General features: G+C 43.9%; 3 protein-coding genes across 5 annotated transcripts in view; 1 reads left to right on the top strand and 2 right to left on the bottom strand.

The window, feature by feature from the left end:
• Window positions 1-16,675, bottom strand: part of ATRX (ATRX chromatin remodeler) — a 171,534-nt gene extending 154,859 nt beyond the window's left edge. For 2 of the 3 annotated variants that reach the window (XM_083159236.1, XM_083159238.1), the window contains exon 1: window positions 16,245-16,497. In XM_083159236.1, the coding sequence (XP_083015362.1) occupies window positions 16,245-16,264 (20 nt within the window). In that variant the 5' untranslated portion in view covers window positions 16,265-16,497. Of the gene's footprint in view, window positions 1-16,244; window positions 16,498-16,587 lie in introns of those variants that run through there. The other variant, XM_083159237.1, reaches the window with a different exon arrangement.
• A 20,158-nt stretch (window positions 16,676-36,833) lies between these two features.
• On the bottom strand, window positions 36,834-66,277 carry MAGT1 (magnesium transporter 1). Its single transcript, XM_083159235.1, has 10 exons — window positions 65,988-66,277; window positions 65,029-65,198; window positions 61,684-61,801; window positions 58,065-58,205; window positions 57,791-57,931; window positions 52,265-52,354; window positions 50,862-50,925; window positions 43,344-43,418; window positions 41,858-41,948; window positions 36,834-39,040 (listed from the first exon to the last, which is right to left on the bottom strand). Exons 1-10 carry the CDS (start codon window positions 66,069-66,071, stop codon window positions 39,025-39,027), a joined length of 990 nt encoding a protein of 329 aa, XP_083015361.1. The 5' UTR covers window positions 66,072-66,277; the 3' UTR covers window positions 36,834-39,024.
• An 830-nt stretch (window positions 66,278-67,107) lies between these two features.
• On the top strand, window positions 67,108-71,270 carry COX7B (cytochrome c oxidase subunit 7B). The gene is made up of 3 exons (XM_083159234.1): window positions 67,108-67,266; window positions 68,747-68,871; window positions 71,057-71,270. Exons 1-3 carry the CDS (start codon window positions 67,230-67,232, stop codon window positions 71,132-71,134), a joined length of 240 nt encoding a protein of 79 aa, XP_083015360.1. The 5' UTR covers window positions 67,108-67,229; the 3' UTR covers window positions 71,135-71,270.
• Window positions 71,271-72,089: the final 819 nt, after the last annotated feature.

The following is a 72,089-nucleotide window of genomic DNA, read 5'->3' as shown; positions in this document are numbered from 1 at the left end:
ATCCGAGCCATGTGGATAAAGGCTGCATATTAGAAAAACATAAAGGACAAAATCACTGTTAGGAGATGCCTAGTCAGAGATATCCAGAGAGCACGGACAAAATCCAAGGAGACTTGAAATTTGGAACCACAAACGCTTACATGTGAAATCAAGGGAGGTTGCACACTTGTAACCACAAAACAACGTGGTCCAGAAGACAAGCCAGAAACGTGGAATGACAAGAGGATGTGCTCATAAAAACTTATACTTTTATAGAATGCACTTGAAAAATATTTCTTTAAAGCCAACTGGTTGCCATGGCAGTTCCCTGCTCTTCTCACTACTTTATACCTCAAGCCCTATGCGTGGTGTACACCCTGTACGAAAGTCCATACATCAGGTGACAGCGGAAAGAGTATATAAGGAGCTGAAACATATTATCAATGAAGACAAGAAGACAGCAAAATGCAGAACCCGACAGCAGTAAAAAGGATGAAACAACAAGAAGGGGGGGGGGGAGAGGGAATCTCCAGCTAAACAGCAGGTGGAGAAGGTTACCCATCTCTCCACCCCAACCCATTAAGTACTCATGTCAGAATAAGCATGGTATGAATAACAGATATTGAGAACGCATAAGCTCACAGGAAGGAAGTCCTGACAAATGGAGATGGGCGAGAAGCACAGGCCCCATTGCACAAAACTAAGCCATACAAAACAATGCCAGGGAGTGTCAGTTGAAGAACCAGGAATCCCCATGAAATAAGCATTTCACAGCCAGAAGAGAGCCACAAGCATCACTACAACCTACAGAAGACCCATGGAACCAGAAAGAGTGGTTGTATAGTAGGGGGAAGGTGCACCAAACCACCATGGTGTCCACTAGTAGAGCTCCTGGACCACCTGTATTTAAGGAGTACCAAACTCAATACGGCTGGCAAGCCTCAAAAGACTTGTAGTAGAAGGCTGTCTGGATGAAGGGCTCATCCCCTCTCTGTCGTCGAAATTGCCTAGATCACTTAGAAACTCAGCACACAGCCCTGGGTGTATTCCCCATGAATGGAGGCGATGCACGGCCCAGCGCTTCACCATCGCCCGTTCAGATCTTCAGCACATGCAGTCAAGGTCTAGCTAGAATGCCTGCATGTGCATACAGAACACAGTGGTAGGACAGATGGCTCAGCGCACATCGCTATATGTGTATAGGCGATCTACACTATATAGCTTAGCAAACACTGCTAAGCAGATTCGCCTCGTGTACAGGGCTTAAAAGTAGAAAGACAGCGAAAATTTCACAAAATAACTCCCATACACTTAAGAAAAAGAGGAAAAGTAAGAATACACAAGTACACATATGAAATGAGGAGACAGTGGGAAATATACAAAGTACTTCTATACACAAAATAAGAGTGAGGCCATGAGAAATATACAGAGAACTCCTGCATAGAACAGGGAATGCCTAATTCCCCCAGAGATGCACACTATGGAACACCCGCCTCAAATGAAGCATCCTATTATTGAAGTGCCCTGTGGTCTAGCAGCAGTTGCAGGAGAACTGAGCGAATGCAGGTAAAGTCCCACGTGTCTGTGGTGAGCAGAGAGCCACGCTTACCTGTCCCCCATTGCTGTCAGCTGCGGTGATGGCTCTATATGTGCTTGGAGGCAACCTGTCAAAGGGCGATGACCCATTTACTATGTTGCAGGTGTCAGAGGTAGGTGGAATTGCAGTATGGGTTCCCTAGAGGACACCTAGTGCTGCCCACTCACAAAGAAAAAGCCCTGTTAATCAATGCCACTACCGCAGGCACCAAACTGAAACTGGGCTACTGTGAGGAAATAGGTTTGGTGCCAATTCAGCCATTAAGAATCTACTTAAGTCTCAACCTGTATCTGCGGAGGCCCACTCTGGTTTCCGTAATACAGGTGTGGGGTGGCCAAACCGGTCCTCAAGATTTACCAGTGGTCCACATTTTTAAATCGCCTAGCTGATGCGCAGATGTAGCTATTCCAAACATGATGCATTAATCCCTACTATAGATCCACATGAACTGTTAATAGATCTTGAGAACACGTTTGGCCAGGATGTGCTGCAAGGGAAACTGCTGCCACAGTGCACCTGTCCATGAACTTACACCCAGACAATATTTGCAGAAAGAGGTCCTCAGCACAGAAGAATTGGAGGAATTCCCAGTGGATTACTTCTATACCAAACAGCAGAGGTGAATGTGTCAGCAAAGTGGACTGTGTGAATGGGAAGAGCACTGAAAATGAGAAAAATAGATAAAATTGGTTTCTCCAATACCTCTTTCACACGACACAAATAACACGGGTCCAACTCAAGTTATTGCAGAGTCAACCTGGATCACTGTGCGGTGTGAAAGGGCCTTTTCAAAAAGGGGGGTTTCACAAAAACTTTTTTGGGAATCCTTATGACTACTCCCAAAAACAAATAAAAAAAAAAAAAAAAAAAACACCACAACTATTACCTGGGTAAGAGATAGAGGTGGGAAACTGAATAGAAATCCAGTGACACACATGCCAAGACGAAGGAAGATGGATTACAAACTATACTGTAGACCAGGGATGGGGAACCTTCGGCCCTCTAGCTGTTTAACTACACATCCCAGCATGCTCTGCAACAGTTTTCGCATGGCCACCTAGCAAAACTGTAGTAGGGCATGCTGGGATGTATAGTTCAACAACAGCTGGAGGGCCAAAGGTTCCCCATTACTGCTGTAAACCGTGGATCAATATGTAGTTCCTCAGTATGATGGATCAATTTACACAGCGTAAGCGACAAGCCTGAAATTTTACCACAAATATTAGTTTAAATAAAAAAAAAATAAACACAACACACCTTTTGGTTTAAACCATTGTTTAAGTAAAAAAAAAATAAAAAAAATGTGATTATTATATTAAACCAGGGCTCGACAAACCCTGGGCCCTACTATGGCGACCAGATTTTTCTGCCTGGCGACTAGATTGTGGCCTGCCGCCTGCAGTATGCTGAGGAGGGAGATAGGACACAGCGGCATGTCACAGCTCTTGCCTGCCTAAGCCGCCTCCTCTCAGCATACATATAAGATATCTCTCTCCACCTCTTCGCCCGGCACCAGTGGTTGCAGGGGCTCCTCTACTGAGCTGCCTCATCAAACTATATCTCTGTGCACGGCTTCCGTGCTCCCGGGTCTCGGACACTGCAGCCGCATGGGGTGAGCCCATCTCCTTGCCGCTTCCTCCCTAAAGGTGAGTACACACGGGTGCAAAATCATGTAAAATCGCTGGCAATATGGTCGCTGAGCGACCATATTGCCAGTGATTTGGAGCACAGCTGGCGATAAATCGCCAGCTGCGCGCTCCCGTGTGCACTGCCTAATGGTCGCTGGAGCATGCTCCTGCCACCATCGGCTTTCCCCGGCGATCGCTGTGCCGGGAGGTCAGCGCCGGGGAGATCAGCGTTGATCTCCCAAGCCCCGTGCCGCTGCTCCCTCCCTCCTCCCATCAAAGTGACAGCAGCAGCGTCTGCTGCTGCTGCGCTCCCCCTCCGCCCCGTAGCAGTGTCTCCTTTTCATCGCTGATGAAAAGGAGACACTGAGCAATATGATTGCTGGGGATATATTGCTAGCAATATATCCCCAGCAATCATATTACCCCGTGTGTACACAGCATTACCGCACCTGCTGGAGATCCCCTGCTCTCCCTGGCGGTGCTGGCGGCAGTTACAGCGCTGCTCACTATTTGCTGCAGCTGTGTGCCCTGCTGCTGATGCGATTATAAATGCAAGCTATTTTACCAAGGAGACATAGGCGGTTTACTTTTGTCTGGCTCCTAAATTTTAGAAAAATTTGTCAAGCCCTGTATTAAACACTGTGAAATGTTACCATTATAAACCTATGCTTTAATCATTTCTAACATGTACAATCCAAAGTTATGCTTCAATATGATTTTACAACTTTCAATAAAACTAATGTTTAACTGCTTATTATTCCTAGAACAGATACAGATATATATATTTTTTTTTTACATTTAAAAATACACTAAATAAATCTGAACAACTTAATGTTTTTACAACAAATTTCTTTCAAATCTAGGAGCCAGGATGAAAATCTGGGAGCCAGATACAACAAAAAATTGGCGACAGTGCACAGCTAAGAAACACATCAAAAATTTACACACACCATAATGCCCATTACACATTATACCAAACACCGTAATGCTCATTACACATCATGCCACACATATGCCTATTACATATAACACACGCCATAATTACATATTATGCCACACAAGTTTCACTTAAATACATGCTTGTTGCAATGAGTCAGGGTTCACAAATAGGCGATATATCGCCCATTTACCCATAAAGGAAAACCAGGGATTTGTCTATCAAATATGCTTGCGTCCCCCTGGGAGTGCTCTGCCCCAACCGGCGCGTGCACTTTGTTCTGGGGAGGGATTTTGCAGGGCGCCGGGCAGACAAGCAAGCACACAAGGACTGTAGACGACCTCATGGGGAAGGTGAGTACGGCGTGCTGCAGTGCCGCCCCCGATTGTTCGACTGCTGACCAGGACCTTATAGCAGCGGCCTAAATGTTATTGTCATGCTGGGTATATATATGTACACTGCTGGGGAGGGGAGTGGACAGCATGATAATAACATTGCAGTCACTACTGCAAATACCTGGCCAGCAGTCAAAGAGTTTGAGCAGGGCAGTAACTAGGGGGGTCACATGACCCGGGCACCAGATGTGAGGGGGCAGCAGGGACAGGCAGAGTGGTGGGAATGTAGAGGAAGCTGCAGTGCACCGTACAACCCAAAGCGTTCAGTAACAACTACCGCTGGTCTGCTCCTTGTAACTGCTTTCTTTCGTAGGTCAGTGCATCTCCGAGGTCCTGGCAGGGAGGGATGTGGGGGCTGTAGTTACTCATTTGCCTGCATTAATTTTTTTTATGAAAAAGGTGGGCTATTTATGTGTGTGCAAGTACTGTGTGTATATGTGCCTGTGATATACTATGTATATATTTCTGGTGAGCTGTCTGTGTGTGCGAGCGTGTGTGCTATGCATAGGTGTACGAGGGAGTTGACAGGTTCAGAAGAACCACAGCACTGCAGGCGGGTTGTTGGGTGTTTGGCAGACTAGAGCCGCAACCTTTCTGCCAGGTGTAAAGAACCAAAATAGCTGGCCGCTGCACACAGTAATACTTCCATTTAGCAGGTGTCGTTTCACTAACTGCTGCACTGAAGGGGGACGACAGGCAAGAACATAGTAGCGTGGCTGGAGCGGCGCTGACATCCACAGCTTCACAATACTACCCACGGCTATGTGGCCTCCTTAGGCAGGAGCTAAGACACACTGCATTCTATCTCCTTGGCAGGCCACAACCCTACAGGATGTGGTCGCCAGGAAGGAAATACTGGTCTCCATGGTGTGTATTCTCCCCGTACTTGCGTGGGTTTCCTCCGGGTACACAGATTTCCTCCATCAATCCAAAAATAGACTGATAGGCTAATTGGCTCCCAACAAAATTAACCCTAGAATGTCTGTGTGTGTGTGTGTACACACATGTGGTGGGGTATATAGATTGTAAGCTCCACTGGGGCAGGGACTGATGTGAATGTTCAATATATTATCTGTAAAGCGCTGGAGGAATATGTGTGCACTATATAAGAAACTGTTAATAAATAAACAAATAAGGGTAGATTGATGTATCTAAACCATAGAGTCACCCCAAAACATATGTCAGGGGAACCCCCTTTCCAGAGTACTCACAAAAGATCTCAGTATAACTGGCACATCAATAATAATATTCCTTGTGAGTTCCTTCCTATGAGGTCTGTGGACCAGACCAGGTATCCGGTCCGCACATCTGACATATGGTTTGGAGTGACTATGGTTTAGATACATCAATATCTACCCTCACAGTGTACCCCATCAGTAACACACGAGGATCCCCATGTTCCCCATGTTTAGTCTTTTCACATACAATTGAGGAAACCAGGAGGAACCAGTTTGGTCCTGATATCCACCAGGCGAAGTATTGTTTCTTGTTCAGAGCGCCTTTATTAAATGTATTGCATGTAGCCTCGCATTGAATACTTCAGAACCTGCCTGGCAGCTAGATCACACACAATGAATCATATGTGGTCACTTTGCAATGCATACAATGTATGCCTATTGCAGCAGTGACAAGCTCTGGATCCGATATGCAGGTACCGTGCATCGAATCAAAATCAGAAGATATGCGATTTGACACTTTTCATGGCCAAATGCGTTGAAATCGTGGGAATAGGGCCCAATCGCACTAGTGAATTGGGGCCTTAACATTAACTTATCTTTTTAAACTTTGTTTCAATGTTTAGTCTATCTACATATTTTCAGATATAATAAGTGTAAGCAGTAAAAAAATGGTTTTATTGAAAGATGTACAATCATAAAATAACTTAATTGTTATTTATGAAAACATTAAAAACAGTTGAGGTTTTTCAAATGCATAGCAATGTTTTACAGTTTATGTATAACAATCAGGATTGCATAATTTTTTCTTTAAAACTTCAAAGCAAAAATATTGGGTTTAAACCAAATTTAAAAACACATTTTCTTAAAAAATAAATCTGTTTTCACAATCCCCGTCCACAGCATGACATATCTATGGAAATGACCATTCTTCATGGAAGATTTCAGGGGGAAAAAAAAAAAATTCCTAGAGTCCTATAACAAAAGATGTTTTAATAAGCAAAAGAATAAGTCACAAACTTGGAGAACAAGTTCTATGCCCTATGGAAACAGAAATGTAACTTGACAGCAGACACAATACATAATTGAAGACAGAGGAGAAGAATTTGAAGAGACAGCCAGCTGCTAAGCATGGGAGTACATCTGACATGTTCGGCATTGTAAAGCACATAGGAAATGTATGGTTTAAAAAAAATAATATTAATAATTATCATCCTTTATAATGGTGCCTCCAAAAGTTTGAAGTGCTTTAAGCTGGCCATACATTTGGATGACCTGCATACGACCTGATTGTATGTAGGTCGTGGAGCGATCGCATGTGATTTAAAAAAGCACATACGATCTGCTTACTACCGCAATGAGAGCCGACAGATTAGACAGCATGTCTGACCTCATAAACCTATGGGCCGAAACGAGACTATGCACACGGTCCGTAAAACGACACGTCAAGATTGAGAGGAGTAGTAGACAGCATACCTCCCAACACGACCCATTCCAGGCAGGACACACTCTGTTCCTGGACTTCACTATTAAATTAGGATTGCCATCACCTGTTTCAAACTAGAGATGTGTGGGTTCAGTTTTACTCTGTTCTTAAAGAGGGATCTTATTGGCCATTGGCTGTTACATGTTTTGGATAGCTATTAAGATCCCGCTTTGAGAAACAAGTAAATCCGGATAAATTCGAACCCACAACTCTAGTTGGAACAGTTTAATTGATAAAAAACACGGGTGATAGCAATCATAAGTTAAGGGGAAGTCCAGGAACAATAGCATTCGGTCCATCCTGGAGAGGGTCATGTTGGGAGGTATGACGGAGAATGAGGAGGAAAGGTATGGAATTCCAGAGAAAGGGAATAGCAAGTGCAAAATTTAAAAAGTAGGATGGGGATGAGGTAAATAGTAGGTAGGAGAGGTGGCGTGCCTTAGCAAAGCAATAAAGTATGGGTGGGCATTTAAATGGAGATGAGGTCCCAGATGAAAATGGAAGTGGGTGAGGGATTTGTAAATGCGTTCAAGCTTGAATTGGATACTGAAAGGGAATTGAAGCCAGTGAAATGCTTGTAAGAGGGGAGGTAGTAGTGGACTTAGTACTTTTGTTGAGGACAATAAGCTGGGAAGCAGCATTGGGTATAGATTGGAGTGGCAAGAGGAGTTGGTCAGGGAGGCCAGATAAGAGGAGATTACAGTAGTTCAGTCTGGATGTGACCAGTGAGTGGATAATGGTCTTATCCTGGGTCAGAAAGTGTCTGATTCTGGAAGTATATTTGAAGATATCAATGGCTGGATTCTGAGAAGTATCAGATTCACCTGAATATTAAATATAACCTGGGAGAAGGAATGTTATCTCCTGCGGCTGTCGCAAAGGGGGGCACAATACTGAATTTCACCTCGCAACCAGATTAAGTGGCAAGAAAAAATGTGCATAAAAGAAGGGCTCGACAAATCCCGAGGGCGAGGTCACCATGGCGACCAGATTCTGCTTCCTGGTGACCAGATTTTTTGTACAGAGAGGGAGGAAGCAGAATTTGGTCGTGCCTATATAAACCCCCCCAAAGTGATCGCAAATACACGTGAACAATGTAAACGCTAACCTGTTGCATCAGCGGTGGCCAGTGCAGGGGAGAAGCGGTCTCCCCCACGCAGCAGTGTTCAGTGCTAAGAAGCTGGAGACTGTAGGGGAGGCTGCCGCACAGGAATGGATGGGGAGGGGGGGGGGGGCGCGAAAGCAGGGGCGGCTGCTATTGCCGGGATGCTGAAGACTGCTGCCGGGGAGATCGGCTGGTGAGACCGAAACTGCACTGGGTGGGGGGTTTATACTGCCCATACCATGCGAGGCGATGCACGGCGCAATGCAAGAAGTATGTGCAGCAGGTACTTTTTGAACTAGTTCGCAGCGCATCTAGTTCAAAATACACGCTGCTGTAACACATTACATGCATTTTAATTAACTGCGATGCGATTTAAATCAAAATGCATGGTGCGCATCGCACCATATACGGGCAACTTTAGTTTGTCTGGTTCCTAAATTTTCATCCTGGCTCCTAGATTTAAAAAATGTTTGTCAAGCCTTGGCATAAAGTACAGTATGTGGATGCAGCACCCTAACCACAAAATTGGACAAGTTTATGTTTAAGTGTATATTAGGGTGCCTGTTCAGAGAAACAACTGAATTAAGCACCAGTTGAAACTATTTAAATGAACAGTTCAGTGACAGATTCAATGAAGCAACAGAAACTAAAACAAAAAGGGAGGTTAAGGGAAAAAACCACACCACAAAATGTAAACAATGTGAAGCAAGGCCGGAGATAACGCCCGAGACAAAATATTATACAAAATTTAAAACCACCATAAAAAAAAAAAAAAAAAAAAAAAACTCAACATTCATTTATCACAACACAAAATATAAATATCTGTTGCAGCACCTCCAAACAGTTAGGGATTTGAGTAATACTGTATAGCAATAAATGTTCAAACACATTTTAATTGTGGAAAACTGCTAAATACTCCGGAAAGCAAGAGACCAGAAAGTGTCATCCAACACAAAATCATAATAAAACAATGATAATAGTTCATTAACTAAAATAAAGACCATCTTAATTGTATTTAAAAGTGCACATAACTATACAATAACAAACTTTTCACAGCAACATAGCCATGATTTTACATGTCTATATGAATATGGTCATAATATGGGCAGGTATGAAAACAACATGAGTAGAAATGTGAACTTGCCATGTAATAGCAGAAGTTCAATAGAATAAAGAGAACAAATGTTGTGGCTTCGGACCATGGACTTCAGCGCCAACCATACACACTGCATGGGCTGGGACCATAATAACACAAACATGTACTGTGTGCTGGTTGCCTTAACCCAGTACATCAATGGCTAGTTTCACAGGAGTCTGGGGTAAGCTCATAGAGGAAGAATAATTTAGGAATCTGCTTACTACCCAGCAAATATTAATATGATGGAGTGAGTGTGGACCAACAGGACCATATTTAGAACACATGGTAGATGTTGAAATTGGTCTCTGAAGGTCAATCCATTTGACAGAATCATACCAGTGGGTATATAAAACAGCGAGATTTACCAATACAGTTGGGACACTTACTGATAATAAAAAAAACAACAATCTGTTTGTATGATCCAGAGTATTTATGTTATTTTTTTTTCAAGCGCGTTGCTGGTTCAGGACTCACACAGAAGTAAATCAGTTTAGATCAAATTACAAACTAACAAACTGTGATGGTGTTGTGCATGCAAAATTTTATTTAAATGAATATTGTTGGAAACTAGGTTACAAGTGTTTTAAATCAATTATTTTGCATTATGAAATTGTTTTAATGGTGTATTACAAAAATGTAAAATATTGCATTAAGAGTCCTATTAAATAGGTTATTTGTATATTACTTCACAAAGGTCTAAACAGTAGTGAAACACCTTTACCTAGCTCCCCACAGGTGCTGGCAATCACCTGATTCTTAATATGTATGCCTATGTATTTCAGGGCCCAAAAAAGAAAAAAGTCATCAAGATAATACACAGAACTTTGAGCCACAAAGATGGCTTAAATGCACACACATCTATCTCTACTTTACATGTCATCCTGGGGTACGAGTCAGCATATGGACCCCAAATTAGTGTACTGTGTACACTTGACATGCTAAGTAGAAAAATGAAAAAAATAAAAAGGGATTAAGCAAAGTTGACCTTTGCATGTGTTGAAAATTTTACCATGCTGCTCATGTGGTATCAACTATGGATGGTCTACATAGACCCTGTCAACCCATCTCCGGAACCGGTATGGTCAATATTAGTTGGAGGACCACTGCGTTTCAGGAAGCAACTGAGAAATTGCATTTCAGAACATTGCGCAGCATTTTTTTTGGTCCATCACTCTTCACCAATTCGTCCTTGCTCATTGGCTGAACCCCGTAGACACAATGCTCCAGTGCATGGCTACTTTAAATATGATTTGACCCAATCAGACCTTCTTCATGGTTTATGGTCTTGTCCATCAGTTTGCAGGTTTTGGCTAAAAAGTACGTAAATATACTCAAGGAAGACTTTGGAAACAGGTGCCGGACGACTCACCAACAGTCGGGATTCCGACAGTCATTACCCCGAAGTCAGAATCCCGACTGCATACTCGTCCATGACCTCCATAGAGGGAGAATAAAATCAGTAGCAAGCCCGCAAGGGGCTTAGTTGAGCTCCCCCCCGCTGTGCAGTTGGGATTCCGACGTCGGGCTAATGACTGTCGGTGTGTTACATCACACCCTGGGAAACGTCCTGCCACTCTAGAATGGGCACTGTTGGGCATTTGCTCATATAATCTTAGCATATTAAGGGGAGGTGGACAGCTGCTTGTAAATCTAGTGTGGATACACCCTGAACCCCCAATCGTGTCCCTTTTCAAAACAAAACTTATTTTTCCACATGATGTTGGTGGAAGTTATGCTGGAAAAGGAGTCCAGACCTAATCCAGGTATTTTTCATTTTTGAAACTTTAGAGACCCAGTTAACAGCACAACAACCTCAAATTCATAACTCTTGGTGTATTACTTCCTAGCATTTATTGTACATGGTGGACACAGTGATCTTCTGATTACAGAGTGACCCTAGGTGGTGAAGGGAGGAGGTGAAAGCAGATGTAACTATGTTTAACTTTGGTTTATATTCATATTTTTCTGTTTTCATGGGCAAGACGAGGCCTTTTTTGGACTATGTTTGTGCCACAAAATGTCTTCTATTTGCTGATAGTACCCTATAATTTTCTTATAATGTACACAAAGGCTTGCTCAGCTTAGACGCTGCGCCGGCGTGGTGGGGTGGATGAAGGCTGCTGCATCGGACATCTTCATTTAACTTCGTTTTTGTACATATTACTTTAAATTATTGCATCCTGGGGTGCGAACAGAAGTCCAATAAAAAATGGATTTATGGTCTTACCTTGGTTAATCCTTTTTTTATTGGAGTCCAGAGGGAACACATAAATCATTACAGTGGGTATAGGCTTTGCTGGCAGGCACCAAAAGAGTTAAATTTTTGAAGGAAAAAAAAACACAGTTTCTGGCTCCTCAGTCCCCTATACTCTGCCACACCAGTTTTTAATAGCAAGTCCAAGGCAGGAGTGGGCAAAGAAGAATGGCCCAACAGATTTATGGGAGTGAAACAACCCAGACCACCAATACATGCAAAACTACCAAGGAGATCCAGGGAGTGCATCTTGTGCCTCCTTTGGACTCAAATGGATTTGCCAAGGTAAGACCTAAAATCTTGATTTCATTTTAGTCCACTAGGTTGCACAGGAATCATTACAGTGGGATATCACAAAGTTGGACCGATTAGTGGCAGGGACGCTCCTAGACTGCGGTGAAGACAATGTGGCCAAAATCTGCATTAGTAGATGCAAAGGTGTCAAATGCACAAAACTGGATAAAGGTCTGAGGTTAAGACTAAGTAGACGCTTTACAAAGCTGTTCTGCAGAAGCTGCCCAGGAAGTACCCACAGATCTAGTGGAATGAGCAGGAATATTTGCCAAAGATTAAGCCTGATGGACCTTCAAACTGTGCCACCGCACTAAAGATTTTTTGAAGTCGACCAACCATCACAAAGAGGAATTCTGACTTGTGGATTCACTAAATCCATTGGACACAAAGAGCCCGTAACACATCCAAGAAACGCTCTTTCGGAGTCCCTTCTCGCAAGGCTGGAATCACAATCTCTTGGTGCACATGGAACCTGGAGACTATTATTGGTAGGAAACCTAATCTAGTGTAGAGGACTCCCCTATCCTGATGGACTGGAGTGCTCTTTCATGGTGCTCTCCCTTTTAAGTGTTCCAAGACCAACCTAACCAAGGAAGTAGTCAACAGAAACAGCTTTTTCCACAAAAGCCAGCTGAGCTCCAATGGCTCAAAGGGAGCTGACTAAAAAAGAGCCATAAGGACCAGAGAATGGTCCACTTGGCGACTAAAGAAGTAAAGGGAGGCAAGACATGAAGAACTCAATGCAGGAGAGTCCTGACATCGTGGAGATGCCAGCTGGCACTGAAATAGCACAAAAAGTGCAGGCACATGTACCTGGAGTATTAAAAATTAAGACTCATATCCAGGCTAACTTGGAAAAATGCATCTCCTGAATGCTTAGGATACCTGTTTGGGCAGGAATTAGACAAAATTGTTACATCTAAAACGGTCTTTCTTCCATCTGTAGCTGTTCCTAGGTAAGAGTATTTCTTTGCGTCCTCTCGTCCAACAGGCTGTGCCAAGAAAATCGTGAGCCTCCGAGGCAACAGCCTTCTTACCTCTGGTGGTCATGGAGTCATAATATCAATACAGTATCCACAGACTTAATAGCTACAGAGTGAGAGCTACCCTAGCGTAAAGGAGAAATAACAAAAGGAGAAATAACAATCTCACTTAAGCACAGTGAAAGTGTCTACACAGCACTCACATCCTTAGCAGGAGAATTACCTCTACTGGTGGTGTATAGCAGAAACTCCCCAAGAGCGATATACAGGGAACGTCAAGCCAGATATTTCCTTCTCGGTATGGATTTCAGCAGCCATGTGCTCTGAAAATGGCTGCCCAGTGTTTTTTGCGCTTCAATAACCTGGTAGAGGGTCTGAAAGAACTACTGGCAAGTCCCAGGTGATGGGCTGCAGGCTGGGCACCCTCAGATGCTAAGCCACAGGGATCCTGCACTCCTATGCTGCTGCTTTGCTAATGCAATCTTTGCCAACTCTGTAATATTTACATACAATTCATGCAATCTACATTCGATTTACACTATATAGTCATTGCTGCCCTGTCTATCTGGGTTTCGATTTGTGCTGTCACAGAGCGCGCATCGGGATTGCAAGTTAGAAAACCCTGTGCGATCTGCATGCGATTTTGACTATATAGTCAAAATCTAATATCAAGTCTCAGTGTGTACACAGCATTAAAGTATGATGAACTCTTTTTACATGTCTGCAAGGAGTATATGCAGTACATGTATACTCCTTGCCCAGCGTGTAAGCAGAGCAATGACAGGGTAAATCGCTGACTGAAAACCACTCAGTACATACACAGGAAGCTATGGAAAGCCGTCCACCTAATCACTAATTTGCTGGTAATACCAGCAGAGGAGCGTTGGCGGCTAGCAGTGATGCGGTAGCATGCAGCATCGCTCACTGCCGGGCCGTACAATCTGGGTGGCTTTTTAGCCGAAACTGCAAATTGGCACTGCTATAAGCTCAAAATCACAAAGTCTGTATTTGCCTTCACAGTGACAACACTGAAGTAACTGACTTCTCTAAAACACATTTCATTTACCATTACATGATCTCAGCCCATACTGACACACACGAAAAAAAAAAAAAAAGCTCATTTTAATTTCTTATGCAGTTACACAAAATTACAATAACTGGTGCCTAACCAACAAAATTCAATTGTTCTGCAGATGGATTGACTGCCATGGGCGCCTGTTGCTTATTGCACTTGAAACACCTAAGTACAGTGGGTTTAGATGCGTAAAGTGGCTAAACCGGTGCAAAGTATTGGATACACTGCTAAAACTGAAGTTTGGCCAGCCAAAAGCACAACTTTGGCCATATCCCTGTTTATCACTGCAGCATGGTGTGAACAAAAATAATGGGTGCCCGTCATATTCGCGCCCATCCGCTAAACAATTGAATAGTTTCCTGTCACGTCAGATGGGAGTTGCATGCATATAAAAACAATTGACCCCCCCCCCCCCCTATCAAGTGTAATTGCTTCAACAAAAAGACATTCATAAGCAATATAAAATCAATACATCGTGATTCTGTCCTGTACACCTTTGCTTAGTTTTATTACTTCCCCTTTTTAATTTATTTGGCCAATGACAATTGTAGATATCACATACTGCACCAAAGCAATACACCCAGTTAGCCATCACGACATTTAGTAGTTTAACAAATGTGTATGATTCTTAAGACAAATAATATCAGCACTGCAATACAGGTGGTCAGACACAAACTCCAAGACTGCTTTAGTGTTCATTCTAGCACCCGCCATATTTGAAAACCCATGCAGTTGCTCTTCCCTGCCTGGGGTTTCGCTGTCTGCTGTGGTGTTTCTAGCACAGGTCTGGTTTGCATATCAGTGCTGATATACAGACCACACTGCTAGAACCTCTACAGCAGACAGCGACACCCCAGGCAGGGAAGAGGAACTGCATGGGTTTCAAATATAGCGGGTGCTAGAATGAACACTACACTGCTTAGATAAGGAGGTTTCCACCCAGGTGATAACAAGAGCAGCCTTATGAGTTTTCAGAAACAATTTAGTTCAAGCCAGGAAGGAATTCAATTCTAGGCAAAGCTCCATTAAAAAAAAAAAAAAAAAAACATACAACCGCATTCACACCAATGCAGTGAGTCCTCCATTAGCGTAAATGGCCGATAAAGTGTTTATTTACTGAAAGGTAGGGAACCACAGCACTGGTTAGAGGGGCAAACACAGTACGATTTTAGCTTCATTTCCTTATGAATCTATACTGTAGACGTTAAAGCCATACAGAAAGTTAGCCAAAATAAAACCCAAACAATGTTAAGGGGCTTGTAATACAAATGCAGGGCCCCGCAAGGTGGTATCACAAGTAATAAACACTGCAGGCACAGTCAATTTTTACTACAGCACTGAACGTTTAAGGAGGTCCTACTGTACATTGGCGGCTGCAGGGATTGTTCAGTGTGTATGACCCTTAAAAATGATATAGCTAATTATGGTACTTTGCCAATAAATGTTCAGAAAATTTTAACAGTAGAAAAGATCAATAAATATGTTAAAACCTAAATGCACGATTTTGTTCAATAACACTTCCACACTACAAATGTAATTCAGTGTATGAGAGGTGCTTGTTTTTAAGTACATTCTTTGATGAATTCAGGGCTTTTTATTCTTATTTGAGCAGAATTACAATGACACAATACTAGCTATTAACAAAAAATAAATAAAAAATAGGTGGATAATTTACAAATAGGAAGCGTTTTCCAATAGAAGAGTCCACAAGCAAGAAATCAAGATGCTACTTCATCTGATGCAGGCTGCAGTTATGGCACATGGCTTATTGGGAGGATGCACTGTAGAAAGTGGTGTGCAACCAATACTTATCAGGATGTATACAGTGAGTGCACCTTTCCCATCCCCACACCCACCGGTATCTGCTGCTGGAGCACAGATTTCATATATCAAACAGCTGTAGAACAACAAGTCCCAGCAGTCTTACCACCTCTGAAGCGCCACAAGTTATGTGCTGTCGCCATATGAGCAAAAAATATATATATAAGTAAAACATTTCTCCTCCAGTCACCAAAAACAATATGCCACCTATAGCCGGCAGGGACGAGAAGCTCACAGCCGGGGAAATAAGTTACGGCAGAAATCAGGGCCAAAACATCCCATGTATGTATAGGGATCGGGGCGGCGTGCAGATGTGGCAGGGTGACATTACCCACCCAGACCCGCACACAGGTGATGGTGATGATGATGCGGCCTACCTCATGGACTCTGCGGTCATCTCTCTTCCAGGCTCCGGGTCCTTGCTCGGCCTCTAGCTCACCGACGCCCGTCCATTCCCAGCGAGCCCTGCAGGAGGGGAGGGATGAATAATAGTGAGGGGGACGGACAGTGTAGAATCTCCCCGCACGGTGTCGCCGGGGCCTCTAACCCGCTACTAGCGCGACACTGCTGAGCGGGAAAAGTCGCGATGCTGAGCCCTAACAGCCACCCTCCCCCCTATTTTCCAGGGAGCCGCTGCTGTCCCGGCCTACCCGCTCCTCCCCCCGCCTCCCCGGATCACAAATCCATTACTCGGCGAGGAACCAGAAACAAAGCAGTTACCGCCATCTTGTCGGGGGAGGGAGGAAGGGGACAGACGCATTGAATTGGCGCTTTCTTCCCCCACCCACCGTGCTGGATACCGATTGGTCGGACGCTGATCGAGTGGAATTTTCCGATTGGTTCACAGCGCAGCTCGGGGCAGCTGTTGCTCGGGTAAATTACGTCACATGCTAGCGCGTTCCTGATTGGCGCAGTACGAGCCGCTTCTCTTTGTTAAGAAGACACCGGCTCTAGTTGTTATCCCTTCGTCTGAGGCGGTGTGTGCTGATGAGGAGTGTGTGGCTGTGTGCAGGAGCACTCACAGCAGCACAGTAATACTCTCTACAGTTCGGTTTTTATGTAAAATGAACGTTTTTGCATCATTGTGCAATAGCCTAGTGCTGATTTCAGAGAAACCTCCTGCAGAAGTCTGTTTGTGCTGCGGATCACAGTCCCTATTACTCCATTATTATCAATGGGAACTGTTATGTGACAGCTGTGTCCACAAAGTTAGGTTTTGCAGAGTTTTAAGCTTATGGCAGCTAATGCCATGTACACGCTAGTTGTATGATTCATTAAGACTCCTCGATCGTGGGGGGGTCTGTGCATGCACGCATGTGCAGACCCCGGGAGCGAATGCCCTAGAGCAGGGGTGTCAAACTCAAATTCATCGGGGGCCGCATCAGCAGTTTGGTCACCCTCAAAGGGCCGGTTGTATCTGTAGGACTATGTGTCCACTCTTTATTATCATAAATTATTGTCACTGCATTCAATTATTGTATACTCAGCAGTAGAATTTCCCTCCTGCTATTGCTGTGAACTGCAGTGCATTAGGGCACACGCTGCCTGTACAGGGGGGCAGCACTCAGTCTTAGGGCATATGTCCTGCTTATTATCATGGGACACAGCAATTAATGATGGGCTGCAATGTGCCAGTGCACACACATAGGCAGAGAGTTTGACACTTACCCGCTCTGATGCGTCCACTCCAGTCTGAGCTGCTCCACCACCAAGGACACAGCTGCGCTCTCACACAGGCGCATTTCCCTCCTGTGAGTAGCGCTCCTCGCACTATCTATCCAGGAGTGGGGGGCAGCGTGCTCCCGGTCACTGTGCAGTGCACACTCAGCAGTAAGTGACCTGGAGCGCACAGCAGCAGCAGCACCATTCACCACGACGGACCTGCTCTTTCCTCTCTCTGGCTCCTATACAGCAGGTAGGAGCGGAGGAGGGGTTGACGACCGGCGGCACTGCGCTAGAGGGCAGACGTTCTCTGGCTTGTAGGCTGCCGTGCATGCGCTGAAGAGGCGGCTTTCTTGTTTAAAAAAAAAATCGAGAATAAAAGGTGAAGGCTGGCGGCGGCTGCGCGGGCCACATGAAGAGGTCTGGCGGGCCGGATTTGGCCCGCGGGCCTTGTGTTTGACACCCCTGCCCTAGAGAATGCCCTTCTGTGTCACCCCAGTCTGTCTAACCCTCCCCTTTTAGAATGTAAGCTCTCACGAGCAGGGCCCTCTCTCCTTATGTGCCTTTCTTAGAATATATAAACCTCTGCCACCCTGATAATTGCTTCAGTGTCCTGTCTCCTGGTGCAACTATCCATATTAACCATGTACTTGTCCTAAACTGTCTTGTACTGTAATTTGTTATGTGTTTTTGATTATAATTATGCTCTGTAAAGCGCTGCGGAATCTGTGTGTGCTATATAAGAAACTGTTAATAAATAAATAAATAAATAGAGCTGTTCGCCCCAGAGGGAACGGATTAGGGTAACGCCCAGGGTCTTATGGGCCAATGACTGCCAGGGGTGGGTGGCTGATGTCACACCCGCCCCCTCTTTAGCCGACACTGAAGGAAATAAAAGTCAGTCTAGACCAGGGCTCGACAAATTTTTTAAAAATCTAGGAGCCAGGATGAAAGAGCTAGACAAACTAAAAATAGGGACAGTGCAAGCTAAAGGCGCATGCCCCACCGTAGTGCCTATTACATGTCACACACCCATAGGTGCCGATTTATGTTTTTGCTGGTGGGTGCTCATGCCAAAAATATAGAGGAGTGGCTTCACGGGGAAGGGGTGTGGCCACAAAATAATACCAATTTATATTATGGAGCACAGTTGTCTCCAATATTCAAATTACGGCAACAGAGTCCCACATACATAAATGCCCCCATAGTGCAGGTACTCCGCGGACAGAATACACTCTTCCCGACATACTGTTTCCCAGTGTCGGGTCCGGCAATGTGGGTGCTGCAAATTAGCAAGTTAATATGGCGGCCCAGCAACAGGACTCGGGCCCGTGGGTGCGCATCCATTTCCGTGGGTGCTCGGGCCCTTGAGCACCCACAGAATCGGCACCTATGCACACACTCATTACATATTATACCACATGCCATCATACCCATTACACATTATTCCACACACTGTGATGCCAAATACACATTATGCAACACATCGTAATACCTATGACCAGAGGTGGGATTCTGCAGAACCGATACCTAATATAGAAACGGTTCTGCACAACCACTTGCTAAGGAGCACCGCGGATGCTTATAAGGTACTGTAAGCAGCTGTGACAGCTGGGCAGAGAGCTGCGTGCTGCCTGGCTGTATACACAAAGCAGGTCCGTGGCTATTTTGAATTATACTGCTGGACCGCAAGCCAATAGGAGCTTGCAGTCTGGCAGCCAATAAGAAGCGGCAGTGGTGGCTCCCTTATTGGCTCCTGGGCCGTGAGCTCTGACCTGCTTTCAGTATACAGCCAGGCAGCACACAGCTCTCTGCCTGGCTGTCACAGCTGCTTACATTAAGCCTTGTGAGCCTCCGCAGCAGTAAGATGCGGCAGCATTTCACTCCCTCTTGACAACGAGCAATTTACTCCACCTTGGTAACCAGCATATATTCCCCCTTGGCATCCAGCATGAAGCCCCTGACATTGAGCAAAACCCTCTAGCAATGAGCATGTAGGTAAGTGGCACTTATGTTTTAAATATGTAATGGGCACCATGGTGTGCAGCATAATGTGTAACTGGCATCATTTTGTGTAGCACAATGTGTAATGGGCATTACAGTGTGTGGCCTTATGTGTTATTGGCATTATGGCATGTGGCTTTATGTGCAATGGGCATTAGGACATAGAACCTGTTGTTAATTTATTTGAATCCCACCACTGCCTATAACATATTATGCCACACGCCGTAATATACATTGCACGTTATACCAAATGCCGGTATGCCCATTACACGTTTTACCAAGCACTGTTATGCCCATTATACCAAACACCAGGGGCAGATCCAGAAAAAAAAATCAGTGGCGGCATCTCTCCCCAGCCCTCATAAGCGGTCTTCTAACTGCCTGCCCCCACCACCACCAAGAAGCAGCCTCGTAACTGCCCTCCCCCTTCTCCAGCCCCCTAACTGTACCCCCTCTCACCCTGCAGGGTCCTCCAAACTGTACCCCCTCACCCAGCAGCAGCCTCCTAACTGCTAACCTCCTCATCAAGCAAGAGCCTCCTAAATGTTCCTCACCAAAACCAGCAGTACCCCCCCATCACTCACCCAGCAGCAGTAGTGACTCACCATCACTGAAAAGAAGCAGCATCAGGGCTGGCTGGACCAGCGAATTCCTGGCCTGGAAGTCCCAGTAGCAGTGCCAGCGTGTTGTCCCCCTGTAGTGTCAAGAGCGCATTGTCCCCTGCCCTCAGCTGAGCAGCAGCCGTGCGGCCCCCAGGCAGGACGGGATACGGTTGTATTGTCGACAGCACTTAGGTCGACAGTAATTAGGTCGACACCGTTGGGTTGACAGGGTTCTAGGTCGACATGGGTGAAGGTCGACAGTTGTCTAGGTCGATTAAACGATCCACACTCGGCAGGACACAGGCAAGTGAGCAGTACCTGCCCGCCCAGCAAATTCAAGAGGGGGGACAGGCCGCGCTGTATCAGAGCAGGTCCATGGTGTGGCTATTTCAAAACACAAGGCAGATCATGAGCCATTTTGAAATAGCCGCACAACAGACCTGCTCTGATACAGCCGGAGCCAGGTGAGTTGTCCACCATGCTGCACGACCACCACTGTCCATTCTCACTCCATTGCGCACTCCATTGCAAGAGGTGAATATTGCCAACTCAGAGCTTAAGGGGAAGCTTAACTCGGTCAGCATTAAAAGTGTTTAGTAGCATATTTCCATATTTGAACCCCAAACTCCCGAACTATTGGACATTCCCACAAGCAATGCTACAATTCTGCCCTTTGTGAACCACATTGAAGGCATAAGTGGTTATCGATCTATAATAAAATGTTTTTTTTTTTTTAATATATATAAAATAATGTAGGGGTTAATATAAATGGAATTATATCCTAAAGAATGTGTGTTTTTAGGATTGTCATATCTATTCTTGTGACTGATATATTAACTAGATTAACTAGTATTCATAAGATTGAGGAAATGGGCGATCACAGAAATATACATCTCGATCCACGGAGGAATGAAGTGGAACGCAAGCCAGGACGTTTGTGTTCTAAATACCGTAAGTGACGTCCTGCGAACACAGGGAGACCATTTCGGCAACATCAGAGAGATACATTAGGTTGAGGAATACAAGCGAAAGTCAGCCGGCCATGAGGCGGAATCTATCAAGCCGCCCACTGACAACCCCGTCCAAGAAACCTCTCTTACCATCACATAAGGGGGGTATTTAAAGACATCATTTTTTTCAGTAATAACATCTTGCCTTGAAAAAGACCCAAAGCCACAGGTCGAAATACCATATTCGTACGCCCTGCGTTTCATGGGTGTTCGCCATGAAAATGCTGGGCGTACGTATGGTAATGTGGCCGTGACGCACGTGTGAGGGGCGGATAGCTGACATATCCGGATGCCAGCTGCCCGCCCATATCCCTGCTTTTGCACGGAGAAATGCCCGATTGGTCTGGAGCACTCGGTGCTGCCTGACCACTCGGTCCAGCATTCAATGGTCGGCGACCAATGAATGATGGGGGAGGTTCTCACAGATGGAGTAGGTGTTCACATGGAAAATCCACTCGCGGTCCGTTCGGTCAGTGTCTTACCGCATTCGGCTGGTGTGAGCGATCTGTACAGAAGGCGGGGCTAAGAACACTCGGTTCCAGTCCGCAAATACACATCCGTCCGAACTAACCAGAATAAGGCCCACAGTGTTTTCTCAGTCACTCTCTTCTCACACACACACCAAGAAGATGTGATCCAGGAAGGACTCTTTTTCCCTGTCTCTGTGGCGGTAATTGATATTCATATGTGTGTCTGCTTGTGTCTGGATAGCTGGGCCCGCGATCATTTAATGTATAGCTGTAACCTGTGTATAGTCAAAACCGTATTGTGTAAACTGTACCATGTAAATATCTGTTACCTTTGTGAACCATTGTCCTATAAGGATTTATAATATACTAAGACACTGAGTTAGCCCTGTGATCTCAAACATAACTGTGTGTCTATGTGCATCATTTCTTTATAATTATAATGGCATCTGAAGCACTCTAGAAGGATTTATTATTATAAGTGTGGAGAGCGATTATCAATGAAAGATAATGGTCAATAAACCGAGGTTGTATTGTATGGTATTTTTCATTATATATATTTTCAGGAGACTCAGTCGCACTAGCAACTGAGTCACACGCATAGTTATATGTGCGGCTGCATTAGACATACAGTATAGATTTATTTCTGGATAAGCATATAGTGTATAGTAATGTGAAAAGGTTTATTTCTTATAAAGACAGTGACTAGGTTAAACCTGTTAGGACACTGTACAATGGATCCCATACCATCTAGTCATATGCTAATGTGTTTTACAGCAATTGACATTGTCAGTGAATGGAGAACCTTCACTCAGAGCTATTAATTGCTTACATCCCAGTGTCAGTCTGCGGTTGCCAGGGGTAACAGGATGCATGAGTTAGAAGGTAATGAATACAGCGTAACTACGATATTGTCCACTGGCTTATTAAAATAACGATTTTAATACACCATACCTCAGATATTTTTATTTCCTTGGAAAATTTGCTTTTTATTATATCAAAACAGCCTTCACTACATTAGTTTCCTCTATGTATGTAATCTACAAATACCTCACTGTATATGAAACTGGGGACATCATAGTTGATTTGGACTGAAGAGAGATTACCCATATCATCCGACACCTATATGGAAGTGTTGTCTTTTTGTTTATTATATATTTATGATTGGTATACAGGAGGCACTTCTAACATTACATATGTGCCCAGACACTAGAACAATTTTTGGGCCGATCGGCCAATAAATCGGGCGATATATAATCCAATGTTTACCGATAATCGGTCGAAAATCGGCCGATTTTGGTCCGATGCGCGCTCCCGTGGATCTTTAGCTGAATCTTCTGATCTTACGTGCTGCACAAAAGATCAGAAGATTTAACAAAAGATCCATAGGAACGCACACAGGATCTTAAGAAAAATCTTTGGTAAATATGTGCGCTTGCCTGAAATCTTTTGTCCAGGACGGAAAGAAGATTTCAAGGCTAATTTATGCGCACATCTTACGATCGCAGATCTTTCTAGTGTGTGGGCACCTTTAGTTTGCATTTGCAAATACCTGTAATGAAGCTATTCTTTAAGTAAAGCATTGTCATACATTTTATAACAAAGTTTTGGTTATCAATCATATCTAGGTGTTATCAATTAGTTAGTAATTTGGAGGCCCCAGCGAGATCTGAACTCACGACCCCTGGTTTACACAAGTTTGTGGAATCCAAACTTCCATGGATTAATATAATATAGTGGATATCCAATATGAAGATTTGAAAGTAACATATGGTATATTAAAGAAACACATTTATTTACATTATCCCATGTTTATAAAATTTTATTTTGAATTTGTGAACATAATTAAAATATGGTACAAGCATCACAAATACTAAACTGATGGTGACGTTAAAAGGAAAATGTAATGAAATAGTTTGGGTTAAAAATTAGTTGGTACTTGTTTCCTAGCACGGTGCCCATCGCATCGCATACCATACCATAAGGCATACGATGGTATGCGATGCAATGTTAGCAGATGGTATACAATTTTAAATTGTATGCCATTGTATGACATATACAATGGTATACGATTTTATATTGTATAAGCACCCTAATGGGTGTTTTCAATGTTAAATGTGCCCCCTATAAGATAAATAATTGTATAAGCACCGTAATAGGTGCTTACAATGTTAAAAGCACCCCCACGCCACTCGTACTATCAACGCGAACCCAAAGCGTGGCGAGCGCAGCGTGCCCGCAAGGGGCGGCGGTACATGTCCTCCGACCTTTTCATATCCCCACCATCCACGTTGGCGTGGAGTTGATTTTAGATAGTGTGGCGAGCGCAGCGAGCCACCCAGCCCGAAACGTGGCGAGCCCCACGAGGGGACGCGGAATACATGTAAAGTAATACGCGTCCGCTCACCACGCTTCGGGCTCGGTGGCTCGCCACACTATATACAATCAACTCCACGCCGCCGTGGATAGTAGGGGTATGAAAAGGTCGGAGGACGCGTACCGCCGCCCCTCGCGGGCTTGCTGCGCTCACCACGCTTCGGGTTGGCGTTGATAGTGGCGGTGGCATGGGGGTGCATTTACCATTGTAAGCACCTATTAAGGTGCTTATACAATTAAAAATCGTATAGGGGGACCATTTAACATTGAAAAAAAACATTAGGGTGCTTATATAATTTAAAATCGCATCGCATTGCATTGTATGCCATATACAATGGTATACAATTTTAAATTGAATACAATGCCATACGACTGAATATCGTGGGCGCCGTGCTAGGAAACAAATACCAGTTTATTAAACAGGCATGAGTGATGTGATTCCCTACAGTCGGTTTATTTGGTTGAACCCCAATAACTAGTGCGCATAAGTCAATGTTATATATGCTTTGAGAAGTTTAATATTTTTTTCCAAGATAATATTATTGATTTTTCTGTATACTAGGGAAATCCTCAAGAAGGTTTTCCGATGTATTAAGAGAGAGACTAATGATGCGTTTTGCGAGATATATGAACTTTCATCGGAGATATGACGACGTTCAGACGATGGAACTGTTAAAACAGAAATAACGTATCAATAACTGTATGCTTTTGTTATCCTCTGTTTTCTCAAATATTGTTATTTATTGCTGAAGGTGGAGTTTGCTTGTTGCACAAGGTACTAGCCACGGCATATGAGGCCTACCCTTTGCGCTAAGCAGCATGTGTTTGTTAGAAGCAGCAACCATTTTGTCAACTATGACTTGCATAATAACATTATAAAATGACTGATCATTCAGAATAGTGCTGTAAAGGTTATTTCCTATAGAGAATTGTTTTTGGTTTTAGAAGCTTAAGAATGTGATGTTGACAGTATAATGGAGCAAGGACAGACAGCTAGACTCCACAAACCTATCAATAATATGGGAACAGGGCCACACATGCGTAGACCCCAAGGCCACTGAATCTTTGCCTAGTAACAAGGAAGTTGGGTTAATTATGACATCATGATTGAAACAAGAGCTTGCCAATAAGACTCAATGCTTATGAGTAATTAATTAATTAATGTGATTAAGGTTTAAATATCAGAGTTATACCCCTTTTACACCAAAATCCCTGGTCGGACCCTGGTCTTTGAACACAGGAGTTTCTAGGGTTGGACCCAGCTTCATACCCCACAGCACTGTGACCCAGGTCGGACCCAGGTCTGCGCCGTTTACACTGAACCTGGGTCAGCACTGCTTTTCCCTATGGATGACATTAAAAATGTCCATTTTAGGACTGATAAACTGCCAGCCAACCTACCCTTAATGATTTAAAATAAAAATAAAAAGACATGACAAGTTAGCATTGAAAAATGTTGGTTTGTTTATTTTGTAAACTGAGAGAGGCAGATTGCTGGTTATTCTATGTGGCTCCATAATACGCCATTTTGTATGCATCATATATGTAATGTATTGTGTTCCTCATTATTTCTAGCTTAGTTTAAAAGTTTTGTTTCTTGAAGGAGACTCGTAAATCTTTTATAAGGGGCACAACGTTTATCTGTGTTTCTGGCTGTACGCCCAGGAGATGTGGGGGAACCAAATCTCAGTAGTGATGTGAACAAGCTGGGGTGTGCCAATTAGTTGTGATTTGTGTATAGTTATGGAATGCAATTATATGTGTGAAACCCATTATGTAATAGATAAGAAAATGAATATATGTAAGCATTAGGCTATTAAACGGCAGAACATCTTTTTGACACTCCAGAGTGTGTGTGTTGATTTGATTATTCTCCTGCTAGCAGTAAAAGAACACAGGTTATTGATGAAATCCCGGAGACTAAGGACAGGCCGTCGTTAGAATCCCCTCACAGAAGGTTCAGGATGGGGGAACACCTCTAACATTACATGGTGCCGAAACCCCCGGGAAAGCCAAGAAATTGGACGGAGGAATGACCAGTATCTGACCAGAGATCCCAACAAACGTCAAACCGCGGTAAGTAACAAATTGATAAGCGATTTTCGCCAATTGTTACTTGACGTGTCTTGATATCTCTGCCAGAATACTTATTTCTCTCTCTGATTCAAGCGCTTCTCATATTGTCCTGCCTCCTTGTCTCAGGGAAAATGTTATAAGGGAAAATGTTGAATATTGTCTGATTGTACCGTTTGTTATAGTGATAATTGTTGCCATACAGTAGATTGTATTTGTGTTTTATGTTTACAAAGATAGAGGCAAATTCAAAATGATAAATGTGTGATGTAATAGATCTTGATAGCTTTTTTGAGATCACAAAGTTCAGATAGTTGTAATTGATGTGATGGTAGTTTGAAGTGGTTTGTGACAGGCAGGGGAGAAGAAAATTGTATATTTATAACCAGAACAGAAAAAGATGTAACTGGTTTTAAGAAAGTAAATGGTCACCAATACCCCATATACGGCATAAAAGCATGTGTCATTAAGAGAAGAAAGGAGATAATAAAAAGAGACGAACCAGGCAGAATCTTTTGTCCATACTCTACTCATTATGTATAGCTGATCAGTTAATAGGAAGACTGTGAAGCGGAAGGCATAAAATGATTATAGGTGTCATATAATTAGCAGGAAAGAAGTAAACTGTAGTGACAGCAACCCATTTTTCAATAATTAATACAGTACTGAAAAGTGGTACTAGGATTATTATTTATTTTAAATAAATTGTTTAAAATTAAATACAAATAAAATCGTATTAATAAGTTGAGAAAAGGCAAAATGGGAACTTCTAATACCAAGGGTGGACGCACCCCTGTAGAAATAATGAGAGAAGAGATAGGTCCACATGCAGTGAAGGGAAAGGAGAGGAAAGGAGCAAGGCCAATACAAGTATACATTGTGACCGAAGACAAGAAAAAGTATGTAGCACAGGGGAAAAGAAGGAATTTTGTGAGTCCATCCTCTGGAAAGTGCTTCTGGTGTCAGAAATCCGGTCACATGAAACGTCACTGTAAGCAATACAAGTCCTACATGGAGAAGAGAAGAAATGGCCCCAAAAATACAGGACCAACAAGCTCAGACTGAAGTTTGGGCGCCCCAGTCAAGAACATTTATGCACTCCCCTCACAAAAGCAAATCAGTAGAGGGTTTTGTGAACATCACTCTACCAGGGGGAGAAGAGATCTCTTGTTTACTCGATACTGGGGCGAGCAAAACAGCGATCAGAAAAGAGGATATTCCACCTTCCCTCATTACAAACAGACCAGTAACAGCTCAAGAAGAAGTTTACCTGAACAAGACAAAGAAGATGAATATTCAGGTGCAAGGTCACCCATAAGAAGTACCAGCAGAATTCCTAGTCTCACCTACATGCCCAGTGAACCTGTTGGGAGCAGATCTAATGCAAAAACTACAAGCAAGCATACTGTATCGCGGGGACAAGATTGTAATTCAAACTGCATTGAAACCCCAAGAATACAACAAGATACAAGCAGCTGTCCAGATATTCCTCTTGCAAGAATCAGCAGAGAGGACAGCATTTGAATCTTTGTCACATCTAGGAGTTCCAGACAAGGTATGGGCAAAAGGGAAGAACGATGTAGCGAAGATGAATGTACAGCTGATCATCAAGCCGAATACCGTACCAGTAGCAATATGCCAGTATCCTCTAAGCAAGTCACAAAATCAAGCTCTGGGTACGCAAGTGAAGAAGATGGAAGAATTTACAGAGGCCGTCTAAGATACTGAAGAAAGGTTGTTACAGTATGTGGATGATCGACTCATAGCCACAACAACCAAGAAAAAGTGCAAGGAAGAAACAGTAGCACTACTCATATTCCTATCGGAAGAAGATTGCAGGGTAACGCAGCACAAGTTACAATATGCACAAGAAAAAGTCATATTCCTTGGACACTGCATCTCCCAGATTACCAGGCATCTCACCACAGAGCGAGTGAAAGCAATCCTAGACGCCCCATTCCCAGACACCTTAAGAAAGAAAAGGGCATTTCTAGGTTTAACCTCGTATGTAAGAGACTGGATACTGGGAGCTTCAGCCCTCATGCAACCCCTCTATGATGCAACCAAGAAAACAGCAACCCAATCTGATGAGGAAAGACAAGCCCAGGTGGAAGCAGTTGAACAGATCAAACAAGCCAGCTGCAATACTAAAGGAAAAATGTGCTGATGTCGTTCTAGATCACACCCTCATCATTCAAGTTCTACATGCAGTGACAGAAATACTGCAACAAGCTTCTACACGGCATTTGAGTTCTGCCAGACTCACCAAGTATGAAGTAGCCTTGCTATCTGCAAGCAATGTGACTATCAAGCGATGCACAGTATTGCCACTCTACTACCTATTGATTATGAACCTGACGGTCCAATAGAAGGGAGAGTAGAAGAAGATACACATACCTCAAAAGTGGAAGAGGAGGAAGATACCTCGAGACCTATAATACATGACTGTGTATCCATGATGAAACAAGAAGTGCAACCTGATTGGAAAATTGAAGAAAAAACAATTAAATTTTTTATTTGACACCAATGGATCCAGTTATTATGTGGATGGACACCGATATGCAGGATATGCAGTGGTATCCACAAATGATGTAATGGAAGCAGAACCACTCCCAGCCGGTAGCTCAGCCCAAGCAGCAGAACTAACAGCTCTGACAAGAGCCTTGGAGATGGCTGAAGGACAGTCAGTGAATATCTACACGGACTCACGTTATGCCTGGGGTGTGGCACACGACTATGCATCTATATGGAAAAGAAGAAATTTCCTTATTGCAACAGGAAAACCCATCAAGAATGGAGAACCGATCCAGAGATTGACCAGAGCCTTACTATTACCAAAGCAAATGGCAGTCATAAAGACAAAGGCACACACCAAGGAAGACACAGAAGAGTTAAAAGGGAATGCTTTTGCAGATGAACAAGCAAAGAAAGCAGCTGTAAAGGAGAAGAAAACAGCTGGAATATATGTCCAAAAGACAAAGGCAGAAATTAATATGAAGATACTTATCAGACTACAAGAACAAGCAAAGACAGAAAACAAAGTATGGGAGAAGATGGGAGCCCAGCAATCCTGTGTGGGTCTTTGGAAAAAGGAAGGAAAATGGTGCCTGCTAAGAACACTATATGCACCTATGATTCAAGTAGCCCATGGACCAGACCATAAAGGCAAGGAACAGATGACTAAGACAGTTCAAGAATATTGGCTGGCTCCAGGCTTCTATGTGGCAGCTAAGAACTACACAGACCAATGCTGGATATGAGCAGAAAACAACCCAGGAAGACGAACCAGGACAAGCATGGGACACATGCCAAAAGCATATTTCCCTTTCCAAAGACTCCAAATAGACTACATTCACACGCCTAAATGTGGCACGTATGAGTACGCCCTAACTTGCACAAATATCTTCAGCAGATGGCCTGAGGCTTGGCCAGTAGCTAAAGCAAATGCCCTGACCACAGCCAAAAAGAGAATAGCTGAAGTAGTTGCAGATATGGGGTACCAGAAGTAATAGAATCAGACAGAGGTAGTCATTACACAGGAGAAATAATGCAGAATATTATACAGGCCCACAGGTCAGTGCCCAAATCGAGAGACTTTAATGGCACTCTGAAACTAAAAGTCCAAAAAGCCATACAAGAGACTGGCAAAACATGGGTAGAATGCTTACCCATGGCCTTATTTGCAATAAGAACAACTCCAGGATATGAGATCCTATTTAGAGTTAAACCAAAGACAGGATGTTATTTTCCCCAAGAATTACAGTTTAAGCATGGGAACATGACAGCATATGTGAAGTCTTTAAATGAATATTTAACGGATTTGCATTCTCAAGTTTTGTTTTTTTAAGTAACCAAAGCCCAGAACCAGAACCCCATGCACTAAAGATTGGAGATTGGGTCTATGTTAAGAGACGTGAGATCTTCACTGGAACCAAGATATGATGGTCCGTTCCAAGTGTTGCTGACGACCCCAACCTCAGTGAAAGTGTTTGGAAAAGAGACGTGGATACACTCCTCCCACAGTTAAACACGAACCAGATCACCTACCCACGCAAAGTTAAGTTGTCAAAATGATAACGCACCTCAGGCCAGACCATCTGCCCTGGTGGAAGTTAATGTGTATCTCAACTGTGTTAGCGTACCATAGCCAGAGTAATCCCAGCTATAAGAATAATAGAAAAACTAGGGGTAAAAGACGCCATGGAAGCAAAGTTCCCGAACAGATTAAATAAGAGAGAATTCAGGGAAAGAGGCAGTCATCATAAATCTTACCACTGCCTGTTTAATACTGGTTTGGGTACAATGGTAGGGGTAACTATAGGAAACGTATTTACTATAGGGACCGCTTTCAATGACAGACAAGTTAGTGACATAGCCAAATTACTGGACAATATAACCAGGATATGATGATACTTTTGACCTAGTACTGGAGGACATAAAAATGGTTAAACGAGAAGTTAGGGCTAACCGTATGGTACTAGACTACCTTACCGCCAAGGAGGGGGGTTTGTGCCTGATAGTGGCAGAAGCTTGCTGTAATTACCTCAATCAGTCTGACTCCATAGAGGAAGCCATTGAACAGCATATAGATATTGTCAAAACTCTTAAACAGGAATTTGCAGAACAGCACAAGGGTAATTGGGTATTCGCTGAGGATAGTTGGTTCAGTTGGTTAAACCCATCCAATTGGTATAAGGGTATAGGAGGATGGTTTATGGGAATACTTTCATGGTTAGCAAAAATTATATGTGTGTTTCTGTTTTTCTATGTATTAATCAAGCTTTGTTTGTATTGTTTTGCATGTACTGCCAAGAAAATTAAAAACCACAATAAGAGAGCACAGAAAAAGAAAGCTGACAAAAACAATGATCATCACAACATTCGTTTGATCCGTTGTCAGTATGATGATGCTGAAGCCATGGATAAAGCTGTGAAAGCAATCTACCTGGAAAGAGAACAAGAACCTGTTTAGTGGTCCATGTGACAGCGACCTGAACTCTCTGTCCGTGCGGGACGGCATGTTGCCTTCCATGTGCTCAGGGTGGGCCCATGGGAATAGAACGTACTTAATCAGGGCATCGCCTGATTGGCAGAGAGGCTCAGGGCAAATGACGTATATTGTCCCTAAATAGAATCAATAGAAGGGACTGAGAGAGGCAGATTGCTGGTTATTCTATGTGGCTCCATAATACGCCATTTTGTATGCATCATATATGTAATGTATTGTGTTCCTCATTATTTCTAGCTTAGTTTAAAAGTTTTGTTTCTTGAAGGAGACTCGTAAATCTTTTATAAGGGGCACAACGTTTATCTGTGTTTCTGGCTGTACGCCCAGGAGATGTGGGGGAACCAAATCTCAGTAGTGATGTGAACAAGCTGGGGTGTGCCAATTAGTTGTGATTTGTGTATAGTTATGGAATGCAATTATATGTGTGAAACCCATTATGTAATAGATAAGAAAATGAATATATGTAAGCATTAGGCTATTAAACGGCAGAACATCTTTTTGACACTCCAGAGTGTGTGTGTTGATTTGATTATTCTCCTGCTAGCAGTAAAAGAACACAGGTTATTGATCAAATCCCGGAGACTATCAATCTTTTTCTTGCGACTGTTTGGACGGGAGTACATCGTACGTCGCAAGAAAATTGTACAGGTGTGTACGAGGTGTGTACGCGCGTGTCGGCTGTTGTTTGTGGACGGTCCGACGGGAGTACGGTCGGCCGAACGGTTGCAAGAAACAGGAATTGTATATATGTGTACCCAGCTTTAGGACAGGCCGTCGTTAGAATCCCCTCACAGAAGGTTCAGGATGGGGGAACACCTCTAACAAAACTATTTTTCAAAAATTTATATTCAGTGCTCAAGCACACATAGCGGTATAAAAGTGCAGCATCTCCCATGTGCTCTCCCCAGCCCCTTCCCCTGCAGCAGCAGACCGAAACTCCCATGTGCTCCCCCCAGCCCCCCCCCACCCCCACCAAAAAAATATATAAATGATACTGCATCCAGTTATGATTTCTGTGTGCACTGCCCGTATCCTTCCTGACTGCTGTCTTTTGCCACTGCAGCGCACTGTGGAAAGGCGTCCTGCGCTTCTGGTATCCTTTCAGCACTACCCGGATGTCCCAACCTGGGTTGGGACCATTTACACCACCCACGACCCAGGTCCAACCAGTGTTCAACCCTGGTCAGGACCTGGGTAGGAAACCAGTGTTGCTGGACCTGGGTTGGCCCCTTTTACACCAACGCTGACCTGGGTTATTCCTTGGTGTAAAAGGGGTATTAGAGAAGAAAGAGGAAGGCAGTTGAGAAAGAACAAGCAAGCACAGGGGGGGGGGGGGGGGCTGGAGGTGACTATGAAGGAGGTTTAATAATGGCTGACCACTGTCCTTGAAAGGTTTCCATTTTGATTTGATTTAGAATTACTGTTTAAGTATTAGCTAATCAATTTTATGTTTCTTGTGTTAGTCTGCATTTGCAAATACCTGTAATGAAGCTATTCTTTAAGTAAAGCATTGTCATACATTTTATAACAAGGTTGTGTTGGTGTGCAATAATTTCAGCGTTGCCGTTATATTTAAAGGTTATAAAGTAAATATATATGTTTGGGTTATCAATCATATCTAGGCATTATCAATTCGTTATCTAGACAAACTGTAGTCTTTGATGGGATCTACAGCGCAACAAGGAGCCTCCAGCAACGTGTTCAGCATCGCCAACGTACAAAGAAAATGGCCTATGTGACATGCAGGAATGCCAGGGAATGCCTGGGCTGCTGGGAGGACCGCGCGGTGACTCCGCCTCCCGCCCATCAGCTCCGTCTCCATAATGGCACCAGATTTAAAATAAACCCTCTGCTGCACCGCCGCCTGTGTTCCCTGACCTCTGCTCTAACAGGGAGGCAGGGTAATACTTACAGTGCTGTGGCACTGCCATCGGTGGTGGGACTGGGGTAGGATTGAGGCACACGCCTCGTATGAGCAGTGCCTGTTCCATCTCCAGACACTGTGGTCTCTTTCAGCCAGGGAGCCGGGCACATACAGTGGCAGCAGCCGGCTCCTTCTGGCAGGCTCCTGTGTCGCAGGCAGATAGTAGCAGCAACTATCGCCCTGTCCTCAATGGCAAATTTTGCTGCTTTATGCCCTAATTATAAAAAAGCCCAGGAGTGAGCCAAATGTGACCTGCTCCCTTTCGGGCACAATCTAAGAGACTGCCTGGGAGGTGAAGTAGAAGGGGAGAAGTTGGTCACACTTTATATTTAAAGTGACCATGCTCCCTGTGGTTGGTCGCTTTCTATTCCCCAGGGTAACTCCAGTGACACCTAGTGGATGAGGGAGAAAGTGGGGTTATGAACAAGTCAGGGGGACGCGTACCACGTGCGCTCCCCACGCTTCAGGGTGGCGTGGATGGTGGGGGTGTGCTAAATCTCATAGCATGCGATGCAATCCGCGGGCAGGGCAAACTGGAAACTACAAAAGTATCATTGCATCGCACGCGAACGCATGTAATTTCCCTGCCACCGTGAAACTGCACACGTACCGTCAATTTCCCCCAGTGAGTTTGGCCATAGACACAGAAACTGTCCAAAGCAGGGTGAGCCAATAGATTGCAGTGCAGGGAAAGTTACTCGATTGATGCTCAGCATGGCCACTGAAAGCATTTCCCCAGAAGAAAGCACCCAGTTTCATCTGATGGTACAAGTTGAAGGCCGGAATGTTCCAGCCATCGTTCATACTAGCAGTGCTCTATCATCTCTGCGTACTTGGTTCCTCCTGGTGCTGCCAGTTGTTAGCCCCTGTAAAGGTCCTATACATACTTGGTGCTATAAAGGAATGCCAATGAGTGCACTTACCAGTTTCAATAAAAAGGGAAATCAATGAAACACTCAAAGCCTCTTTACCCTCCTTTTAGGTCGAGATTTTCCACTACTACAGGAGGTAACTAGCTACCATGGAATGGACAGGCACACAGATACAGAGCAGTCCCAGGAACCAAGATCTATAAGATGCTAAAGTTCTGAGACTGCTGGCAGGCTCCAGCAGCATTGCAGGACATTACAATCAGCCTCTGCAGTTCGCTAGTTGTACCGGAGGACATTGTGATCTTTAGCGGCCAGCACACTGCCCTCCCACTGCTATTACATTCGGCATCTCCTACAGTATTTCGAGATTCCCTAATGGGACACTGATTGAATGCCTGGTTCTATAGAGACACCGCCACAAAGCATTGCTACCACAATCTAAATATACACTGGTAGGTTAATTGGCTCCCAACAAAAATGAACCCTAGTGTGAATATATGTACATGTGATAGGGAATATAGAATGTAAGATCCAATGGGGCAGGGACCGATGTACATGGTCAAATATTCTCTGTACAGTGCTAATGAATGTGTGTGCAAATAAAGATGCAACTCTAGTGATTATACCTATTTGCTTGGTGGCATTTCATTGTGAAATACCATAGATGTCATGTATGTAAAATTCATTCCCCTTCCTGCAGCCTTATATCTTCGGAAATAAAAAACAATGATTTAAACCACAGCGCAACTTTACATTCAGCCCAGGGTGACACCAAAAATAGCTTTCACCAAAAGCCACAAGATAAAATATGCAAACAAGAAATACAGGTGCACCCACTGGCGAAAGTAAATCACTTACACAATATGATTTTAACTTCAGGTATTGTGTTCTAAGGAAGCTTTATCTGAAATGACTCAGAATAACAGAAAAAAGACCATAGTGCAATATTGTCAGGTGATGGAATTTAATTTGGTTCAATCAGCCCACTCACATGGATCCATAAATGATAAGCATATCACAAAGGTCTTGAAAGAAGTTCTCCTTATTTCTCTCAATCCTAGGAGACTAGCGAGAAACTTGACATAGTGCAATATTGTATGATAAAAAAATTATACAATTTTATTGGTGCACTCACATAAAAACAGATAAAAATAGCATATCACCCAATCCTGGGTTGAGAGGTCCAGCAGGTTCGTCACAATGGTGGTACAAGGTATTCTGATGTTCCCAGCCAAAGGTCCCGCGTCCGGACCGGTCGATGATGACAAAAGGCTTAAGCGCGCTTTCGGGCTATGGAGCCCTTCCTCAGAAGCGTTCTGAGGAAGGGCTCCATAGCCCGAAAGCGCGCTTAAGCCTTTTGTCATCATCGACCGGTCCGGACGCGGGACCTTTGGCTGGGAACATCAGAATACCTTGTACCACCATTGTGACGAACCTGCTGGACCTCTCAACCCAGGATTGGGTGATATGCTATTTTTATCTGTTTTTATGTGAGTGCACCAATAAAATTGTATAATTTTTTATCATACAATATTGCACTATGTCAAGTTTCTCGCTAGTCTCCTAGGATTGAGAGAAATAAGGAGAACTTCTTTCAAGACCTTTGTGATATGCTTATCATTTATGGATCCATGTGAGTGGGCTGATTGAACCAAATTAAATTCCATCACCTGACAATATTGCACTATGGTCTTTTTTCTGTTATTCTGAGTCATTTCAGATAAAACTTCCTTAGAACACAATACCTGAAGTTAAAATCATATTGTGTAAGTGATTTACTTTCGCCAGTGGGTGCACCTGTATTTCTTGTTTGCATAGCCTTATATCTTCAACAGTCCTGAACCCTAATCATTGTACTCCATCACCTAACCCTCCCCTTTGAGCTAGATGCTGGCACTGGCATATTTCTGCTGGTAGTAGTTGGGATCTGTATTGTGACTCCCAGCATCCTGTCAGCTGGGATGATAAACAGTGTCTGTATAGCAGCAGCATCCTCGCCACTGGTCATTTATTAATAATTTTTTTTCATTTACAGTTTCTTATATTCATATTCTGCAGCGCTTTACAGAGAATAAAGCATACCAGTATATTTCTGGATTGTGGGAGGAAACCCACACAAGTACGGGAAGAATATACAAACGCCGCACAGTTAGGGCAATGGTGGTTTCTCTGCTGGTCATGGTGAAAATATTCTCCATGTGTCCTTTGTTCCTCTCCAACCTTCCTTGAGATTTAAGGGGATAGATGGAGCACAGGTGGCAGTAGTAGCAAAGCCGAGACACCACCTCTTCAGCCAGGCACCTCTATGCACTGCATACTGTGCTTAGCGACAAGCTGGGATACGGATGTCAGTATACTGACTGTAGGCCAGATATAACAAACCCAATAACAAGACCTGTCCTACGCATACCACCACCATCGGGCAAAATGCGGATTGGTTCACTTACCCAATCCAACCTGAATTAGCCCCAATGTGTTGGAAGCATAATGTGTTGGAAGCATAACTGTAACAGTATCCATATATTATTGCAACTTCTCCAATAGAAGTCGCAACCAATCCCCTGCATGCAGACCTTTTGCATGTGATATATCGGCATGCAATCACATTCTCCGCTGCAGGGAGGTCAGAGTTGGAGGTTGGATGTGCAAGCAGGTCCGATCTCCAGTACAGTGTATTGAATTGGATCCAATGTCAAACATTGAATTTGGCCACTTTTCACCCACTCCCTTAAAAGAATCAGGAGAAAATTGGGCAAATCGCACTAGTTGATCAGTTTTTTTGTTGAAACGTATCCACAAATGTAAAACCAAAAGATAAATCTATAATGTAGGAAATACAGCAACTCTATGACAAACTTTTAAACAATGAAGATTGCATAGTTCACCACATAATATCATAAGAACACAAAAAGATCAAATTATAAATCATACACAACACAGCAATAAACAGACACATGATATTCAGAACTTGTGTGGAAGGTGATGACCCCAACTTGTTTCTTTATTGAACAACCAAAAAATACACTGCAACGTAAATAAAAGTGCAAGATTCCTTATTTTTTTTTTTTAACAATCTGGAATATTCCTATTTAATTTACATATTAGTCAGAGGCACATAACCATCTTCTTTTTTCATGAAAGGAAGAGTGTCCCAGGACCTGAGGTATTCTAAATTCTAATGTTCCACTGCTGAAATGGGTCAGGCTGGCAAGCCTGTAATCTCAGTTTGGGTGAAATGATAAAAGAATGCAGAGGACAGCTTAGAACATGTGAGCATTGTGGTCTTATTCGCATATATACTGAATATGGTTCTCAGCTTCTCTGTAGTGCCTGAACACCAAAGATTCATTAAACAAGTTTCTCATGGGTTTGTTTCCACCGCTGCATTCTTACATCTCAATGGTGCATTTAAAATGATACACCTTGGCATGACCCAATACTCATGCGTAAAGTGAGCAACCCCTATAATAGTTTGTAGGATTAAAAAAATAATAAATCAAACATAATAAAAACATATGTAAACTGCATCACTAACATATGTCCAAGACAAACATTAGCTCATGCATCTTACTTTCCTCGATTGCATAAGTGTGAACTAGCGCTAAAACTCAGTCTAGTACAAAAGTAGTATTCTATGAAGTTGCATGCAATGACCATAAGTCCGCAAGTCTGTCTCCAAAAACTATGCACAACTGTACAAGGAAAGATATTAATTTATCTGTAACATTAAATATTCTAGCACAGTAGTCACCCAATAGGACTGGGGTAGCCAACCCTAGTCCTCGAGAGCTACCAACAGTGCATGTTTTGCAGGTCTCCTCACAGAATCACAAGTGACCTCATTAGCTCCATCTGTGGATCTTTTAAAATGTGTCAGTGATTAATGAGTGCAGCTGTGCAGCAGCTAGGTTGTCTGGAAAATGTGAACTGTTGGTAGCTCTCGAGGGCTAGGGTTGGCTACCACTGCAATAGGACATGGCAGAAGCGTTGGTCCTTCAAACCACAACTACAAACTACATGTCAGGCACTTTGAGTGATAGTTTCTGGTTATGCAAGCTTATCATTCAAGTAGATTCAACACCGTGAAATAAAAAAGGGACAACAGAAGTAGAAGGTACACATTCATTCAGAAATGGCGAATACAGGTCTCTCCAGAAGTACCAAATGCAAAATGTTGTTCTCAATGTTCCACTTCTTTCATTACCAAAATTAAGAGATGGTTTTGTTTAAAACTATTTATTCAGGCCAGGTTACTTTGCCAAGAGCAGAACATCTTAAATGTGTGGAATGGGACATGTTACAGTCAGGTATAAGTGCATTACTAACTGCCTAACAAACTCTGCTGACAATGCAGATTTACTATCATCTACAGTACATTTCCTTACACTGCTCCATGGGGTGTACATTTGAAGGTATATGGTCTCTTAAAATGTTATTTATTTTTACCTACATTTCAATGAGAAGTTACCATAAAGTAATTAAGTGGTCTTTGTAGCTACCAGCAGAAAGGAATCTGGAAATGCAAATAGAACTGTGAAAGTTGTGGCTCCACCTTTTACAATGGAGATCAAGTCTCTTAAAATGTACAAAAGCAGTCCAGAAAATGGTTCAACTGCTATTTTTTTTTTTATAGTAGAAATCAATGGTTTGTGCTTTTAAACTTAATTGTTTAAGGATCTGTATTGAGAAGATTTTGAAAAAAAAAAAAATCTATTTCCAATAAAAACAGGGACAAGTAGAAAAAGATGATAAAAACTATCCAAACTATGATGATGGCAGGAGGCATAATGAAAAACCCAAAACTCTGTGGTCCAAGCTTGCAGGTGGAGCCACAGCCTATGCATAAATTGTACTGTTAGGAGTTAAGCATAACACTGGAAGAGTTCGGAAAACAGAAAATCTTTATAACTGTACCTTGATAGGGGTGGGATAAGTGGGGTATTACTGCATTTGACTAAGGCACTGCATGAAGTCTTTGGTTCACGGTTACCAACACAAAAATGTAATCTCATTCAGAATTTATCCTTTGCTACAGAAGGTGCCCTGGATGGCACAAACTGTGCTGTTAAGTCTCAGCAGAAGTTTTAAAAGAAGTTGCATGAACCGCCTCGGTCTCTTTCCATTGGCTCCAGTTTCAGGTCTGTTTATCAGCATTTCATCTATGTCATGAGAAAGCTAAAAAGAAACAAAATCAGTTTGTAATGGACATAACTATTACAGGTAAAATAAGCATAATTAACAAAAAAGACAGGGAACCTTTATGAAAACTGCAATTTGCCAAGAAAAAAAAGATAAAAAAAAATCCAATTCATGCAAAACAGTACTAAAAGGATAAAGCTGCCTTATCCCCTGGGCAGGAAACCACTTTTTATGCCCACATAACACAACACAACCCAATTACACTGGGGACATTCCACTAATACCATATGGAATTACCATTTTACTGTAAGTTCCCAATACTTATTGCACTATGTATAACAAATGGAATATCACAGTAAATACATGTTTAAATCTTATATACTGTAGGGCCTGATTCTTGTTCACTCGAAAAGCAAATTCTCTTATGGACAAAACCATGTGCACTGCAGCTGGGGCAGATGTGCAGAGTTAGATTTGGGCAGTATTTTGTTTCTGTGCAGGATAAATACTGACTGCTTTATTTTTACACTGCAATATAGATATCAGATTTGGGTGGGGTTTGTACTGCAAACTAACTCTCTCTGCACAGGTTACATCTGACCCCCTTGCATTGCACATTATTTTGTCCGCTAAAGAGAAAACTTTTTGCGAGTGAACCAGAATCAGGCCCATAGTTGGAGTTATAAGAGTGTAAAAAAAAAAAAAAATCGTTAATTTTTTACACTACCCCTCACTGTCTCAGGTTCCCAGCTTTAGCCCTGACATTCTGGATGACAAATTTTGCCAAATCAAAAGGCTTGAAAAAGAAAAAAAATCTGAATGTCACCAGTGTGAAAGTACTAGGGCAGTGGTTCCCAACCTGGGGTACTTGAAAATAATATTGGTAATGGCGGATGATGAAAAGGTATTTTGATGGCTGAAGACCCATAGCCATGGAGACAAACCATGTTGTGTCATATGCCTGACCAGCAATCCATTGGGAGCTTCCCATGCTGCCCTCAGACATCAGCAGTCATCTGCCCAGCACTGACAAAGGTGGAGGAAGCAGCGGCATTAATCCTACCTGTGTTAGTGGGAATCCTGGAGATAATACACAGCCAGTGTCTAGACACAGAATGGCATGATTCCTTGCTGTATACTACTCCTCCTTAATATAAGGACATGTATAAGGATCCGCATACTGCTAAGTACTGTCCATATTTCAAAATGAGAGGAGGGGGTACTTACCAATGAAAAGCCTAATCAAGGGGTACGGGAGAGAAAAAAGGTTGGGAACCACTGTACTAGGGCACTGACTATGCACGTTCTTCTGCATAGTCAGCGGTATCCTCCATCACCTGTACACACAACATGCGCGCGCACACACACACACACACACACACACACACACACACACACTTCACAACCGGCATCCACAAGCATGTATGCTGGTACCCCGCTGTGTCCAGTCATGCTAGATGTTGCTGTGTACCCAGATGAAGAGATTTTTTTTAACATAATTGATTTTTATTGTGTTTAAGTAATAACCTGACTCAAAAGATTGAAATATAAAAAGATAGAGATAAATATATTATCTGTATCCAATACCCGTGTAGGAATCGACACTCGCATCCATCATGTGCATCAATGATATACTAAAAGCCAATATGTATTTATAAGTAGCAGCATACAGAGTCTATATGGCTACTTATGAATGAAAAACTATTTTAATGGACTGGTGGTTGCCCTCAACCTGGAAAGACAGACAGCGGTCTGAAAACTGTTAAAAAAAAAAAAAAAAAGGAACAAACCCCAGCAGGACTGCACACCTCAGCTTGGCACTATGAGGGTAAGTCCTACTATACATATATGCTGAGTGTTAGTCTGTGGGACTGTGTTTGGGGCTCAGGGCTCTTTGGGCTGCTGTTGCTGGGCTGCTCCATGGCATCATATCATATACTTTCAATCACCCCTTTAGTTTGTTTAATATATATGTAGCACCCTTCACATTTATTATTACTTTTTACCTTGGTAAGTCCTATCACATACAATTTCCCCTATCCCTTTTACTATCACTTTAATTTCACACTAATGTGATGCCATGGGGTGGTTCTGCTGGGCTGGCCTGGGGGGCCCTGTCCCAGAGTAGTGTTCGGGACTTGTCCTATTGAGGTAACCTGGACGCGGTGGACAAGCCGATACTAATGGCCATTACTATGCTAATAACCTCAAATGCAATATAGCAAGATATTAAAAGGTCTAGCATATATATTTAGTGTGCACCTGCAAACTCCTCCTCCTGCTTGCCTTAATACAGCTGCCCCTGTGTGCCTTAATCTAGGAAGAGCACACAAAAGTTAGAAAAATTGTTTGTCCTCATCAAGGTTTTGATATTTATATTGTGTACAAATAGTCTACTGCTTTTTACAAATAATATTTACCCATTCAAATCAATCCCAGTGAAGCTCACCCATATTTTGTACACCACACACACACACACACACACACACACACCACACCACACTCAAAGGACATTTGCACCCAAGTGGTGCTAGTTTGGTAACGGAATAAAAAATATGTTATGGGAGGTCCCAAAGAATTGAGATGGAGAGTTAAAGTATAAGCTATTCATTATGCCAGTAGATAATGGGGTGGAAGATAACAATTGAGTCCCCCCTGAAATTATAGAAAAACCTAGTAGCGGTAAGGTGCTGCAGAATTAGCGATGATCACCTGCATTTCTGCTATGCTAGGCAGAGAACAATGTATTTTTTATTTACTCAGTATTAACCCCTCCCTCTCATGCACCCGAGTGGTATTACTAAACTAATTGAGCATCTACCACTATCCAGATATATATAGAATATATTTTACCTGTAGGGATAGCCATGGTATTTGGATCTGAAGACAGACAGCAGCCAGCTGAAGAATATCACCACCAGGCCCATGCCAGCCACACACATAACTATCAAGAGAATACAACAAAATCACATGTTAGAACATATTCAAATTATATACTGAACTGTATTTCAGGCTCACGCTTTTCATTATACATCTTCCACAAGTAACATTTTCGCATATTAAATAACGGCAGAGATAGTCTGTTCAGGAATAAAAAGATTGCGAAATAAACGCTTAAAGTGGCTGAAAATGAAGAAATAGCACCCATGCCAATTTCTTGTGTGAGCAAAGCAATTAGAAACACTATTGTAATGGGGAAGGGGGTGGGGGGTTAGGGGCGACGACAGTATGTCAGGTTGAAGCTTCAGGTTTCGGGTCTACAACTATACAATTCAGCATTTATCACAGTGTAGTAAACCATGGGTTAAATGTGGGAATCTCTGGTTTCCTGCAAAATACAGGAAGCCTGCATTGTAACACAATTATTATTACAATTCCTGAGGCTGTGGAGAATCTTTCCACTCACTGGGGTTTAGCACAGAACATTCAGGGGCAGACTTATTAAAGCTCTGTGAAGTGATAAAGTGTCAGGTAGGAACTGATTGGCCAGTAATAAAAACCAGTCATTTTTCAAACCAAGAATGTAATTTCACAGTTAGGAGCTGATTGGCCGGTGATAAAAACGAGACACTAACACTTCACTGAGCTTAATATGCCCCTCATCTAGCTGAGGGATAAACCCCATGCCAATTGGATTTCCCCCTTATTACATTATAATATGTTTAAAATTTATATTTTTTACATTTTCAAACTGAAGCTTTATCACCACACAAATGCTGCTACAAAGGGTCTGAGGCATTGGGGGGTATGCAATGTGGGATCACGGCTGTCTATCCCCGCCGACAGCCGTGATCCTGGCCCGTTTGCGGTCGGATCGACTGCATAAAGACAGACTGGATTCAATGTCCCCCCTGTCGCTCGGCACAAAGGGAGCGTGGCTGTAAAAAATGGCCGTGGATTGTCGATCTGCGGCCAGGATTAAGACAATCCACGGCAGTTATGGGCCCGACTTCAGAAGCTGTCGGGCCCGTTCTGCCGTGATCCCAAATCAATGCCGTCGTTAAAGACAGCATTGAATAGGAAGCCGCCGCTATTTCCCATGTCGGAAATAGCGGTGGCACATTGCATACCCCCCCATTGATTGTTGCTAAATTCTCATAAAAGGATAGGGAGAGTACACATCTATATTGTAATTTACAGTTCACAGATTCAATCCTAAAAGTAAACAAAACAAGCTAAATACATATAGATTAAAACTGTTGAAAATGTTTACTGAACAGTTAGCCCACATTTATAACAAAATAATAGAGTATGTTCCTGTACATTCTACTCTAACAAAAGTGTTGTTAATTTACCATTTTCCTAACATCTCTGTTGAGAAATGAAGTGCAGTACTCACTCTTTCGTTTTCCTACGTCCATTTCAGAAGTGGCAGCTTCATGTAGAAGAACCATTCCCAAAGTTACTCCACCATCTAAAAGCAAAAATGTAAGGAAGCAAATATGTATTTCAGATCTTTATTATCCAGTCATAGTCGTTCCCTGGGTTCAAGTGATGCAAAGTGTTACACAGTATCCCCGAGAACTGCAATAGAGTAGTATAGTATCAAGAAGCTTCCAGAAGCCAAATTGGTCTTAGATTATTGTAGATCTGGAAGTTATATGTAGGCAAAATATTAAAAGTTCAACTCTCATACTGGAGCCAAGACAGAGTGCGTTGAGACCCCACTGGCTGTGGCACGGAGGACAAAAAGGGAGGCACTCAAAATCTTGAACCTCTGAACCAACAAAGGGTATTACATTTAGCCCCGGGTTTTACTTCTTGCCAACGCCACCACAAAACAATATTATGGAATTACTTGTGTGCACATATAACACACTAATACATCGCCATATGGCATGTATTCAAGCCAAGGGTCTGAAGCAATTGGCCTCTGGTGCCAAATCCTGAGGTGACCGCTACAATCACTAAACTAGCCAGCGAATTGTGCAGCTGACACTTGCAATTTTCAAGTGGCTGTTTTAGGAAATTAGCTTCTGTAGGCAGATTACAATGCATTATATGACTCTAGCAGGATAAGCACATATTATTACAGTAATTGATGTTATGCTTAAATACACAAATATGCAGACCTGCCACACTAGCAGTAGGTGTTTACACATTATAAAAGAGAAACTAGCAAATATGTACAGGATAGCCCCCGATTTATTATCAGGTTTCTATTTAGATTATTTTTAGTTTAAGGAGACTATAATGTTTTCACTGCTTCCATCAATGCTGTAACTAGACATTTTGGTGCCCTGTGCCAGAAAGGGAATTTGTGCCCCCCCCCCCCCCCCCACTCAAAATAGGGACAGCACATGCCAAAGGCACATGGCTTCATGGGTAGGGGCTTAGCCACATAGTAGTACCAATTCCCATTACACTACATTGCAACACTGAGCCAGAAAGAGCCCCACCACTATACACCGCGCCAGACAGAGCCCCACCACTACACACATTACTGAAGAGGGAGAGAACTACCAGACTGCAACTCTAGAGGACTATGGATGGGGGGCAGGCACTTTGACATTAAGCCCTTAATACCCAGCAAATAGCTGCACTCTAGAGGCTGCAGCCACAGGTGAATAGGCTATTTTATGTAGCTGGACTACAGTGCCACCCGCACACACTGTGTAATGAAAATTGCTACCCTGCATAACTAGCCACATTGGACAGATAATATTTATTACCAGTTATTTATATGGCGCACACATATTCTGTAGCACTTTATATAAAATATTTGAACATTTACATCAGTCCCTGCCCCAGTGGAGCTTACAGCCTATATTCCCTACCACATGTACACGCACACACAGACATTCTAGGGTTAATTTTGTTAGAAGCCATTAGCCTACCAGTATATTTTTGGAATGTGGAAGGAAACAGTAGTACCCGGAGAAAACCCGCGCAAGCACGGGGAGAACTCCACACAATAAGGGGCCATGGTGGAACTCAAACCCATGACCTCAGTGCTGTGAGGTAGTAATGCTAACCATTACACCGTCCGTGCTGCCTATAGTGTGCGTACACAGCTTTAAAAAAGGTATTTTTGTAAGAACTTACCGTTCGAATCCCTTTCTCTGATATGGTCCTGGTGACACAGCTCAACACTGGGATGTAGGAGGGTCCGAAGGAGCCAGGCACCTATCCTAAAGTTTTAGAGGGTAGGCTCCTCCCCTACTGCATCCCTGGACTCTTCAGTTCAATCTTTCAAAGCCACTGGAATACATTAACTCAGTACAAACGCCTGCACATATTATATGCACATTTTATAACAGAAACTGTTAACTTTTAACCATTTTAACATGAACATCATGAAACTTCTGGCATACTTACTGAGCGTAAGGGAGGGATCGCTGTGTCACCAGGACCATATCAGAGAAAGGGATTCGAACGGTAAGTTCTTACAAAAATCCCTTTTTCTCTTTCAATGGTCCTGGTGACACAGCTCAACACTGGGACGTTCCAGAGCCGGTCCTTTGGGAGGGTACGCTCAGGTCTGCAGCTCTCAGCACTGCTCGCCCGAATGATGCGTCCTCCGACGCGAACTCATGGAATCTATAGAATTTGGCAAATGTGTGAACAGATGACCAAGTGGCAGCTCTGCAAACCTGCTCAGCTGTGGCCCCATGTCGAACCGCCCAAGAGGTGGCAACTGACCTGGTGGTATGCGCATTTATTTTGGCCGGTACCGGTCTACCCACTTTAGTGTATGCAAAGGCTATCACAGACCGCAACCACCTAGCAATAGTCTGCTTAGATGCAGGCCAACCAATTTTGTGTACGTCATACAATACCAACAACGTGTCAGTCTTCCTGACACTCTTCATTCTGTCCACATATATGCGTAAAGCACGCACAACATCCAAAGTTCTCAACTTGTCCCTTTTCTTAGAACCCTCTGGGGGTTGAAACACAGGTAGAACTATCTCCTGATTTAAATGGAAGGTAGATACCACCTTCGGTAAAAACTGAGGCACTGTTCTCAAAACAGCCCTGTCATCATGAAAAATTAAGAAGGGAGATTTACATGACAAGGCTCCCAACTCTGAAACTCTTTTAGCAGATGCTACTGCTAACAAAAACACTAGCTTCCACGTGAGAAACTTAAAGTCAGCCGACCTTAAAGGTTCAAATGGTGCCTTCTGAAGGCATTCCAAAACCAGTGATAGATCCCAAGGTGCTACTGGTTGCTTGTATGGAGGTTTCAACCTGGATACTCCTTGTAAAAAGGTTTGAATTTCCGGCAAAATGGCTATCTTTTTCTGGAAATAGATGGACAAGGCCGAAATCTGCACCTTCAGTGACTGAAGGCTTAGACCCGATGAAAAACCATCTTGTAAGAATTCCATCATTCTTGATAGCTTAAAATGAGATGTATGAGCCTTTCTTCTCTCACACCATCGAATGTAAGTCTTCCAGACTCTATAATAATTTGCCGAAGATACAGCTTTTCTGGCTTTTATCATCGTCTGTACTACTGCCTCAGAAAACCCTTTCCTTTTCAAAATGGTGGTTTCAATAGCCAGGCCGTCAAAATCAATCGATCGGAATCCAGGTGATTGAATGGGCCTTGTCTTAGAAGGTCTGGTCTCAGAGGTAGACGCCATGAGTCCACAGACAACCTCTGAAGCCTCGAGTACCAGGACCTCCTTGGCCAATCTGGGGCCACTAAGATCACTGGAACCTTCTGCCCCTGTATTTTCTTCAGAAGTCTCGGTAACATTGGTACTGGTGGGAATGCATAAAGGAGATCTCCCTGCCAGTGAATAGTCATGGCATCCACTGCCTCCGCTAGTGGATCCCCCGTTCTGGCATAGAACCTGGGCACTTGACGGTTGACCCTGGATGCCATCAGGTCCACATCCGATGTTCCCCACATCGAAGTGATCTGGTGAAACACCTGAGGGTGTAAGCTCCATTCCCCTTCCTTGAGCTCCTCCCTGCTCAGGAAGTCGGCTTCTATATTCTCTATTCCTGGAATGAATATAGCCGATACAGCTGGAACATTCTGTTCCGCCCATAGGAAGATTCTGGACACCTCCCACATGGCCAATTTGCTGCGTGTACCTCCCTGGTGATTCAGATACGCCACAGCTGTGGCATTGTCGGTCTGAATCCTCAAAGGGAGGTTCTGTAACCTGTCTCCCGCCAAGGAAATCACTTTCCAGACAGCTCTCAGCTCCAAGATGTTGATTGGTAACGCTGATTCCTCTGCCGTCCACAGGCCCTGAAGCCTGAGATCCAGGACTACTGCCCCCCCAGCCCCTGAGACTGGCGTCGGTAGTTACTACCAACCAGTCCCAGGTCTGTAATGACCGACCGCACTGAAGGGAATCTACTTCTGTTCACCATTTCAAGGATTCCCGAGTGTCCGAAGACAGCACTATCATCTCGGATTTCATGGTCAAAGTGTTTCCTGACCAGGCTGACAAAATGTTCCATTGGAACCTCCGAGAGTGGAACCTGGCAAATTGAAGCGTCTCGAATGACGCCACCATTTTCCCCAGGAGCTTGAGGCACCTCCATACTGAAATGCTCTGAGCCCTGAGAATCTCCTGGACTAGGGTGACCAGATCCCTGGCCTTTACCTCCGGGAGGAAAACCCGATGAAGATGGGTGTCCAGTATGACTCCCAAGAATTGGAGCCTTTGTGACGGTACCAACTGAGATTTTTGCAAATTTAAAATCCAGCCGTGAGCCTGCAAAAAACTGATGGCCTCTGCCAAGTGACTCTGCAGCATGGCTGCTGACTCTGCTTTGAACAGGAGATCATCCAAATAGGGTATTACTGTGATTCCCCTGAGCCTCAGCACCGCCGCCATCACTGACATTATCTTTGTGAATACCCTTGGCGCGGTTGCTAGCCCAAAGGGTAACGCCCGGAATTGTAAATGCAGGTCTCCTATGGCAAACCTCAACAAGGTCTGATGCTCCGGGTGTATAGGGACGTGCAGATATGCGTCCTGGACATCCATGGACGCCAAAAATTCTCCCTGGTCCAGACTCAGGAGTACTGACCGTAGGGACTCCATTTTGAAATGGTCTACCCATAAATGAACATTTAGAGACTTCAAATTTAGTATTGGTCTGAAAGACCCGTCTGGTTTGGGCACCAGGAACAGCGTGGAGTAAAAGCCTTTCTTCCACTCTGCCCTGGGGACTAGTGTAACCACCCCTTTTTCCAAAAGGGAGTGAGCTGCTCTCACAAGAGCTGTACGAAGCCGTGCCTCCTTTGGTAAGGATGTGGGAATGAACCTTTTCGGAGGCGGCCCTCTGAAAGGGATTTTGTAACCCTGTGTTATAATATCTAACACCCAGGCATCCTGGCTTAGAGAAGCCCAAGCGTCCCTGAAGAGTGTGAGACGCCCCCCCACTTTTGTCACTGTCGGGCGAAGCCCCTGACAGTCATGCAGAGGGTTTGTCCTCTCCTTTTGTGGCAGGCTTCTTGTGAAAAGAGCCAAATTTTGACTTTTGTGTCTTGCCTCTAGAGGACTGAAACCTTCCCCTGAAAGACTGTCCTCGAAAGGACGCACCACCTCTAGGGGAGGACCGAAAGGACGGCTTAAAAGCAGAAAATCTGGACGTCTGCTTTGCTGAGGAGGCCGGCAGGAATGTACTTTTGCCGCCCGTGGCCTGTTTTATAATCTCCTCTAATTCGGTACCAAAGAGTACCTTTCCTTTGAAGGCTAATGTTTCCAGAGCCTTCTTGGACTCATTGTCTGCTTCCCAGGCTTTAAGCCAAAGCACTCTCCTGGCATTAATGGAGACTGTGGACACTCTGGTTGCCATTTTAATAGCTTCCTCCTCTGCTTCCACTGCATATTCTGCAGCTGCCTTAATCTTTTCTGCAAGCAGTAACGCACCAGGGTCAGCCTGCAGCATGGTGCATAATTCACCAGCCCACTCTATCATGGCCTTAGAGACCCAGGCTGAAGCAATAAGGGGCCGTAAGGTAAACCCCACCCCTTCAAAGATAGCCTTGAGGTTTCCCTCCAGCTTTTTATCCACAGAATCTTTAAAAGCTGCACCGCCTTGTACTGGTAATACAGTAGCCTTGGACAACCGTGCCACTGAAGCGTCCACAACTGGGACCTTTTCCCAGAGCTCCGCATGAGATTCTGGCATGGGGTACAGACTAAGGAATCGCTTAGGCATCTGAAGCCTCTTATCAGGAGTTTTCCAAGCCCCTTCTAACAATTCCTGTAACCCCTCATCTGAAGGAAAAGTAACAGCCTCCTTCCGCTGTCGCTTAAAAACACCTTTAACAGGAGTCTTATCCTCCACAGACAGCTTTAAAGCCTGCTTCACAGCTACAATGAGATCCTCTATACCAGCAGCAGAGTTCTCTTCCAAATCATCACCCTGATCCCAGGGGATGTCAGTATACTCTCCTTCCTCCTCATCTACCACAGTAGTCAAAGCATAAGACCTTCTAGGGGTCCCTGACACATCATCCATTTTGTCCAGCATTTCACTGAACCTGTTGATCCCTTTAGCAGTATCCTGCATCACCTGAATCAGCGCAGGATCTGCCTGGGTAAGAGGCAAGGAGCCAGACGACTGCTGAGATGATGGCATAGGTCTCTGTGATTCTACCAGCCCATCACTCTGCCTGTCCAAAAGCTGCACCAAAGCGTTTACTGACCTGCCTAGGGCCCTGGCCCACGCAGGTTCCATCTGCTCTGCCCTATGGGGTTCACTGCCCATGGGTCTCACATCAGCGCAAGTAATACAAAAGCCCCCCTTGGCCATCTGCTCAGGGACAAACTTGTGTGCAAACATTGCACGCGCTCAGTGCACTAAGGGCTCCCTCCCCCAAAACCACAGCCTGATGCTCAGACATGATGCAAGTGATAAATGTATATCTATCAGTATACACAGTGCAAACAATGTACAAGCGTTTATACAGAGGCAATGCACCCAGTCACTTATCTGTCTGTTGGTTTCAACTGCGGGGAAGCGATGCCCAGGAAATCCAAGTCACTCTGCCAGGATCAGTAAGCCAGCTCAGCTCCGCTGCAAGCGTTCTGAAAGGCGCCAAAGTCAGAGTGAAGGAAGAGACCACAGGTCCCTGCTGCTGCGGGGTCCGTGACCTTTTGGCGCCAACCACCCCCAGCCAGCCGCTCCTTAGGTAGGATTTCCTAGTTCCAGTGTCTCCCCCTCAACTGGGGATCACTTGGAACATGCCTGTCACAACGTTGCTGTCCTCTCATCTAGGAGCTCAGCGTGTAAGCTCCGCATAAAATGGCCGCCGCCATCACGGAGCGCCTGTCCCCCATGATCCCCACCTAAATGTGGAGCCGGTTTCAGGGTACTCCGGAGCCCAGGCAGCCTCTTAGAAAAGGCTATAAGCGCTGCACAGGGAGACCAGACAGTGTCTCCCCTGTGCACAGTGAGCTGACAGGACGCGCTTCTGTCGGCTCCTGCTGCGCTAGCAGTGTGAGGATTCACTATGAGAATCCTCACACTGTGCCTACCTAGCTAGGGTAAAAGTTAATAAAACAATAAAAATCCCCTAACTACTCTAATTCTTCGGCTGCTCCTGCAGCCCTTTAGAATAGCACCCACTCCAGTGGGCACCTAACACGAACTGAAGAGTCCAGGGATGCAGTAGGGGAGGAGCCTACCCTCTAAAACTTTAGGATAGGTGCCTGGCTCCTTCGGACCCTCCTACATCCCAGTGTTGAGCTGTGTCACCAGGACCATTGAAAGAGAAACACAAATATTTAAGACATCCCTAAGATGCATCTTTCATATGCAGATATATATTAAATAATGTTGTTAGGCATGCGCATGGCAATTGCTATAGATTGCTTGTACAGCATAAAAGGGAAGGTGGAGAAACAGCACATTACCAACCAGAAAAGGATACTGAACAGTAGAACAATGTGTGTCTCTGCCACAAACTGAGCTTGGCTACTTCCATGTATATAATTCTGCAAGAACAAATACACAAAGAAACAGCAGAATACAAAAATTAATAAGGGTCATTTGTGTTTTGCTCATAAATAAAGAAATACATCCTAAAATAATGAAGGGAAACAGTAAAAGGATTGTAAACAGTGGTTTAGACAATGTTCCTGCACAGTGAAAGGGTTATTTAAGAAAGTGTTGAGTGCAGACAATTTTATGCCATTATTGGATACATGTGTTCAAGAAAGTATGGAAGTGCACAGGAGTGTTAGCAGATGTTTAGTGGGATGACCTAGTCAGAATGTAAGATGTTCCATGAACAACACACTTTATTTTTCAGGATGAGATTTAACCCTTTGAGTGCCAACATCTGAGATGTACTTTTTGTTCTAAAATGCCCAATGCTGTATTTTTTACCAAGGGCTCATTAGCTTCGTTTTATTTTGTTCTCACTAAGGTGTTGACCCTATTAGCCACAATAAATCTGTGGCCGAGAATCATATTGGCAGCGACCGTACTTTACAGCAGATAGAATGTGCACAGAAGTGCTTGCTGCCTCAAGAAGGGCGTGAGACCAGGTGCTGGCGTTATCAGCAGCGACTCGCACACTTAGCATAGAATAGGATGGATCCCTAGAACTTATTCTCACTATAGGAAGCGAGAGGACCTACTGTATAGCAGTTGCACAATGGACTTCAAGGAAACTCTTCCCACTAATTTACATTCTAATCCAATAATGCCAGTGATCCAGGCAGCTTCTAACACCCAGGATTAGCAAAAAACAAAAAAAACTCACCCACTATCCACTATCTGACAATCCTTTACAGAAAAACACCATGGTTTTAGAGCAGCTGTTCCCATTAATCCTCAAGTAGCCCCCAGTAGGTCATGTTTTGGGACACTTCTGTCTTTGTGGAAGCAGGTGGGGTAATTACTAACCCAACAAAATAGATTAACTCGCCTGTACATGACAGAAAAAAATCCTGTGACTATGAACTAGATGAAGAAAAGGTGCCCATACACTGTGTGATTCCATAGCACAGAGCAAAAAGTATGTGCTGCACATACTCTTTGATCTAGGTCCCAATCGCATGCAAATCGAGTGCAATGCCATCTAGACCAAAACCCATGAAACGATTTCACTGTGTATGGGAACCTTTACAAAAGTACACAATCACAGTAGGTCATTATCTATGCAGCTCCTATGCACAGGGGCACATAACCACCTCTAAATTAACCAAGTGGGAGAAGAGAGGGAACAATTTTTTTTTTATTGTTTAAGCAAAAACACTGTATACAGTTTTGAAAGGCATATGCATGAGTGAAGCATAACAACTATTATAAAGAGAACATTATATTTACCACTTGACCAGTGTGTGGGTTCTTGTGCGCATAAGGCGGTCCTCTAATGTGATTCCACATCTGGCCAGAAGTCATTGCTAAAACAAAGCACTGTAAAAACACAACAGAAATGTCACAAACTATTCTAAGTACTATACTGTGAAACATGTGAAATAAAAACATAAAGCTCTATATGGCATTATATATTTCTTATGGGAAAACAGGATTTTGGTACTATCACATAAATCCCTTTTGATAGGGGATGCTGGAGTTATGATGTTGTATAGACAGGCTATTACGGAGCCGGCAATTTTTTTTTTCTTTTTAGATGTAGTCGAGAATTTCTTGTTGTATCTGCGCACTGAGATTGATGTTGCGACTAGCTGCGAACACTTACGGATCTGACTGGGATCCAATCTTTTTGAACGTATATAATTTTTGTGGGTTAGTGTCGCGCTCTGTCTTAGGGCAGTATTCAATGAGAAAAGTTCTCCGTGTTTTGTGGAGAACTTGTGCTTTGTTCGCCTTGGACGGAGCATTTTGCTCTCCAAAAGCGAGCAACCCTATTCAATGTGAAATGTTCTCCGTCTTTCTAAGTGACTTTCTCCGTGTAGCAATTCTCCATCTTTTGATGGAGAGCTGGAATGTGAACTTTTAAACTAAAAGGTTTTTTTAAGAAATTTTGGTGTCAAAAAATCAGTTTTTTTTTTCTGTGAAGGGACATGTTATTTTTATTCATGTGCTTATAGCACATGAATATATATTTAATTTAAAAAAAAAAAATATATATTTTTTTTTTTTACACAGTGCAGCCAGCAGGGGGCCGGAGCGCTCGAGCCGCTCATTAGATATTCATATATTCACTGCACCCAAACGTAACTATGCACAAACGGGTGCAGTGAATACTGGGTCCCCCGCTGGCTATAGGGGGGTGCAGCCTGGGTCCTGGAGAGCCCCCCTCCCCTCCACAGTCCTCTGGAGCAGCCAGGGAGACTTTAATCTCTCTGGCTGCTTCCGGCTCCCTGAAAGCTCCCTGCTCCCTGCAGGGGTTAAGACTCTCCGCGAGTGGCGGAGAGCATCAGCCACATTGAATAGAGGGAGCAGGAGTGGCAGAGAGCCCTCCGGAACACGGAGAGTGCATGGAGAGCGAAATAAAACGCTCTCCATGCACGGAGAACTTTTTCATTGAATACTGCCCTTAATAATCAATATGCAGTGAATATACAAATATATGGGTGCATATGGCTGTATACAGTAGAAATTGGTAATAGACTCAGTATGTTTGCAATTGTAACTTACATTAAACAACGATTCAATTAAATGTACACAATTGGCCACAAAAAAAGTGTAAATTGGTCATAAGCATAAATTGGATAGTCTGTATGCTCAGTCCTAACTGTGCCCATCAAAGGTTGGTGATTTCTCCCTAGGATTGCGTATACTTTAGGAACAGTCTGATAAGTCTCTGGTTAGAGCACTTGTATAATAGTCCCTTAGGGTTATCTGAGTGCGGCGTCCCGCTGTCAGATAAGCTAGTGGATTCTTCGGGTACCCCTTTAAACAGCCAGATGTCATTCCTAGGTTTTCGGAGGAGTGTGCGGTAGGTGCAGTTTAGGGGGACCGGTGTCAGTTCTGCTTGGTGCCGTGTTGCTACGGCGTCGCACACTGCATACGTCTGCCGACAACCTGGGAACCACAATCGGCATGTGATATGCCGATACCACCTTAGGGAGAAAATCTAAACGCGTCGTGTCCTAAGCTCCGCTCTGCCTGAGATAGGTGGAGCGACAGGAGAGAGTGCTAAGCTCAGACACCCTTCTAGCCGATGCCAGGGCCAGGAGCAAGATGGTCTTCCAGGTTAGGAGACGCAAATCTACCGATTCCAAAGTGGAGGACTGGAGAAACGCCAATACCAACAGCAAGTCCCAAGGTTCCGTTGGGGCCACACCTGGGGACTGAAAACGAAGTACACATTTCAAAAAGGTCTGAACCTCCGGTAGTAAGGCCAATCTTCTGTGGAAAAACACAGAAAGTGCTGAAACTTGGACTTTTAGCGAACCTAATCGTAGGCCTGCTGAAAATCCCACCTGAAGAATACCTAAGAGGCGTGCCAGAGAGAACACCGTGGTGGGAAACTTCTTCTGTTCACACCAGTGGACATATGCTCTCCATATTCTATGATAGTGTAAGTAACTTCCTTCCGTGCCCTTAGCTTAGTAGGCATCACCTCCTCCGGAATACCCCTTCTCTTCAGTAGAGTGGTCTCAACAGCCACGCCATTAAATGTAACATCAGGAAATCGGGGTAAGTGAATGGTCCTTGAAGAAGAAGTTCTGCTCGTAGGGGAAGCCTCCAAGGTTCGTCTGCTAGCAGACGTTGAAGAAGATCTGTGTACCAGGCTTGACGGGGCCATTCTTGAGCTATCAGAATGATTGTGGTGGACTCCCTCTTGATCAGTTTGAGTAGCTGCAGAATGAGAGGGACCGGTGGGAATAGGTAAGCTAGTTTGTTGGACCACGGAGCTGACAGGGCATCCACTGCTGCTGGGTCTCTGGTGTGTGAACAATATGCTGGGAGTTTGCGATTTAATCTGGAGGCCATCAGATCGATCTGCTGAATTCCCCAACGCTGTGTGATCTGCTGAAACACAGACGGGTGTAGAGACCATTCTCCCGGGTGAAGATCCTGGCGTCTGAGGTAATCCACCTCCCAGTTCTCCACCCAGGGAATGAAAATTGCTGAAAAGGCGTCCCCCCCCATTGCAGAACCGGTCTCACCTCCTGCATGGCTTTTCGGCTTCGGGTGCCCCCCTGGTTCCTCATATATGCTACAGCCGTAGTGTTGTCGGATTGTACTCTTGGCTCTTTCCCTGAGAAGAGGAGTAGCCTGTACCAGGGCTAGGCAAATGGCCTGTAACTGCAGGACATTGATGGACAGCCTGGCTTCCTGAGCTGACCACCTGCCCTGAAATTGGTGGTTAAGAACAACCGCCCCCCAGCCTCTGAGGCTGGCGTCCGTCGTGAGGATGATCCAGTCTTAGAGGAGCCCCAAAAGGACCGAAAGGATGGTCCCGAGAATGCCCTCTTGGGCAGAGGTGGAGCCGAGGGAAGAAAAGTGGACTTTCCACCTGTGGCCTGGGCTATCAACTTGTCAAGTTCCTGTCCAAACAACACCTCCCCAGAAAAAGGCAATGCCTCCACCGCCTTTTTTATCTCGGCTTCAGCCTGCCAAGATCTAAGCCATAACATACGTCTTGCAGCAATGTAAGAGGCAGAGATTCTGGCTGCCAATTCCGCCAAATCTCTAGCCGCTTCCCCAAAATACACTGCGGACTCCTTTATGTGTTCCGCCAAGGGAACTAATTCCGCTCTAGGGCGATTAGATTGAAGACCCCTAGTTAACTCTTCTGCCCATACTGCCACTGCTCTGTTAACCCATGAGTTAACTAGAGCCGGGTGAATAAGGACCCCCACGTTACAGTAAAGTGTCGTTTCCAACCTGCGGTCAGAGGGTTTTTTAAGCGCCACCGCAGTTGGGACTGGTAACGTAGTCTTATTTGATAGTTGTGAAACCGACGTATCAGCTGGAGGGGGGTTTCCCACCTAATGCACGTTTCCTGAGGAAAAGGGTAATATATATTAAAACGCTTTGAAATTTTTTATCCAGAGTCTTCCATGCCTTAAGCAATGGAGATTCGATCTCTTCAGAAAAAGGAAAAGTAACTGAAGATCTTTTCTTTCTACTGAACAAAGATACTGGAGCAGGAGATTCCTCCTCCTCCTCCACATTAAGGATAATCTTTACCGCGGATATGAGAGCTTCAATGCCTTGAAGCTTCTCAGTGTCCTGATCCTCAACCGGCACCTCCGCTTCTTCCTGCAAAAAAAATCCACTCCTCAGGGTCTATTTCCTCCCCCTCAGCAAAATCCTGTAACAAAGCAGGCATAGTGCGCTTTTTTGTTACTCCTACAGGAGGAGCCACCTGCGGTGCAGGTACCTGCACTGTCTTAAACAAGGAATCAACCCGAATGGACCAAAGCTCGGGCCCAGGTAGGTTCAGCTGAAGATACAGCTGCCAGGTGGTTGTAAAAACGCCTCTGTCTCTACAGGACTCTGCTAATTTAGCTGCAAGAGCTGACATAATAGGAGGACATATTTGCAGCAGGGGGAGCTTTTTCACCTTGAGTCTCAGGAGAGACCCCTGATTTAGAATAACAGGGTTCACACAGATTTACCCCTTTGATATGCTGGGTAAAGTGTGCCTCACAGAGTTTACATACAAACAACTTTTGTGAGCCCTTAGAGGAGGTGCTCTTTGAAGTCATTGTTAACTCCATGCACACAGTGAAAGGAAAAACTAGGGAAAGAATAAGGCAGATAGGGGAGAGGAGCCACCAATCCCGCATTGAGCCCAGATCCCACCGAACTGTGCTACACCACACACTCCCACCCGCAGAAGAGCAGCACATAGTCTCCTTTGTGCGGTGTGGGAACAGCGCTGGATGACGAGTAGAGCCAAGCCCTTCAGTCTCCTAAAGCCTGCCTCGTGGGGAAGATGGCGCGGGGTTGTGCGCTCAAGCGTCTTCCGGGCAGCACATCCAGGTCGGCTGTCCGCGCGCTGCTCCCCAGCACGCAGTATTTGAAAATGAAGGCAGCCTCCGCCGGTCAGTGCGCCAAAGCACTCTTCAGCCTGGATCCCCCCTGGCATTGTGTGGCTACTAGCCCGCGGGTCCCGAGGAAAGCCGCACGCAGCTGCAAGGGGGACCCTTTGGTGCGGCGGCACCCGGTGGCTCTGGTCGCAGAAGAACACTGCATGCAGTGGCGACGACCTCCCAGGGGGGGTCCCTTGTCGCAGGCAGACAGCGGCTCCCTGTCTGCCTGTGTAGTTTGTTTAAAGAAAAAATAAAAAAAATTAAGTAAAAAAAATTAATAAAAATCAAGCCTCCTAAGGAGACCGGTGTCCGGGGTACCAACTCCTCAGCACTTTCAATAGGTTTTATAGGTGCATATATTATTTGTCAGTTATTGTGCTTTGGTAGATGGAATTTATTTTATACTTATTCTGAAATTATTATATAATTTATAGGATTATGAAATCTTGGTCAATTTCCCCAGCAGTGGTCGGATTACTCTATGATGGTTTAGCCACGGGTACTCCGCTAAGCTGGGACCTGGGCAATACTTACAAACCACTTCTTTAGCCACTGCTGGTGGCAGCAGGCCACGGGGCCTCGTCTCCACAGCATCTGTGGGATGCAAGCACCCAGAGACCCATGGCCCTAGCAACTGGGGACGGGGGCTCCAGACCACTACAGGTGAGACAGTTGCCCCTCAGCAGCCCCAGTGGCCAACTGTCAGCCTGTTGTTGCAGCATAAACAATTTTTAAAAATAAATAACATGGAACACCAGCTCTCCAGGCACAGTCTAAAAACTGGACATGGGAAGGGGCAGAGGGGGAGGAGTCAGTCACACATTAAAAAATGTAAATGCCCATCGTAAGGATAACTCCAGCGTCCCCTATGAATGAAAGAGGGGAAATCATTTACCATAGCGGCTAATGCCCATCCAGTCTTGTTGCACAAGAAATCCAGGTTGCTTCTCCGTAAATATACTAATCCACCAATCACAGCCAAGAGCAAACCCAGCATTAAAGGACCAGCATAATTTGGAGGCCTTATTACTCGTATCTGAAAGACATTAAAATTTAAAGTGGTAAATATTCTTGATTTATATTTATTGTTATTTTTTCTTACATTAATATGACGATGGAGCAAACTAAAATCATTACTCAATTGGATGCCTGCAGAATACAATACTTACATTAACGTCAGTCCTGTCTGCAATCCAGCGAGCCAGCTGTTCTGCAGCAAAACCTCGCACTTGTAACTCATAAGTGTCTCCTTTCTTGGGTTTTCCTTTAGGGGGGAAATTAATGAAGGTCGGAGCAGAGTTCATATTTAGCTGGAGGAACAATAAATGGTATGAACCGTCAAAGAAAGAAAGTCCAGTCTTCTAACACACAATCAGAACAGGTAAGATACTTGTTATGTTAACAAGCATAAAAGCAATTTCATACAAAAAACATCTGTCTAATGGATGCCTACCTCCATATGCAGAGTAAAACTGCAGAATATTTCCCCAAAATAGCAGCAATTTAAATAGTGCTTTAAAATTATATTTGGTAACTTACACCCCTTTCACACCAGAAATGCAGAGACTAACCCGGGAATTAAATTCCAGAATGCAGGGACATTCCCGGGTTGGGACCCATTCACACATGCTTTTGAAACGGGGACAACCCAGGTCGGCACCTTTTACACTGAACCTGGGATGACCCTGCATTTCTATGAGAATCGCATTGAAAATGGCCTTTTTTAGGCCCACAAAGATTAGGTAATTAGGGAGAGAGGTAATTAGAGATAGAGGGAGGGCGGGCCTTGGCCGACATTGCAGGCTTTCAGGGGTGAAATAGCACTGCTGGGGCCTGTTGTGCCACAGAGCTTGCAGTGTGTCTTACTTGCATGCTGTGTGATTGCCAATGCAGACATTCTTGGCTTTCAGAGGTTAAAACGCACTTCTGGGGTCTGTGGTGCCACAGAACATGCACAGTGTCTCCTTGCACGCTGTATGCTGCCTCTGGGTGTGTCTGAGCGTCCACCACAATAGGAAGTTGCCCTGCTAGCCAATCAGCATCAGCAGAGGCAACACGGGAAGGAGGGGCATGTCCCTGCACCTTTCACACCAGCCAGTAGTCCGGGAAGGACCCGGGAGCAACCCTGCTACCTAGCAGGGTTGAAATGCCGGCAAATCCCAACCCAGGAATTTAGGCTGGTGTGAAAGGGGTATTAAAGAAACCGGTATCAATGGTTTGAGAAAAGAAGAAATATGTGGGGCGCTCAAAGGTAGACAAAATGAATAACAATTTATTAAAACAAACAAACAATCCAAACACAAATAATACAATTATTAAAAACACATTAATTAATGCAACCAAAAAATGTTACCACTGGAATGTGCACACAATCATATGCAATGATCCTTTTCTTATGGGGGAAATATCTCCCAAGTGAGTCCCAATGGAGTTCTTGTTAGGGACTGTAATTGTCCAAAAGAAAAACCATATGGATTTGATTAAAGGCTGTTATGCGCATTTAGATTTAGCAATACGGCACTCTGTTTTGCTGTACATATGTCCGTGCAGTTGGGGGCAAGGACTTCTGCCTAGATGGTAAGGTAGACAGTGTCCGTCCTGCCTCCACAAGGCTCTTGCCGTACAGCAGTTGAATAAAGTAAATGGGTCAGTCAATTGACAAAAGTGCGCCGCAGCGCTCGCTCACCCCGTATGCTGCTAGGCTGTCCTGTATTTGTGCAGGGATTCAGCAGCTTGTATTATCCCGACAGCAGCCGCCTCCTTAATGCAGACCTCCCAGGGTGTATAACTCACACGGCACTCTGCCACTGCATCTGTGGTAGTGGGTAAGGGTCTGCAGCTGGAGGACGTCGTGAAACCGGCTCTGTAGATAGCGGGTGATGCAGTAACGGGGGAGTCCTTTCAGATGTCCTTTTGGAACGCATTTCGCCACACACAGGGCGGCTTTCTCAACCAGGATCTGAGTTACATCCTCCCTGACCGGCCTTAAATGCTAGTCTCCTTGATCCACACAGGTGTTTCTGATTTGTTAATCACCTACTTAGTCTCACATGGTGATTTTCCCATTTGAAGTTTAGTCTCCATGGGAGTATTAAGGTGTTCACTTGTGCTTACATATAAAAAAAGCATTTATGTTTTCAATTTAGGTGTTCACTCCAAGTGTTCTAAAATTCCATACATATCTAGTACAATAAAAAAAAAAATCTTATCTTAAATACAGGACAGCCGAGCAGCATACGGGGTGAGCGAGCGCTGTGGCGCACTTTTGTCAATTGACTGACCCATTTACTTTATTCAACTGCCGTACGGCAAGAGCCTTGTGGAGGCAGGACGGACACTGTCTACCTTACCATCTAGGCAGAAGTCCTTGCCCCCAACTGCACGGACATATGTACAGCAAAACAGAGTGCCGTATTGCTAAATCTAAATGCGCATAACAGCCTTTAATCAAATCCATATGGTTTTTCTTTTGGACAATTACAGTCCCTAACAAGAACTCCATTGGGACTCACTTGGGAGATATTTCCCCATAAGAAAAGGATCATCGCATATGATTGTGTGCACATTCCAGTGGTAACATTTTTTGTTTCGTTAATTAATGTGTTTTTAATAATTGTATTATTTGTGTTTCGATTGTTTGTTTTAATAAATTGTTATTCATCTTGTCTACCTTTGAGCGCCCCACATATTTCTTCTTTTTTCCGGTGGTTTTAGAGGTTGGCATTCCTCTTATGTGGTGGCTGCAGGGTGGCAAGCTACACCATTATAGCCTCTAGCGCCCAAGACTTAACTTCTAGTATCAATGGTTTGAGAGCTAGAACGTAGAAGTATGGAGCATATTCCTTACAGAGAGGGAAAGCACCTACCATTTTGACATCTATAGGGAAACGGTGAACATAGGCAGGGAATAACATAACATGCATTTATAATGTATGTATCGCAAAGAATAAAATAAATATTTACCAATAATTGACATTCAGAAATGTAGTAAAATAATCAACGTTCTGATACAAATAAAACTTAAATATAGCAAGCAAGGAACAGAAGTGGAAGGGTTACGAGTGAACAATGAGAGCAAGAGAAGACAACTGCAAGAGGTTGTAATAACGATTTCTATCTATATTATTGTCTCTTGCTCTGAAATCCACATAATTACAGTATATCACTATATATACACAGATTGAAAGTCAGATTATACATATGACCCCTACATATTTATTTAAATTTCAAACATTAATTCCAGTTGAATGCACAGAGCTGTCTTCATGGCATCTGGTTGGCAAAAAGGGTGACGGAAGTCAGAACACAGATGCTTTTGTGCACGAATGTGCGTCTTAATAACAATGCAATAAAACCGATTCATGAGACTACACTGATCGATGTACGATATGCGCATATCTATGTGTGACTAAGTCTGTATACTAAGCACAGCGGAACTTGGCATGGAAAAAATAAAAAAGCTTGGTCGGTTTCATCGTATTTACTTTATATTCAGATTCAAACAGACATACACACGTCACACATCAAATGAATTAGTGCGGTCTTAAGAGGCTTTATCGCATCACATTGCAATTAAGATGCAGATCCATGTTAACAAGGTGGTTGGCACAAGTCAAGATGTATGGGACCTGTTCGAACAATAAGGGAAGTTTGACATAATACACAATAGAGTAATAGGACATATCCGTATAACAGGTAGGTAGGTAGGTACACAACCTCATATTTTATTAACATACACTTAAGACTTTGCAGCATAGAAAAAAGAAAACCTTACAAATTATATCTTACCATTTGAAAGACATCTGATCCCTCATCAAAATCCACCATAGCAAAGAAAATCCTATTTGTAAATGCACTTGAGTAACGCCAGGAATTTGCCAGTATCTGGAACTCTTCATCGGCTTGCCTTTTTATAGAAAAAGAACAGTGTCAGCAGAAAATACTTTAAAAAGTTATGTCGAACATTGTAGAACGTTTTAAATGACCATACCACTATACACTGTATACACCTTTGCAGCGCACCCAACATGGCTGCCTCATCTAGTTTACTTGTGCATGGGATGAAAATACATTGACTTTACCCTACACTGCAATCATCTAATTTTGTGTAATTTCATCTAGGGCCAACCTATTCCACCCAGGGTAATACTACGTAGTGCACCAAATATGGCTGCCTCCCATTATACCTTAAAAACCTTGAAAGGGCTCATTCATACAGCCCGAAACACGTTGGTGGTTGGAGGAGAAAGTGAATACCCTAGAGGTTTGTGGTTAGGTGCTGGTTGCGATCTTCAGCAAACTGGGTGGCCTTCTATCTGGATTGGAAGGTACCCAGACCAACACATACCTTGGGATTCCCTTCCCACATTTTTTTTAGACTTGGTTTTATCTGTCTTATCGTTTTGGAAATAAATTTTGTATTTTTACTAAAAACATTTTGAAGTCAGCTGTCCACCTGTGTTCTGTGAGGAGAAGGGTCGGATGCAAAGAAACCTTTCAGCGCACATAGGGCACCTATTCCTGGTGAGTGGACACCTCAAGGGGTTCCTGTTGATGTTATCTGTCTGGTTATCAGTTGTTGTGTATGCAGAGGTCACGAGAATCTAAAGAAACCGTTAAATGCACATAGGGAAATTCTCCCAGGTCAGTCTTACATTTCTTTAAGAACGACTGGACGGAAGAATTGTGGATATATATCCCATTGGTGATAGGACTCCATCATCCAATTAAGAGGGGACTGCAGCGCCATTTACTACACCATTTTTGTTTGTTGTATGGTTAAAGATTCAGGAATCTTTGGGTGTTGTATAGGCTGCAGCAGTTCAGGCGCTGTCACTATTTTCTTTCTTTGTTCGAGTGTCCCATTATACCTTGATAGAGTGGAATGCAAAACCCTTGGAAGTTATTACCCAAAATAGAAGATGCAAGCAGTGGGTCTCTGCGCAGTAATAGCAGCCTAGAGATTCGGACGAAATTAGGACCGCACCACTCCACCAAAACTGTTGAATAAATCAGCCAAACAAGGTGCTATAGCAGGCTTCCCCAACCACGGTCCTCAAGGCACACCAACAGCGCAGATGGTTAATCAGAATCACTCGGATACTAATTAAGTCACCTGTGCTGAAGCCTGGATATCACTAAAACCTGCACTGTTGGTGTGCCTTGAGGTCTGTGGTTGGAAAAGCCTGCGCTACAGAATAAAAGTGAAGATGACTTTCCTTGTGAGTGTGCAAGTAGATCCTTTTCTTCAGCTCAGGAACATATGAACAAATGTAAAAAGAGGAAATAACCACATATCCTCCTGCGATATTGGGGAACAGAATTGGACTCTATTCAATACTACTTCGACAACAAAAATGCCAGTATACAGCAATGAGGTGGGGGTGATCATACTCACCAGTAATGACAAAGATGTGTTCATATGTTTCTGAACTGAAGGAGAGGGATCCACTTGCACAATTACAAGGGACGTATTCTTTACTTTTATTCTGCAGCGCATTGTGTATTATCCAAAATCTATTCAGGAGGGGGGGGCCTGGACTGCACACCCTAGCTACTAATAATGGGATGCGCTACCTAACTGACACTCAGTATTACAACATAGGAACAGAATAGCAGGTGCACCATTCACCATTTACATTTTTATATAGAACATATGAGGTTCTTGCCATAGTATTAGGCAATAGTATGAGCCTGCCCACCACTCGTCAAGGTGACTGACGAGAGGTGGGCAGGTTCATACTATTGGCCAATACTATGGCAAGAACCTCATATATTATATATAAACATTTAAATGGTGTACCAGCTATTCTGTTCCTATGTTATATTATCCAAAATGCCTGCACCAACACTGCATTGTGCCTGTGTGACTTGTCTACTGCAGTTCTACCTAAATCCTATCTGGGCGCCCGATTTTTTCATTGTATTGCATCGCACTACTTAAGGCATGCGATGCGATTTTTCATTGTAAAGACCACCCCCACTATCCAACTACGCGTGGAGTTGATTTTATATAGTGTGGCGAGCTCAGCGAGCCCGAAGCGTGGCGAGCGCAGCGAGCCCCGTGAGGGGACGCAGAACACATGTAAAGTAATCCGCGTCCCCTCGCCACACTATATAAAATCAACTCCATGCGTAGTTGGATAGTGGGGGTATGAAATCAACCATGGCTAACTACACAATGAAAAATCGGGTCTTTACAATGAAAAATCGCATTGCATTGCATGCCTTAAGCAGTGGCATGCAATGAAAAAAATCGGGCACCCAGATAATACACAAGTACCCATTGTTTTGATGTCTGTAAACGCCTTGATCTTGTTGGAGAAAGTGCACTATATTAAACAAAAAAAAACAACAACAACAATGCGTTACTTAATCAGGGCAATCCCTCTGCAGAGCATAACCAGTGTTATGGCCATATGGTATGATTGATACAGAGCTTAGTCAACAGCACCCCAAAGCTAGCTTAGTATTGAGGCAATATTGGCTGAGCTCTGTGGCAGTCACATAACAGCAATGCTGGGTACGCTATACTGAGCTCTTGCTCTGGGGGAAGCTATCAAGTGGAGACCTGCCTCTAAAAGACAGGGGAGGGATCTCCAATAGAAAGTAAAGATGTGAATGTGCCTCAGAGTCGAGCTTCACTGAGGTTACTTTGACAGGTACAGATCTAACAGAGCCCTATCAAGGGTCTTGTTACATTTATTGGCAAAGAAAAAATAGCCCACCAACCAGCGCCTAGGTGACCTCACCTCTGGTGGATCACTAATAAAAAGTTTGAATCTAGGAAGCGGAATCCCAAAAAGCGCTGTTGGGCAAGTATTTCTTATCCAATAAATATACCAAGAACCTCAATATTACTCGATGCTAGTTTGCAGCATTTATTAGAATTATTATAGAGTGTGAATCAGCAAAATGTTTCATTAATTAGGATGTTTCAGTCAAAGATCCCCCTTCCATATGTAAAAGGTGCGTACACAAGGGCAAAAAAAACAAATCTTTGGCAATATGAATCTGCTGCGCTACATAAGAAACTGTAAAAAAATAATAAAGGTCATTCACAGAACCTATTGTAAAGGAGGAAAGGTAATGTACTAAAAGTTTGTAAATAAATAAGGTTGTTCAGATGCTTACTTGCACACAGCACACTGCCTGTGTGACTGGAGAGCGGTGAACATTACAACCACTGAATAGTTCCTCGGTGGAGCCTTGATAAGACGCCGGAATTTGTCCCCATTCATGCGAATGACAGGTCTCTTACTGGCCCAATCCATGAGCTGACTTACCTTTTCTGATAAAACCATCTAAAACAGCAAACAGCAAAATTAGTAATAGAGCCCCAGTATGCATTGCTCCACAGCACAAAACAGACAACATGTAGTGTTCATTCTAGCACCTAGCACTCTAGCGCATCGCTATGCAAAGCTGTCCCCAAAGCCGCTCATCTGCTGGTAGTACCAGCAGATGAGCAGCTTTCCCAACAATGATGCAGGGCCCACATCACCGGCGGGCCATACGCACTGGGTGGCTTTGGGCTGAAAGCCGCTGAAACTTGCGGTTTTGAGCAGTTTTCAGCTCAAAGCTGCCCAGAGTGTATGGGCCTTTAAGCCTGGCGAAGATAGAAAGTCGAAGGTTATAACACACCAGCCAAATACATCTGTGTGTACAAATCTTTCACTGTCCCTTCTTGAAATGTGTGTGTGTGTGTGTGTGTGTGTGTGTGTGTGTGTGTGTGTGTGTGTGTGTGTGTGTGTGTGTGTGTGTGTGTGTGTGTGTGTGTGTGTGTGTGTGTGTGTGTGTGTGTGTGTGTGTGTGTGTGTGTGTGTGTGGTCTCAGCACCAGTAAATAAAGAAGCAACCTGACAGCACCGAGCGTGCAACCACTGCAAACAAGCCATTAGATACTAATATTACATGCATGACTGCTGCTAAGTAACCAGTGCACAGATATTGTGCAAACCTCATTAGTGTGTCGGCACTGCTCCTACAATGTGGCCACCAGACAGTGAGTGGCCACCAGACAGTGAGTGACCCCCCGATACCTGACAGCAGGGACAACACAACTGACGCACACTGCCTCAGCCACACTCCCACCTCCTTTTTCTTCTGTCCATCAGAGAGACCCCCGCACAGAGCGAGCAGGATCCCCCCGGTCAGCAGCACTCGCACTGACGACATATTCCTCTCCCGGCTAAACTTTCCACAACCAGGAAAGAGAAGCAGCAGTAGGCGTCATTGCGTCATTACGCCAGTCTGTAGCGCCGGTGTCTGATTGGAAGGTGCTGTGTGAGCTGCCAATTAGTGGCTGTCTAGCTGTTACTGTCCTATTTGTCAGCTGCCTAGTAGGAGGAGTCGGAATATCGGCAAATCGGCAATGAATGGTGTGTCGCGCACGCAGAACAGCTAAGCTAATGAACTGCAGTAGTGCTTCCTCGTTCACCTGCAGCGAAAGACTAAGCTAGTCTGTGTGTAGCAGCTTGTTGTAACAAGAGTATTCCAGGCAGGAGTCGCCCACATTCATAGAACTACATTATGTCAGGAGGGAAAGCACTTGCGGAGAAGGTTTTATCAGGACATGACATTCCCTTCTCCTCACTTTTATGGCCCTGTAATCCCTCCTTCTCACAGATGTCGCGTCCCTAGGGATGGGTAATAATTTGCTGTTTCATCGGTAACATCGGATTTATTGTTCCAAATTCCAATGTTCGATGTTTAACCCTGCAATGTTGCAGATCAAATGTTTCCTCAAAATCACTAGATTTCTCCCCAGATGTTTTTCTCCATTTTCCAATGTTTTTTTTCTTTTGTGTGTCACTGTGTGGTGCTGTCACTGCTTTGGGCAGCCAGCTCACTCCTTGTTTTATATTCACTGACAACTTAAAAAAAAGATACAAAACAGTAACAAACTGTGACTGGGCGCGTGTGTGTGCTCTCTGGTGCTGCGCTGCATACCTCCCCACATGATGGGGACATAATGCTCTGTTCCTGGACTTTCTTCTTAATGCATGATTACCTTCATCTGTGTTGTTGAACAAAGGTGCTTCAACACAGGTGATGGCAATCATGCTTTAAGAGGGAAGTGCAGGAGCAGAGCAATATGTCCCTCCTGGAGAAGGTCATGTTGGGAGGTATGCTTATCCCTACACTTTCTGTAAAATGCTTAGTACAAAAACTCCGCTTCCTTAGTAGTACTACAAATCCCGACATGCCCCGCGCCCGGTGTATTTCCGGAGTACCGTTCAGGGGCGTGTATAAGCGACCGGATATCCGCTCTGCCATTTTGTTTTATCCAATTTGTTTCAAGGGTAATACAGGGAAGTACCGGTAGCAGCAGTGATGTTCCCTCTGGCGAGATCCGCGCTCTCTGTGGCCGGTAAGGCGCTGTTGGTCCTGCTTGTCGGGGTGCAGGGAGTATTCTGCCTGGTGCCGCGGGAAGGGCCTGTACTCCGAGAATGTCATACATTATATTGCTGTATACGGCTACTGTCGCCCACGTCTGGCGCTGGCACCAGCTGGGTGTTTTGCAGTTGAAGTTTCTCATTGACCTACAGTATGCTGCACAGCCGATGGGAGCCCACTGCCTCGGCGATATACCTGCTACATTATGCTGTAAATGTCATTTCTTCCAGTCCGGTTATATGCTGCGTCTTCTTGGCTTCAAGGACGGTCCGGTTTATAAGCTGTGCTATGTTCCTTTGCAGTGCTGCTGCAGCAACTCCTATGACATGGGCATGCTGTGTGGTGCCCGGTCACCTTGAAGGTGGTGCATAACTGTCATTGCTCTTCCCTGGCCGTAATGGGCGCAACTGCTTGTATGCACACAGATAGATATATATATATATATATATATATATATATATATATATATATATATATATATATATATATATATATATATATATATATATAATTTCTCCCTCTTCCAGCCTACCATTGTAAGATTTGCCGCAGGTGTGATGGGGTATGTGTGGCTTACTCTGCCATTGGCTGTTATGTGTAGGTAAAATTAAGTGGTTTCATTATGTGGACACATAAGAGCTTGAAGCAAATTCTTCAAAAGCTAGATGTAGTTTCACTTGCTGCCAACAGATGGCAGTGTTTTAGTGGCACACGGCTGGGTCTATTATATTGCTGTTGATGCAAAAAATAAAACTCCTGAAAATAATTTCATTCAAGATTGTATTTATTGGCAGGAAATTAGTAAGTATTGATCCACACACTTAATGCACAGAGGTTTTTTTTTTTTTTTTTTTTTTTTTTTTTTTCCAAGGACACTTTTGCTGGACGAACTGCCAACTGCCAAAAGGACATTCTGAGCTTACAGTAGCTGTTTAAACACTTCATGCAGCAGAGCCATACAGGGGGGTGATACAATCCAAGAGGGCCATATATTGCTGTAAATCCTTCCCCCAGTGCAATGCAGCCCCACCGCCCACACCACCTTCATGGAATGTCTATTAAAAACACTCAAGAAATAGGACATGGTTTAAACACCACATTATCATTTCAGGCATCCATTGTTGAACTGAGCATAAGACTATCCTATTTATGCATTGGCAGGAAACAGAATTTGTTTAAATACACTTAAAATGCAATGATACCTGTATGTTTTAGTAAATGAGCTTCATAATTAAAGCTGCTATCAAAACCTTTCAATTCATATGCAATGTAAAGATTTTCTACAGTTCAGCTTCATGAACCTGATCTTGTGGATCACTAATCCAGTAAGCAACTAGTGTGGTTTCTTTTTAATTAGCTAATGCCTGTGTCTAGTATTGTAGTCCATTTATGTTGAGTGTTTTTTTGTTTTTTTTGTTTTTTTTTTTTAATGCTAATCTTACCTTCACTTTCAGTTCGTGGCTTTCAGAGACCTATCTCAAGACAGGCCCATCACAAAGCTGGACCAGACTTCCATGACAAGTATGGAAATATAATTCTGCTGTCTGGTACAGTGTTCTGTGCTTCTATCTGGGGCTATGTGAGTATTGTTATAAATTATTTACTTGGTGTCACGAGGCAAACACTGCTTTTCATTGGTCAGAATATAGGATAACACAATGTTACAACCAAGACATGGTGGGGTAAATAAGAAGTGAACAGTGCATTACTCATTAACTATAGCTACTAATGACTAGTCTGGGTGATGGAGGGGGTAGTAGGTAGCAAATCTGCACTAGGTGAACCTGTTGCCAACAAATGGGTGGACAGATTAAATCGGAGTTGCAGGTAAGAGCCAAAGTAACAATCACCCTAGCAACCTCTGCTCTATCTGGCATCCCTGGTGCTGTAACGTTCAACAATGTAAAGTGTCTGTAAATACCAACATAGAGCAACAAACTGAGCCTACAGATTCCTATTACATTTTATTGAGGGAGATTTAAAAATGGCAACAAGCAGCACACCCAAGGATAGCCAGGAGTACAGCTGTACATGACTCGGGTAATGTAACATTTCTATATGGTTTACCTTAATGTAGAAATCACTTTATTAGCTTTCTGAGTTGGTTTGCTACTTCTAAAATATCGCTGGTGGGGAATCTACATTACTAATACCCCTTTCAGGCAAAGTCCCAGAAATTTTTCAGCTCCAGGCAGGTAGACCCAGCATGCACGCAATGCGCAAGTATGGTGCACTGAGCAAGGCGCACCTCACCTGTGCCCCAAAAAAGGTCCATTTCTTATGACACTGTATATATCCGGGATAACCAGGCTTCTGTGTGAAAGGGGTCGACCTGGGAAATTCCCAGGTTAAATGTGCCGTCCCCTACCTGGGGTGTTTTTTTTTTTTTTTTTTTTTTTGTATTTTTATGTCTGAAAATGGTATAACTTTTCTGTATTCTTATGGTGACCATTGCTTCGATGTGTGTCAGATAGCCAGTAGGCTTTACCAGCTGTGATAAATTGATCACAACTCAGTCGGTGGTGAAAGCAATCTCAAAATTTATTCCTGGCGGGGACAAGTTTCTTAAAGGGTTCAAAACTAAGGGGTCTGTAACAAATCAGGGGTGATTATAATAGCGTTTTGTGTTATACATCAGAACATTTCTTATCCTGTTACATTCTAAAGCAGATTGGAGCGACAGGGAGCATTTCATTGTACAGCTGGCCTCCTCAAATGTTGCTTTTTGTCTTTGACGGTCATGAGCTAGTTTATATAGATGCAATATAAAAACTGTGGATACAAATCTACTGCAGAAGATTTGTTTAATAATATTTAACTTAACCATAAGAACATTAGTTAAAATAAAATGCAATGGTTTTGACCAGATCCAAGAGTCTGCATGGGCAATGCTAGGTTTAGATCAGTGGTAGCCAACTCCAGTCCTTGAGAGCTACTAACAGTTCACATTTTCCAGACAACCTAGCTGCTGCACTCATTACTCAATGACACATTTTAAAAGATCCACAGGTGGAGCTAATTACTTCACTTGTGATTCTGTGAGGAGATCTGGAAAACATTAACTGTTGGTAGCTCTCGAGGACTGGAGTTGGCTACCCCAGTTTTAGATCGATCACTGGTAGTAGGAAAGAATTACCTTGATGATTTCATTAGTTCTATACTATTAATGCACTAGGTGTGATTCGGCCACATACACTGTGGTTTTTATTCAAGTGCACCTCTATAAATTAGAATTAATAATATAAACTGTCATTGCTGTGAGACAGTCACTCTTGACATGTGGGTTATTGTGTCCTGCGAGTTGAACAGTTGGCCTCCAGAGTTCTGAATTTGAGAGACCAGCCCATGTACCCATTTTTTTTTTTTTTTTTTTAGGCAATTCATGTTCATTCTAGCACCCTGCACCTTTCCAAAATAAATGAGATGTCACTCTCTGCTGTGGTGCTTCTAGCCCAGACTGATCTGTATTTCAACAGAGATACAGATCAAACTGTGCAAAACAGCTTGTGAAACCACAGGCAATAGAGGAACTGCATGGATTTTGAAAGGAGCAGGGTGGTAGAATGAACACTGTGGGGTTTTCAATCTGTGACTATTTGCTCCTTTTTACAATCAATCTATTCTGTATGACAAATTAGGTGCAAGACAAGTTGCAGAGCATTGTTTCATTTATCTGCATTTATAGGTCCCGGTGTGCCTGGATAAATGTAAATTCATATGCGTTGTTTTAATTGGTAATGCTGACTTTGTTTCTATTATACTAGGTGATAACACAGACAGGAATTTGCTGGAACTTATCTCCAGTTGGCAGAATTACGCCAAAGGAATGGCGGGATCAATAGGAGTCGAAGTTATTTTAAACCTACCCCAGTACTTCAACAAGTATATGCTTTGTATATACAAGACTGATTTGCAACCTCCATAACACTTCATATGTTAACGAGGTTCATGTTGTAATAAATTTAAAACCTAAAGTGATGTGTTGTGGCTTGTTTGGAATTATTCAGTATTGTGTGTGTTTTTTTTATTTCTCCTTCATCCTTGGGGACACTGAAGTCTACGCTGGGGAATAGAGTGGTGTATCGGAGGAGTCGGCACTTTAAGAAACTTGAACTGTGGTATGGCTCCTCCCCCTCTAAGACCTCAGTCTTAGTTTAGTGCCCGGAGGAGTCGGATCCTTGGGCAAGGGGCTCCGTTTGGGGCCTTTTTTGTTTTTTGCTTGTTTATATATGAGACAGGCAGCCAGCGCGTGCCGGCTGCCTGCGACGTGGGATAGCTCTCCGGGGGGTCAGAGCGGCACCGCTTGCGGCGCACGCGGCTGACTCTGGTCACGGACGCATCGGCGTCTGGGTCCCGCCACAGCTGCCTGCGGCTTGTGTTACGGGGCCGCGACCTAGTCGCCCGCCGGAGAGAGCAGGGCGTGCGAGCACATAGCGCTGGGTGACGGCTGGACCAGGGTTAATTCGCTGGTCCAGCAGGGAGCAGACAGCCAATCAGCGCCGCTGTGTACAGCGCGCGCTCTGATGAGGACGGAAGGGGCGGACCTGTGAGTGGTCGCGTCCTAGCTGCAGTCCTCAGCGTCAGACGCCGGTGCCTGCCACGCTGCTCCCTTGTCTGCTGTGCCTCTACAGTTCTCTGGAACAGGACAGCAGGACGCTTTCTCTCCCTCTTCAGCCTGGATATTATTGAATGCTGCGCTGGGTGAGTGGAGGGGATTTTCTCTTGTGAGACTTCCCCGCTGGAGAGATTATCAGGTGGGCCTAATTCGGGGAAGGTGCGCTCCTCTCCCCCTATTAG

The sequence above is a fragment of the Crinia signifera genome, chromosome 9, assembly GCF_055691185.1.
Source record: "Crinia signifera chromosome 9, ASM5569118v1, whole genome shotgun sequence".
In the NCBI taxonomy this organism is placed as follows: domain Eukaryota; kingdom Metazoa; phylum Chordata; class Amphibia; order Anura; family Myobatrachidae; genus Crinia; species Crinia signifera.
This window is presented reverse-complemented; position numbering and strand designations above follow the sequence as displayed.

Coding starts and splice junctions, on each gene's coding strand:
- MAGT1 (XM_083159235.1), bottom strand. CDS start 66,071: ATGTCGTCAGTGCGAGTGCTGCTGACCGGGGGGATCCTGCTCGCTCTG. Junction 58,206..61,683: donor GATCAGATGTCTTTCAAATG/GTAAGATATAAT, acceptor TTGTTCCTCCAG/CTAAATATGAACTCTGCTCC. Junction 43,419..50,861: donor ACACATTGTTCTACTGTTCA/GTATCCTTTTCT, acceptor TTTTGCTTTTAG/ATGGTGGAGTAACTTTGGGA.
- COX7B (XM_083159234.1), top strand. CDS start 67,230: ATGTTCCCTCTGGCGAGATCCGCGCTCTCTGTGGCCG. Junction 67,267..68,746: donor ATCCGCGCTCTCTGTGGCCG/GTAAGGCGCTGT, acceptor CTTCACTTTCAG/TTCGTGGCTTTCAGAGACCT. Junction 68,872..71,056: donor GTGCTTCTATCTGGGGCTAT/GTGAGTATTGTT, acceptor CTATTATACTAG/GTGATAACACAGACAGGAAT.